The following is a 72,089-nucleotide window of genomic DNA, read 5'->3' as shown; positions in this document are numbered from 1 at the left end:
CCTCACTGTGCCACAGCCACGGACCTCTGGCCCCTCCTGCACATTGCCCCATCCAGGTCTGGCAGACATCTGTCCCTGCAGGCAACACAGCCGGCAGCCTCCACTGGCCAGGGTCTTCCCTCCGGCGGTGAGGTAATCAGTGGGGACGACCCTCCATGGCCGGCAGCGGGCACTGACGGGGCAGCTCCACAGCTCCAGGGATCCAGCCAACACCAGCAGCACTCTCAAGGGGCCCAGCAGCAACAGGTGGGTCAGGCACTAGCAGGGCTACTTGCGCCGGCTTTATGCAGCCGGGTACACTACACTGGGCCAGCTCCCTGTGCCCCTAGCCGCACCCTTCTGCGGGTCCATTTATTTATTACAGGCTACATGGCAGCTCCTACTGCCCAGCTACTTCCCATCAGGACATCCTCCTCTCCCCTCCTGGGGATTGCTATTTTATAAACTCTCCCTTTCTCCTCCCTGTCGGTCCGGCATGAATCATTGGCCCAGGGGACCCAGTGGCAGCCGACCCACAGGTCCCTCTGCCCTACAACCTGGGGGACCAATCAATGGGGGGCATTTTTCCCGCACAAAAGGGGTTACTGGACAGAGGACAATTTCTTCCCTTAGGCTGCACATGCCCAGAAGGGACTACCAGAGGCAGGGTCACACAAAGTTCATTATACCTGCCTATTATAAGGAATGGGGCTGCATATGACATAGTGTCCCTAAGCTGTGGGGACAGTCCTATCTATTTAATAAAAAAGAAAAAATTGGGTGACCCCCTATTTGGGAACAAACTTGGGGGTGCCACATACTTCCCCCCTAAAATTATACGTGTCCTCACATATGCTGAATTAGTAAGGCCTGACAGCCTTTCCTAAATATTAGCAACATTGTATCTATAGTAACAACACATTGTAGCAAATAATATTGAAACATATACATTGTAACTTCAATTTCCTAAGTACAAAATCCCTAATTAGGCCCTAAACTGGGTACACTTCTGTTGAAGGGCTGGTCATTGTGTCTGGGGGAAACATGCTTGCCTGAAGTCTCTGATCCTGTTGGTGATGCCACTTTTATGTAATGTCCCGGTTGTTAGACAAGGGACCAGGTTCGGATTTGATCAGAGGGGCAAGCAATGTGTTTCCCTTTTTTAAACAGACACAATGATGAAGATACAGTGCAGAGGGTACAACTCAATTTTATTGTAACCAAGTTAAATTACACACATTTAGAATATAAATTCAGATATCACTATTTCAACCATATCAGGGATTCGCAACAGAACTTTCAAACAATACCAATTAGTTACAATAGCTGTCAATAAATCATAAACAGGCTAAGCCCCCTTCAAGCAAACGTGTGCAACCCCAGCTGGCAAGAAACAAACAAACCAATCGTACCTGATGCTACTGCAATCTAAAGCTATTTACAGCCTGGTGCGACAAGCTGAGAGAGGCACAACATAGTGACGTGGAATAATATTGCAGTCTCTGTGTAGAAACAGTTCTGAAAAATATATGGCAGTTGCAATAATAAAGTGGCTTAGAGTCTTTGTAGCAAATAGCGTAGTGAAGCCCAACACAGAAATATCATTCAGCAGTCTCTTTACGTTGGCACAGTGCAGTACGTACAGGGGTAATAAAGCGGTTTAGAGTCTCTGTAGCAAATAGCGTAGTAAAGCACAACACAGAAAAAAATCATGCAGCAGTCTCTTTGTAAACCTACTTACAGTGCCCTAAATAGCTTTCCGCCAGCTGAGGTTGTCACAGGAATTACCCCGTAACAAACTATGGCCCTCATTCAGACCCGGACGCAAGTGGCCGTTCGAACGTTCTGCGTACGTACTGAAATATGTTAATTTAAGCTTAGAATCACATGCATTATCAGCCCATTTTAAGAATAAACATGATTGTTCTACCGAAGGGATTAAAAACTTATTGGGACTTAAAATAGTTAAAAGATCGGTACGTTCCAATGATAGTGTAGGATATATTGCTAGGGAGGAAATGAAGATGATCTATCAATATAAAACGTTGATCCCTGGCGGTCTGAATCAAGACTTTGAACTCAAGTGGTTTTTATGATTGTGGTTTTTTACAATTGAGATTATTTTAGATTAGATTTTATGTTTTATTTTTATATGTTGATTTTACGGTATGGCCTTTTAAGACATCATTCCTTATGATTTTACATTACTCTAAATACCTTGGCTGTATATAAGCTCTTTTATTCCATTTTTAATAATCCCATTTCTGTTTTATGTACTTTAGGGATTTTATATTGTTGTCTTAGTCATGTATTGATGTTTTTGAATTGTTATTCTATATTGGTAATATTTGGGCTACAACATGGATGCCCAGTCAACGGAGACACCCTTTGATATACCATGTTCTGCCAGGGAGCGGAAGTGCATTGGATGTCTGTAAACTGACTTCCGGGTTCGCGGCAGTCATAGCAGGAGCCACGTATTGTAGGCGCCAGATACCACGTGTTTACGTCGCGGATGCTGGACGCCGGTGAGGCGACTTCCGGCCCCGCGTCGTTTATAATGGGAGACATGTACAGCATCCGCCGGATGCCGCGGGTGTATGCCTCGTGGCTTATGGGAGGAAGTTGATGGCGCGCAGGCAGTGAGCAGAGACTTAGGGGTCCCGTTTAAACAGCACACATGACGTGTTATTTCCGGGGGATATCCGGCTGGGTAATTCTGGACAATTAACTAAACCTGATTGATCTCCACCAGGGAACATGTGTTACTTATCTTTAGCAACTGGGACGTTTATATTTATGTATGATCAATACATTAATTGGGATAATTAGTGGATCAATTAAAGACAGAGGGTATATAAAGCCCCAGTGTGGGTCAGATTCCTTATACCTTGAAAAAGACCTGCAGTTGACAGGTCGAAACACGTTGGTTAACAGGAATCTTGAAAATCAGGACTATATTACTTGCTCCTTGATAAGGTGGAGGTTTTCATATCACCTCTCACCATTAAGTTTTTCTTTTTTTTTCTTTTTATTTTATTTTCTATTTTTATTGTATTGATGTGTGCCTTTTTTTTGCCTTGTATGTTCATTCTGGATTAAAAGAAATTTTTAGCTACATCATCTATCTCTCTTTTGTATGAGGATATATTATAGAGGGATTAAATCTCAATTATCCCTCGGAGAATCATTGAAAGAAACCTCTATGTGCAGAACATTATGTCTGTAACACGTAAGTAGGGTATGCATCATTCTACCGCCTTCATTTATGATATGTGACTATAGGAGGATTGTTTGGAACCATTGAGCGGGTGGGCAATATAAAGAAACCTTTTGGGGAGTCCCACTACATGTCTTGATGTGAGTTGGGGTACGCACTGATCCAACTAATTGACGGAGCGTTTATCACTCTGCCCCTATACTTGGTGTACTAATATTACTTGGTATACAATATTAGACCACTAAAACGGCCTTCTTTGTTTTTGTATTTTTTCCTTTTTTATGTGCCAATCGGACTAATTCCCGGAGACTCTCTGGATTTTCCACAGAAAGTGATCTACACAAGGACTCTTTTTCATCTCTTGAAACAGATTGAGTATCTCCTCTCCATTTATTTGAATATGTTTTCACCTTGCTCTATATCTTTTTTGTATATCCAGCGCCACCCGGCAACACAATAACTTTCTTGTCATAATGTTAATTTAAGCGCTCGCTCGTAATTTCGAACGCAGCTAAACTTCCTCCCCAAAGTCTACCGACCCCTCCTCTAACTAACGAGCGTGCCAAATAGCGAGCGTACATCCCCAATGTGGCTTGCAGGGAACGCACGCACAAGTACAAACCGGAAGTGGGCCTGTCAGATTCCGATTACCTGCTCGTTTATTCTGCCCACCTCCCTCAATCGTATCATGCCAATCAATATATCAATTAGCTTAATTGCTCGTCATTTTTTATTTTTTTTTCACATGCAATAAACTTTACTCTTGTCCGTGTTTGTGTTTACCCGCAGAATACGTACGGCTTAAACATTCGCTTTTATTTGTCAAAATACATGTTTGAGGCAATTATCCATTTGTTTTCTTTGATTTTACCCACGCATATTTTACTGGGTTCATTTCTTTATTTAAATTAGCTTACGCATGTCACTGCATCAAGCCTATCATAACTCTCAATAGATTTGTGGCCCTGTCGAACACATGACTCATACACTAACCAATAGAATTGGTCCTGTTAATTACCCAAATACATTAGCCAATCAAATTTTTTTTCAGGTCTTTATTAAAATTGTTTTATTAAAAATACACCATTGCCATCATGAGAGCCTCGGCATTCACCAGGCACGAGCTCATGGTCTTAACCGAGGTGATGGACAGGCGGATCACCAGGCAGCCTCCCCCCATCACCAATCGGGAAAAGCGTTCCGCATATGCGTAGGTACATGGCCGCCTGCGTTCCTTCGGCTCACGCCGCCAGATCGGCCAGCTGGAGCGTAGGTGGTCCGTCCTGCAACGGCGGACGCCCCGCTTGCTGGCATGCTTTCGCATGCAGATAGCGGAAAGTAAGTTTTTTTGACTGTGGTTTTCATGTTTATCTTTGTGGCCCTAACTGCATGTGCATGTTTTCATGTATGGCCTATTTATTATTTGTACTCATATCTGCATGTGCATGTTTTCATGTATGGCCTATTTATTATTTGTACTCATATCTGCATGTGCATGTTTTCATGTATGGCCTATTTATTATTTGTACTCATATCTGCATGTGCATGTTTTCATGTATGGCCTATTTATTATTTTTACTCATATCTGCATGTGCATGTTTTCATGTATGGCCTATTTATTATTTGTACTCATATCTGCATGTGCATGTTTACATTTTTTGGGGTTTAACAATTAGCGTTTAACAGGGTGATGTTCTAAACTAACCTCAATTTATTTTCCATCATTTAGGGGCAGAGCGAAGACTACGGCGTCATCGCCGTCAAAGACGGCGCTCTCGGCCCCTCTCCCCAACCCCCAGCCAAACATCCTCACCCCAAAATACCCTAAATTCCCCCTCCTCCCCAGCCTGCACAGACCGTCGCACATCCGTCTGTGCTACTTCCCCTCCATCCCAATTCCCCCTCCCCTCCAACCACCCCTCTCGTGACTACCCCCTCCCCTGAATCCGTAATCACCCCTCCCACCTCGTTGGGGAATGTGGCCACCTCCGAGAAGGACGAGGGAGTTGGTTCTGGGCCAGCCGTCATTTTGAACGGTATGTTTCCCTTTTAACCTTTTTTGTGTTTTAAAATGTTTGGATCTAATCCTGTGTCTGTGCCTTTTCCTTTTTTTTGGTTTGTCACAAGTTTGGGTATATCTCTGTTTGTCTTTACCTTTTACTGCTGATTTCCCCATACACATATCCCACATGGCAAAACTGTTTTTTTTATTTTTTAAATTTTTGGGTGTCCATTTTTGTGTCCTTTGGTTTTTTGGGTTAAATGTGCTTTTGGTCACAATATTGTCATTTTTGGATAGCTTTGTTTTGCTTGTTTTTTCTGGGTGTTTCATTAATTATGTATTAAGCCCCACACTTTTCTAACCCACAGAGGACCAGAGGCGTTTGGCGGACCTAGCCGGGTGCGTCCAAGTGATGCGGGGCCACGTGATCGGCCTGCTGGTGGTCCTTGACCGTATGGCTGGGATCCTGCGTCCATAATTTTTTATTTTCAAACAAAATTATTTTTCCTACTATAAGTTTTAAAGTTAGAGTTCAGTCTCATTCCTTGTCTCCAAATCTTAGATTGTTTACACTGACATAAGTAGACTCTTGCAGCAAGTATTTGCAATTAATGTCACTAAGATTGTGTGTTGTAGATTTTTAGAAAACAGGCACATGAAACAGCTAACAGTAACAATCTGCTTGAGGTTTTTTTTTGTGTTACAATTTTTATATTAGTACATTTTACATGTTCCAATTTGGGGGGCAACCTGCTTAGCCCGAGATTCCAAAGCATACTGATTGTACATAATACCTTTTGGTGTTGGTTTTGACCCAGAAAGCATATTTAAATTTTGATCAAATTGCGACATTACAGGATTAACCCGTAAGCAATTTTAACGTGGGTGAACCTGGTTACACTTGCTTGCAATGTTCAAGAAAATTTGCAAAATTACACTCTCTAAAAATTTATTCAACACAGAACTAAAAAACTAAAGTGTTGGCTCACAAACAATACACACAGTGATAACAAAAAGTACAACCCATCAAACACCATATGAAAAAAGTAAAGAAAAATCAAGAACTGGCTGACGAATGAGCATGCCAACATGATTCCACAAATGTTGCGTTGCAATATTGGGTCCAGAATATATATCCAATGTGTCCCCATGAAGGTTTGTTTTGGGTAGCAGGAAGTAGTCATCGTTTCAGTCCCAAAGATTATGAAATCAAACAGAAGATGGGAAAAAATAAACAAATTAATTAGATGGTCTCCCAAAATCCTTAACACATTGTGTCAAAGAACTTCTTTTGTGCCAATAATTACCTAAAATATCTGGCCACCACATCATCGCGTATGGCCCCCCCACATACTGACCTCCGACCAACCTCGGGGGGCCATCCTCAGGCAAGGCATCCTCTGGCTGCATTGGGACACCACTCCTTATGGCGATGTTGTGAAATATCCCACACAGGACCACAATTTTCTAAACCATATCCGGCAAATACATGAGCTCGCCACCAGAGCAGTGGAGGCATCTGAATCAGCCTTTTAAAAGGCCGATACAGCTTTCCACCACTTGCCTGGTGGCTGTAAGTGCAGAATTAAAATTACTTTGTGGCCCTGGTGTGGGAGCCAAATAAGGAGTGAGCAGTGAGCAGCCGGGGCGTGCAAGGGTAGCCACTGTCTCCTGTGAAAAAGAAGTGACAACATCAGGATCACTGTGTATCAAGCTTAACATTGTTATGTACTAAAGGTCTCCACTTACCCAGAAGCCACGCATCACCAGCTTGTAGGTTGTTTAATTTATGCCATATCCCTGATTGCCGGATGACGAATGAGTCATGTGCACTTCCGGGTAATTTTGCATTCAGGGACAGGATCTGGAGGGAGGCATCACATACCACCATTACATTCAGGGAGTGATAGTGTTTGCGGTTGCGAAATATGGCCTCCAGCCGTGCTGGAGGCTGAAGTGGTATGTGAGTACCATCCACAACCCCTATGATGTGTGGGAAGCCAGCTATTTGGTAAAAATTGGCCTTGGCCACACTAAGGGCACCCATATCCAAAGGCATTTGAATAAAATTATGGAGGTGCTTGAAAAGGGCCTCCATCACTGCCCTCAGGATCCTGGAAAAGGAGGATTGGGAGATTCCCGCAACTATTCCCACCGTTGTTTGAAACGATCCTGAGGCACAGAAATGTAACACCGCCATAAATTGCGTAAGTGGTGGTATTGCTGTAGGACTGTCAATTTGCCACTCAAGATCACTCTCTATTAATGAGAGAGTGTCTATGATGATTTGGGGCGGAAGACGGTAGCGTCTTAACACCTCATCATCGGGCATTCCAAAAAGTGTGACACGTGTTTGATATATATCTGGGGCCTTGCACGCCTATGATGCCTATGCCTGGGACCAGATTGAGGTTGGTCGGCTTCCGGGAGCATGGCCAGAACAATCCGACCAAGATCAACCTGAAATGGCAAGAATTGAATGTAAGGTTTTTTTGCCCCCCAAAAATTAAAAAATTACTTATCTTTACGATACAATCCAATGATGCTTACATGCCGGGGTATTGTCATGATTTTCAAAACCTAAAAATAAAAACAAACAAACAATGCAAAAATTTAGGGTGGCCATTTAGGAATCTAAATTGGGTGCAATACAAAACATAAAAGGGGATAAACACACATTTCGGCAAAGAGCAAAATGACAGTGCGCAGACTACCACAATTTGGGCCCCAAATTCTTAAAAAATTTCTAACGGGAAATCACAACCAATTTCAATACAGAAAATAACCAGATAAAAATGCGCTAATTAGTTCGCAAATACAATACAGAAAATAACCAGATAAAAATGTGCTAATTAGTTCGCAATTACAAGACAGAATATAACCAGATAAAAATGCATTAATTAGTTCGCAATTACAAGACAGAAAATAACCAGATAAAAATACGCTAATTAGTTCATACATTAGCAATCACAAAACCAAAGGTTAAAAGTGTAAGGTCAAACAAAGTTGCGTTAAACAAAACATGAACATTTAATAAACAAGTGAAAAAACAAACTTACCAATAGAGGATATATAAGTCACCGGTTAAAAAGGTTGTTGGGGCAGAGCCAAAAGAAACCTACCAAAGGAGAATTTGTAAAAAATTACCGCCCCAAATTTAACAAAAAGAAGGATACACAAAGTGAACAAAAGGAAGACGGCCAAAAACTTACAAAAAAATGACACGACAAATAAAACAACCACACCAAAAAAAGCGAACGGAAAGAAAAACTCCAAAAAGACACACCGAAAAAAACTCCAAACAACGCCAAATACAAATCCCGCCAACAATCCATTCCGACCAACGTAACCTCCAACAACCAACACCCGCCACCTCGACTCGAGACGCCCCAAGCCATAAATAGTGTTTATTTTCCCGCACAAATTAAGGAGGGATCATAGGAACGCACAATCAATGATGCGGACGAAAAATAAGGATGCATGTATAAATACGTCACGACCAAAAAAAAACGTTCTGGTGTATTTCTTGTTTGGAGGTAAGAAATGGCTACAGACCAGGGAAACAATGGCCAAGAGTCTGCCGGTAAGTTTTTCAGGCATTTCCAAACAAGGATTATTTTGAAACATAATATAGTGAAAGTTTGCAAGCTTAAATTTCTCAACGTTTAAACAAATAGGTGAGGAGGATGACATGGAAGAGGCTGCTGGGCCCAGTATTCCGGGCAAAGCAGGGAAAAAGAAAAGGCAGCCACAATTCACAAGAAAGGAGATGGAGGTTTTGGTTCAGAAGTGTGTGGACATCCTGCAACAGGCAGACAGGAATATGGGTGCAAGCCAGAAGTGGAGAATGTGGGAGGAGATAGCCAGTGCTGTCAATAGGGTGGGTGATTATGTCCGTCTAGCCCGGGATGTCAAACGGCGGTAAGTAAAAACTTGACCCCCCCTAAAACCAAAAAAAAAAAAAAAACAACAGGAATAATGGTTACTTTTTCACCCACAGATGGCAAGACTTCAAATATCGCCTGAAACAAAAAATGGCGGACAGGGCTAGGCATGCAAGGGGGACAGGTGGGGGAACCACCCATGTGTCATTGGAGTTGAATGATTTGGAAGAGCTGGTACGGGGGTGCGTGCAGGCTGTGGAGGTGTTTGGCGTGTCGAACATGGATACGGACATGCCAGACTTTGCGGCTCCTCATGTTGTCCCAGGTAAATATTGTGATGTAACCAACTCTGAAATGTTATTGTGCCAATATGTAGATTCTAATGTGACTCTTTTCTCATTTTTCACACAGAGACACAGGCGGATGAGTCTGCTCCAGAGGGGAGCCTTGGCCGCAGAATTTCTGCTGGCTCTGCAGGGGAGGAACCAGTACATCCGGCTGAGGACCCTGCAGAAGCCAGTCCAGGGCAATCCCCCTCGCAGGCAGTGGCACTCCTCACAGAACTCAATTTTAAATCGGATTTCCATACGGAGATTCTGCAGAGGATGGACGCCAGTCTGCTACGGGTGGCTGTGGCCCTGGAGCAAAATGCTGCGGCCAACGTGACCATTGGTCAGGCCCTGGTGGAAAATACCAGGGCCAACATCCGCATCGCCAATGGCCTGGAGCAGCTCGTTCGCCAGCACATGGTGGAGCCGACCTCCCTTCCTGCCGGAACATCAGGATCCTCCACCTCTGGCACAACATCAGCCAATCCTCCAAATGTACCTAGCCCTGTGCCTAGTCCAGAGGCCACAACATCTGCCTCTGGACAGGCCAGCCCAATGACATCCCGGACCCGGTCTGGCGCTCACCCTCCCCCAGCCAAACGGGGGAAAAAACGTTGACAGCACTGGCTACTTTTCCCACACTCCTTCTGTGCTTGCCCCATATTCCTTTCTGGCCAAAACTTCCCTCTCCTTTCTTGTGAATTGTTTTTAAATTTTTGTTTTGTTTCCATACCTTTTATGTTTGGCCAAATTATAAATTTTATTGGAATAACACTGTCAAAAAAAGTTTGGGCCAAAAATGGGCCAGAAAATGTTTTTATTTTCTAATAAATTTTGAAAAAATGTTCGACATTGTATTCTGACATTATTTTATAAATGGTTTACAGTTAATCCTGGCCCACAAGGCAAAAACGACCTCCCAAAAAACAAAAAAAAAATTGTAAAATAAAGGGCTCTTTAAGGAACACTTTAAAAATTACATAAGGATGCAAATTCTCCAGACCAAAGCAAAATGGTAAAATACACACAAACATGATGACATTATTGTTACAATAGCACAAATACAAAATACCATCCAAAAAAAACATACCTACAAATGTACGCTAATTGATTGTGTAATCCTGAAATTAGCAGCTATGATTTCCACCTGCGTACGGTTTTGTGCTAACCAAAAAAACTCTTCTCAAAACACATTACAAGCTGGTTTTCAATTCAAAATTGATTGTTTTTCTGACAACCCGTGATTAATCGATGAAACATCGTGGAGGCCCGGGACGGAGGAGAAGGCCATCGCCAATGTGGTCGAGTAATCCAGACCCCAAGCTGTGCGAGCAGTTTGAACGGAAAGAGGATCATCCAGTGACGTATGACTTGGTACGAACGCATTTGACGTTCGCATCAGATAATGTATGTACGCCCCAAAAACGCCTCGCCACGCCTGCGTTTTTCCATCTCCACCCCGTCAACGCCCAAAAACGCCCTGTTCTGTCAATCACATTTGACATGTCACTTCCTGTTCGCAATTTGACGAACGAGACAAAAAAAGCTCGCAATCTGCCGTACGCACATGCGCAGTGTTACACCGACGCATGCGCGGTTTCCAAACATCGGAACGCAACGAGCGTACTGCTGTTAACGAGCGGCTCTGAATGAGGGCCTATATGTCTTCATACAACATACAAGAAATAAACTAGTTTGCAAATATCTAATTGTTTTTGCCTAAGGTCAAGGGAACACAGTGTATGCCACGGCGGGCTGCAAACTACCATTTCAATGCGTTATCGATAATGTGAACAGTAAGTGATCAGCAGAACACAAAACCATACATCAGCTAAGTATGTGAACAGATAGTATTGCAAGACATCAACATTTAACATAGCACACATTTCTATCACATTAAGTTAAACTAGCAGGCAGGAAGTCCACACAAGAACAACATTGCTAAGAGTTGGGCCTGAACTGCATTTATGAATGTCTAAAGAAAACAATTGCATATAAATCTAAACCAAGCATAGCACTGGCATCAAGTTGTAGAGATTCAAAGGGTAACCCCTAGCAAGTTTAACTACAGATAGTAAGGGGAATCTCTGGACATCCGTCCTTTACCCACTTATTTAATGTACAAAACCCTTGATAAAATGACTAGAGCTACAGTGGGGCAATACAAATTAAACCTTACCCCTAAGAGCATGTTTTTACTAACTAAGTGCACCACTGGCCCCAGGGGGAACTTTCACTACCCCTCCCCAAACTACCTATGAAGGGGGTAAAAGAGTGGGACCTAGCAAAGGGGCCTAACTACCTAACCCCATAGGTTCTCACCCCTAGCAGTGGCGCTTTTGCCTCCTCCGATCTCCAGCACAGCCCGGGATGCAAAGCACCGCACCAGGCTGCGCTCTAGCTTCAGACTCCCACCAGCATCTTTTCCAAGGTCCTTCCCATTTCCTCTGTGCCGGGGTACTCTTGCAGTGGTCGGGGATAGCAGTCCCCCTCTTCAGACTCCATGTCCAACAGGTGCGGTGCTCCTCCATCCTCCCGGGGGCTTGCGGAGCTTTCTTCAGGGGCTGTCCCCTCTTTAGCTGGTGACCTCCACGATGTCCCTCCGGTCCACTGTGCGGGTCCTTCCTCCGGTGAGTATCCTCTGCGGGGTGTTTGGCATGGCTGCGGTCATGAAACAAGGTCAGACGGGCCTCCCCCTAATGGCGTCCTGTCAGCTGGTTCCTCAGTGGGGTCCTCACAGTCCGGGCTGCCCCCTGCGATCCTGACATCCTCTCAACTGGCCCCATCCGGGCACTGGAGCGACATCCTCGCCAGCGGGGTCTCAGCGGCAAGTCCTCTTCACAGGCGACAGGCGTAGCTCCTTTACAGGCAGACAAGGGGTTTCTCCAGTACAGCCCGGCAAGTCAGGAGGCAGTCTCTGGGGTCCTCTCAGAGGGGTCCTGTTCCTCCCAGCGGGCATCTTGAGCCGGAGTCCTCGCCCCAGCCACAACAGCTGGGATTCAATACACTGCGGCAGTTCCTCACTGTGCCACAGCCGCGGACCTCTGGCCCCTCCTGCACATTGCCCCATCCAGGTCTGGCAGACATCTGTCCCTGCAGGCAACACAGCCGGCAGCCTCCACTGGCCAGGGTCTTCCCTCCGGCGGTGAGGTAATCAGTGGGGACGACCCTCCATGGCCGGCAGCGGGCACTGACAGGGCAGTTCCACAGCTCCAGGGATCCAGCCAACACCAGCAGCACTCTCAAGGGGCCCAGCAGCAGCAGGTGGGTCAGGCACTAGCAGGGCTACTTGCGCCTGCTTTATGCAGCCGGGTACACTACACTGGGCCAGCTCCCTGTGCCCCTAGCCGCACCCTTCTGCGGGTCCATTTATTTATTACAGGCTACATGGCAGCTCCTACTGCCCAGCTACTTCCCATCAGGACATCCTCCTCTCCCCTCCTGGGGATTGCTATTTTATAAACTCTCCCTTTCTCCTCCCTGTCGGTCCGGCATGAATCATTGGCCCAGGGGACCCAGTGGCAGCCGACCCACAGGTCCCTCTGCCCTACAACCTGGGGGACCAATCAATGGGGGGCATTTTTCCCGCACAAAAGGGGTTACTGGACAGAGGACAATTTCTTCCCTTAGGCTGCACATGCCCAGAAGGGACTACCAGAGGCAGGGTCACACAAAGTTCATTATACCTGCCTATTATAAGGAATGGGGCTGCATATGACATAGTGTCCCTAAGCTGTGGGGACAGTCCTATCTATTTAATAAACAAGAAAAAATTGGGGGACCCCTATTTGGGAACAAACTTGGGGGTACCACACAACCTGCAATGTTTAAAACACATGTCCCATTCACAGACCCCCAAAATACCAGACCCACTACTTTAAACTCATTTCCCAACACTTTTACATTTTTCACCCCAGAAATGACATGTGATTATTGGCCAAATTAAGCTAATTCAAATAAATATTTTTGCCTAATTTGTCATTAGGGGGGTCTCCAAAAGATTCCGAACCAAGGGCCTGATCCAGACCCGTTCTCTATCTGCGTACGCTCGCTGGATGCATATGCAAAATTTTCAAAGTGATGCCACAGGAAGCTATCGCTCGCCAAGCCATAAGCACGCCCACCATGTCTTAGCGAGCGGCCACTTTGTGTATGCGTACGCCCAATTGCACAGGCAGAGCTGCCCACCAGCACCACGTCATCTCCAGGAAGTGTATTAAAACATTGGTACATCGAGCACCATCGGATGTGAATGCAGTGCTTGTGGTAGCTTTACCCTACTGCAAGCATTGCGAGGAAATCAGTGTAAAAAAAGGCAAGTGATGTGTAGTATGATGCTACCTGTTAATTATGCATACCTCTAAACACTCTGGCACGCCTGCGTTCGCATCTAAAAACCCCCGGTATTAGTGTCCTGCCCCTGTTACCACCCACAAACGGCCTCTCCTGTCACTCATTACACTGGGCTGTCTTTGCAGGGCGAGCGAGCGGAATGCGATCGCAGTGAGTAGTTCGCGTACGCGCAGAACGAAGTGTGCGCGTACGCAGAACATCAGGCCACTTTCAAGAGCAGGCATATAGCGAACGGGTCTGAATCAGGCCCCAAGTCCCCACATTTTTAGTCCAAACCAGGGGTTTTGCTTTGCACAACTTTTCACCTGCTCTGAGATGGTGAAAACTTTTCCCTGTTTATTAGTCTATGGAGAATTCACACGTGCAAAAATTTCGGCAGTAGGAAAGCACTATCCGCATTTTTGCGAAAACTTTGCAATAGCGAAAACCTTTTGTAAAAATGCGCTTTTCACGTCTAATTGGAGTGGCAGATTTTACCTAGAGGCTGCAAGGAAGCAGTCGGAAAGCCGACGGATGGAATCCCGACCGTCGGCTTCCCGACTGTGTAATCCCGGCAAGGGGTTGAATTACAGGCGTCGAAATCCCTACGACTGTCACTTTACCTACGCCGGGAGCCAGACACCCGGCTTACCGATCGAAGGTAAGCCGGAAGCGGAGAGCAGCGGGGGGGAGGGTTAGGTTTAGGGTTCTCGGGGAGGACTTAGTGTTAGGTACCCCCCCCGGGAGTTTAGGGTTAGGCACCCCCGGGGAGAGGATAGGGTTAGGCACCCCCCCCAGGGGACTTAGGTTTAGGCAGCGGGGAAGGGGGGGTTAGGTTTAGGCACTTAGAGGGGGGATTAGGGTTAGGCACTTGGGGGGGAGGTTAGGCACCCCAAGGTAGGATTAGGGTTAGGGGGTAGAATAGGTTAGGAAATACTTACCTGGGGACGATCAGGATTTTCACTACTGCCGGGATGCCGCTGTCAGGATTTGAACTGCCGGCATCCCGGCAGTAGTCATACTGAATCCACCACCTCAGTGAGCCAGTTGAGTCCATGACTGCACTGGCTACACTGTGACTGGTGGTGGCTTCCCATTGGAAGCTCTGCCAGTCACATACACAACATGCAACATGCAGTGTCTACTCAGTCCCCCTCTCCCTCTCAGCAATGGCAGCCCCCATCGTCCCAAGAGGGTAGGAACTGCCGCAGGCCCTAAGAGTGTGTTCTCCATTCACCAGCACAGGTGTTCAACTTGCCCTGAAAGTATGCATGAAATCAGTGATCCCTGCTTTGTTGCCTTACAAGATATTGTGACAAAGGGGGCAACAGGCTGAAGTGTTACGGGACAAGAGGCTGGAGTGAAATTGGGTAAGAAGCTGGAGTGATGGCACAGGAGACTGGAGTAGCACAGGATAGGAGGCTGGAGTGACATGGGGCTGGAGACTGGAGTAAGACAGGGGGGCAAGAGGGTAAAGAGACATAGGGGGCAAGAAGCTTGTGTGACAGGACGCAGGGGACTGGATGCTGGAGTGACACAGGGGCAGCAGGCTGGAGTGACACAGGGGGCAGGAGGCTAGAGAGACATGAGACAGGAGGCTGAAGGGGACCTGTGCAGGAGGTGACACAGTGTATACAAATCTGTTTGATCCTCTGTTGTATGATGATGATATTGGTAATATTCCTACACAAACAGGCATCTTCTGGACCTAGTGATCTCCTACATTACATGAAAAGTAAATACCAACTGAAGACACTGTTTACCCATGGATGATCAACATCTTCAGAGGTTCTCTGTTACAGAGAACCCATCATATAGGTAAGGTGCTTTTTATTTAGTACACACAAAAAACAGTATAGAGTTTTTTTTAAGGGGGCGCCAAAGACACTTCTCACCCTGGACTCTACTTGATCTAGAACCAGCCCTGTTTAGGACTACAGTATTTTAATGCCCTTATTGTTCAGAATTTTGTTATCTCTCTATTTATGATAACAAGAACATTTTTACATAACAGGGCAAATATTATATTGAGACTGTAATAGAAGACATCAGAGGACATACTGTATTTGATAACTGAAATATGTTGGATTTTTTTTATACATTTTATAAACACAGATGGAAAAGGAGTAAATGGGGAAGAGGAGGGGAGGGAGAAAAGGGGAGATGTCAGATGAGACACTGGTTGAGAGAGCAAAGTTCACCTTGTAAATGTTAAGTGGATCCTGGGGGAGAATTATTATGAAGCTTCTACCTTGGACACCAAATTTTATGAAAGTTATCAACTTTGCCATGGAGCAAACTGGTAACATTGCATATTGGTTATGTTCCATATTTGTTTGGTAAGAGCCAATATGAACAGGGGGATTGTTTCTTCTAGTCAATGGTGTTTAATAATTTAGCAACACTTAGAACATGCCCATATAGTTTATCGGATTGTTTTTGAAGGGATTTCACCAGTTGCCAGAGCAAGAGATCCCCAAATAGTGTTCACAAGCATTTTCAAATGATTTTGTCTCAGGAGAGGGAGAAAAGTAAATCATGAGTATAGAAGGGTGGTATATACACTAAAGTTTGAAGGCTGCGGTCCTCCAAACTCTACAAAACTAGCATTGGGTTTGAATGAAGCTACGGATCTGCACATAAATAAACTGCTAAGCAGCAGGAAGGGAGTATCTGTCACACAAATTGGAAAATGACAGAGGTGCAAAACCACCTAAAAGATGATAAAACTTATTGATGCCAGAGTTCACCTAAGAATGCATATAGAGAGACACATCAAAAACTGAGTGTGTTGCCAGTGTGGAGTTAGGGGGAATAGGTAAAGAGATAGATCCAGTTCAGTATTTGGTCACATATGTCTAATGTAAAATGATGCATAAGCAGAGGCCAACCTCAGAATCCTAGGAAGCCAGGGCAGCATCCTCACCTCCTGGTCTTTCGCAAGTGAATGTTCAATATCTACCCATTTCTTATTACCCAATCCCCTATGCGCCCTGTGCAGCACTGCCGCCCCTCTCACTCCCTCTCTGCCCCCTCCTCCCCCCCTGAGCTCTTACCCTAACTTCCGACGAGAGGAGGGAGGGCGGGATCTTTTCCGCCGATTTTCACTGTCCACTGTCCGGCGCGCACCACTGCCGGAGGTCTCTATCTGCAGACCTCCGGCACAGAGAAGTGTGTGTTGCCGATGCCGCTGGAGGATGGCGCCCGGTGCACATGACCCCTCATCCCCCCCCTAGTTGCGGCCCTGGGCCCTATGCCAGGACAAGATGGGACTAAGTTGTGTTGCTTGGTAGCATCTCTGAAATATAGCGATTCCCAGACCACCACCAAAGATAGCCTGCAAGATATTGAACGACAAATAAAACCTGGTGCCAGCAGGGGTAAATAAATAATTAAATATATAGGTCACAGGTGATTATGGCTGCACACCAATAGAGAGCTTTTTGCCAATCCTCTCACACCACAAAAAGCATCAAAGACAATAATAGGTGGCACTTATCACACAGGACAACACTCAAAAAGGGATAAAAAAATCTCCTATTTAATTAGTATAAGAATCACATAACAGTAAAATGAATAGAAATTCCTCTGAATAAATGCACATGGAACATGTATTCGAACTTCACATACAGTATATAAATGTATTAGCTATAATGATTTAAAACAATAAGAGATATTGATCACTGGCAAACACATGAAGAGTGTTAACAGATTACTTGGAATTGTGCCCTGATTTAGAGCCGGACGCTCTGACAGAGCGCTCGCTCTGAATCAGAGCCGTCCCTTCTCCTTTTTGGAGTGGCCTCCTGGCCGCTCGCATAGCTGTGGGTGACCACCCACAGCTATAGTGAGCGGCCAAAATGATGGTCCATCGGGTCCATCGGGCTTGCGACGAGACCCTGTGGTAGGGTCTCGCTGCCGCAAGCCCTGGAGTGCTTTTGGCTCTATCAGAGCCAAAATCACTCCCACTGACATCACTAGTGATGTCAGTGGGGCCAGCCCCAGACGGTAGGTGTTCCCATGGGAACGCCTCCGTCTGGGCAGCCACGCCCCCATTTCCCACCAAGGGGGGCGTGCTGTCAATCACTCGTGCTCATGCGCACTTGGGCAACATCGACCCGCTTGCGAGTGCTCAGCGCTCGCGAGCGGGTCTGAATTAGGCCCTGTATCCACTAAGTTCAGTCACTGCTTGTTGAAGAATAAATTTGTAACATGGAAAGTATCCAATATTGAAATTATTGCAATGTTGTAGCAGGTATGAAGGTAATGTTCAAAGAACTGTTGGGAGTGCAGTTGCTCCACTATACTCACAGTCCTTACATGGCTGGCATGTGAATCGCTCAGCCTGCAGTAGGTTCATTCTCCGGTAAGTTAATTCTCCAATCCTCCAGTCAGCAATAGGCAGTCCTCTGGTCAGCAATAACAGGGACAAGCTCCCACCACTGTCACTCCCATTACGGTTATTCCCCCTAGAGCCCCAGCATTGGTATAGTCGGCAGCTCCGATGATTGATTGGAGGTTTCAGTGATCAGTGTAATACCGATGAGGTGAGCAAACTTCCAGACACAATGACACAATGGACCTCATTCAGAGTCGCTCGCAAAATGATAGCGCTCGCTCTAAATGAGGGCGGCCGCTTCTTCTTTAAAATCCAGCCTCCTGGCCGCTCGTTAAGCTGTGGGTGACCACCCACAGCTTTAGCGAGCGACCAGATGATGGTCACGATGGTTGAGACCATCGCAACCATTGGGGCTTGCGATGAGTCCATTGGGGTCGGGTCTCATCTCCCGCAAGCCCCAGGTAGCTTCCTGCTCTAACAGAGCAGGAAGCTACCTACTGACATCACTGCTGATGTCAGTAGGGCCACCTACAAATGGCAGGCGTTCCTTTAGGAATGCCTCCATTTGTCCAGCCACCCCCCCTCCCCGCCTACAAAATGAGGCGAGCTGTCGATCAACATCGACAGCCGCCCCTTTTTTTGCGAGCCCCGGAGCGAGTGAATTTGTCACTCACTCCAGGGCTTGCGCACGTGCACTGCGGCCGCTGCGCGTACACAAGGCCTCACCATCGACCCGCTTGCGAGCACATAGGCGCTTGCGGTCAGGTCTGAATGAGGTCCAATGTCTCCTTTAACTGCAAGCAAAACACTCAACCTGCTACAAAACATTTCTCTGCTGTTTTCAACAGAGCACACTAATCTCCTAACATGTAGTGCCAGTGATTCTGTCTCCTTAACGTGTTTCTCCACACCGAGCAGTTTCTCAAAATGCGGTAATGTTCAGTGATCAGTCAGAGATCTGGAATAAATAGCACCAATGCTAATTATGAACAGGTGTAAGTTAAATAATTATTATATTATAATAAGTCATGTCCAGAAGTTTGCTCACCTCATCGGTATTACACTGATCACTGAAACCTCCAAACAATCATCGGAGCTGCCAGCTATGCCAACGCTAGGGCTCTAGGGGAATAACCGTAATGGGAGTGACAGTGGTGGGAACTTGTCCCTGTTATTGCTGACCAGAGGATTGGAGAATTAAGTTAACGGAAAACGAACCTACAGCAGGCTGAGCGATTGACACGCCAGCTGCCTAAGGACTGTGAGTATAGTGGAGCAATTGCACTCCCAACAGTTCTTTGAACATTACCTTCCTACCTGCTACAACATTACAATAATTTCAATATTGTATACTTTCCATGTTGCAAATTTATTCTTCAACAAGCACTGACTGAACTTAGTGGATACAGGGCCTGATTCAGAGCCGGACGCTATTTGCGCTCGCTAGTTCAGAAAAAGGGTCCGGCTATTTAAATTGAGCACTCGCTCTTTGCGGTCTGTTGACATCTCTATGTCTGAGCGAGCGAACGAAACATGCGCTCGCTATTTTGTAAAGACGCCCCCTGGCCGCTCGCATCCTATGTCATCTCCGCTATTTATTTGATTAATCGAGTACATCGAAAGGCGTCTGAACTGCTCGCAGTGCTTGTGGTTGGATTTTCCTACCGCAAACATGCGAACAGTTCAGGCTAAGAAACAACCAAGTGACGTGGTCGATGACGCTGCTTTGTTAATTATGCACACCCTTAAAACGCCCGTTTTGACCATTTGGCACGCCTGCGTTCGGATCTCCACTCCCCGTTTTCAAGCACCTTCCCCTGTTACCACCCACTAACGCCTCATCCTATCACTCAAATTAGCAGGCACACGCAATTTTGCAAACACACGTTTGTGTTTGCAAAACCGCACTGACTGCGCCAACCGCACTGACTGCGCCAACCGCACTGACTGGTTGGCGCATGCGCATTACAACCCATACGTATGCGCAGATGTGCGAACATCGCTCGGAGCGAACGAGCAGCCGCTTACGAGCGGCTCTGAATCAGGCCCACAATTCCAAGTAATCTGTTAACACTCTCCATGTGTTTGCCAGTGATCAATATCTCTTATTGTTTTAAATTATTATAACTAATACATTTATATACTGTATGTGAAGTTCGAATACATGTTCTATGTGCATGTATTCAGAGGAATTTATATTCATTTTATTGTTATGTGATTCTTATACTAATTAAATAGGAGTGTTGTCCTGTGTGATAAGCACCACCTATTATTGTCTTTGTGAGACTGCAAGATACGTCTTACTGTTTCCGTCTTTCCCTGCCAATGACCTTGCCACAGAGTCGAATTAAACCGATCAAAGAAGGAAATACAGAGTCTCCCACCTACCAAAATTTTCTTTAATCACATTCATCAAACATAATACATAATTTACTTGAAAAAGCTAATTATAATGCTAAATAAGGGAAATGCTAAGTTAACGGATGGCTAGCAGTCTCCACAAGATATCGAAATTCAACCTTAAAGGCCCCTACACACTAGACGATATCATGAGCAATCTGACCAATTCAGAAGCATCAGAATGACAAATCGTTCATATCGTCCAGTGTGTACACTTGATCACGATCACCATGCTCTCTCCCGATGGACATTGGTCGTATCTTCAGATCTTTTTTACATGCAGGAAGATCTATCAATGTCGTTAGCGATTCGCTGCATATCATTTGAACGTTGAACGATATGTCATTCTGACCTGAACGATGCGGACGTCACTTGAGAGGCATTTCCCTTGACACAGATGCCCGCACAGATCAGCAAGATTCGTGCATGCCACTGTGTTAAAAACAATGCTTCTCAAGTAAAAAAAAAAAAAAGTGGTGTCCCCCCATAAAATCCCAACCAGCCCCAGACTTTTCAGAGCCAGTTCTGGTTGTAAAAATACAGTGGACAAAAGACTTAGGGGTCCCCTGTATTTAGTAGGGGTCCCTGTATTTTCCATAACTAGCACCGGACTCTTTCTAGCGGGGGTGTAATGCCACAGTCAGGGGAACACTTTCACCGGGGCTAAAACATTGCGCCTGACCACTAGTCAGCCTAGGCTGGGGATCCCTGGAGAAGTGGAGAACCCCCCAAAACAGTGGTCTCCCTCTCCAGGGCACCCCAGGCCTTGGCTGATAGCCCAGGGCAATCCTGGCACTTGTGGTTCTCCAAGTACCAGTATGCGGTGGAGGCTTGCTGGGACCTGTAGTTCTCCAGCAAAAGACAATATTTTTATATCTGTTTTTACGCAACACTATACACAATCAACTTGGCACCCACAGGCCTGGGGTGCTCTAAAGAGGAGGAACCCTTTATTGGGGGATCCCCACCTCCCCAGGGATCCCTGACCTGGGCTGACTAGAGGTCAGGCATAATGCTTTGGCCGAGGGACCCGGTGAAAGAGTTCCCCTGGCTATGGCATTACACCCCTGCTAGATAGAGTCCAGTGCTGGTTCTGGAAAATATAGGGGACCCCTACTCATTTTGTCCACTGTATTTTCCAAAACCAGGACTGGCTCGCTGAGCCCAGTGCTGGTTGTGCTAAATACAGGGGACCTCTACGTCTTTTGACCCCTGTATTTTCACAACCAGGATTGGCTCTGAATAGTTCTGGGTATGCTTTTAGGGGGGGACCACGTCATTTTTTATTTTTTTATTTTACACCTTAAAAGTTTTTACACAGATGCATGCACGGATCTCACTGATCTGTGCATGCATCGGTGTCATAGTACAGTCCATTATTTAAATTTGATCAGAAATCTTTAAGATGGTCGTCAACTGTTTGGAACAGTGGGCCTGATTCAGAGCCAGATGCTCATTCAGAGCGCTTGCTCTGAATCAGTGCCCTCCCTCTCTTTTTTTAGAGTGGCCTCCTGGCCGCTCGCATAGCTGTGGGTGACCACCCACAACTATAGCGAGCGGTCAAAAAGATGGTCACGATGGTCAAGACCATCACGACCATCGGGCCTGCGACGAGACCCTTGTGGTAGGGTCTCATCTGCCGCAAGCCCTGGAGTGCTATTGGCTCTATCAGAGCCAATAGCACTCCCACTGACATCACTAGTGATGTCAGTAGGGCCAGCCCCAGCCAGCCCCAGATGGTAGGCGTTCCCATGGGAACGCCTCCGACTGGCCAGCCACGCCCCCGGCACACCCACCAAGGGGGGCGTGCTGTCACTCACCATCAACAGCACTCCCCCTTTGTAGCGAGACCCATAGCAACGGCTTGCCCGTCGCTATCCGGGTCTCGTGCATGCGCACGACGGAGCCAGATCCATCATGCGCATGCACACTGGCCCAACATCGACCCGCTTGTGAGCGCTCAGCACTCGCGAGCGGGTCTGAATCAGGCCCAGGAAACGATATATCGTTAACGATCTGTAAATCATTAGTGACTAACGATATATCATTTGGTCATTAGTAATATTGCACTGTGTGTATGCTATTGTTTGTCCAGAAGTTCCGGGGTGTTCAGGAGAAATCATTAACGATATTGCATCGTTAGTAAATTGTTTAATGTGTACCCAGCTTAAGAGTGTGATGGAGCAAATTAAAAGCTAGAGACTCTGACAATTGACCTGGTAACCTGAGAATTTGCTATAAATGTCACACTCCTGAATTCTGGGTATCCCAAGGCAACATTTTGCCCACTGCTCTTCCTCCCTCCAATTCATAATATGCCATGCACCAGTTTCCCCAATTTATAATATGCCAGACAGCAGTCCCCAAAGTCATAATATAAAATGTAGAAATGCCCCAACTAATATGCCACACAGCAGTGCCCCAAAATCATAATGTACCTCATAACATTGCCGAAATCATAATATGCCATCTGTTCCACAAATTAACCACAAATTTATTATATGCCAAACAGCATCCAATACATAAAATGCCCCCCACATGTGCCTCCAATACATAATATACCACACAGCTGTGACAAAATGTATAGTGTGCCACATAGCTGTTGCTCCAATTCATAAATATGCCACACAATGCCCTCAATATATATGCCCCAAATTCTTTATATGCCATACATCTGTGCCCCAATATATGTCAGCACCCATTAACCTCCCCACATACATAAACTCACCATGCCAGCACTTATTAACCTACACACACTCACCCCGCCTACACTGTTTATCCTCCTACACACAGTCACATGCCAGTACACATTAACCACCCCCATATATTGGCAGCACTTAGCCCACGCACACATTTCCAATACTCACTAGCCTACACACACTCATCAACACATACACATCGCCACCATTTATTAAACCACACACACTCATCCTGTGAGCAGTCTTTAACCCACACACACACTGCTAGCTCTCATTAACCCACACACACACATTGGCAGTGCTCATTAACACACACATACATACCCACGTACAGTAAACATATATACATATTCCCTGCCAGAACTCATTAAACCCTCTCCATATACACACACCCTGCCAGCACGCATTAACCCACACTGACACACACTGCCAGCACTCATTAGCCCACATACACACATTGCCAGCACTCATTAAACCACACACACTCACCCTGTGAGCAGTCATTAACCCACTACACACATTTTTAGTGTTCATTAACCCACACACATTGCTAGTGCTCATTAACCCACACACACATTGCCAGTGCTCACTAACACACACACCCTGCCAGCACTCATTAAGCCCCCCACACGTACACACACAATATCTCTGTCAGCACTCACTAACATACACACACACACACACCCTGCCAGCACTCCTTAATTCCACAGTGACATGCCAGCACTCATTACGCCACACACACTCACCCTCCCAGCACTAATTAACACCAACACACACATTGTCAGCACTCATTAACCTTCCCCACACATTTCCAGAAACTCATTAACCCATGAACATATTGCCAACACTCATTAGCCCACGCTCACTCATCCTGTTGAGTAGTTTTTAACCCACACACATATTGCTAGTTCTCACTAACCTACACACACATTGCCTGTGCTCATTAACACACACACATACATACACACATAGAGATACATATACACATTCCCTGTCAGAACTCATTAACCTCCCACATACAAAGACCCTGCCAGGACTCATTACCCCACATAGATGCACATTGCCAGCACTCATTAGCCCACATGCTCACACTCAGTGGCGTAACTAGGGGGGTCGGGCAGGGTGCGTGCCCTGTGCGCCGTGTGACCGGCGGAGCGGGGGGGCACCGCCGGCCACGGTCCGGCCCGCCCTAGTTAGCCACCATTGTAGCGCCGATGGCAATGAGTGCGGTCAGCGCTACACATTTACACAGGACCGGCGCTAGACTACCAGCGCCGGTCCTGTGCTGCACACCTGAGCCCGTTCCCTCCCCCTGAGCGCTTGCCCAATAGCGCCAGGAGGTGGGCTCAGGCTGTGCATAACACACGCATCGCCGCCAGCGCTGGCCGCGATGCGTGTGTTAAACAGCAGCCAATGAGAGTCAGATAGACTCTCATTGACTGCTGCAGCACCCACTGCAAGAGCCGGACTTCCGTCCGGCTCCTGCAGTGGGTAATGGAACAGACGTCATGACGTCTGTCCCATTATGCTGAGCGCGCCAGCCCAGGAGGACTGGCAGGCGGCGGCGGGAGCAGCGTCACGGACTGGAGGAGCAGCAGCACCGTGGATTCAGGTAAGTATGTCAGCACTACTGGGGGCACAACGGGGGTGGCTACCACTGGGGGGACCTCTACTGGGGTGGGGGAACAACTGGGGGGGTGGCTACTACTGGGGGCACCATTATTAGGAGGACCTCTACTGGGGGGGGGGCTATTACTGGGGGCACCATTATTGGGAGGACCTCTACTGGGGGGGGCTATTACTGGGGGCACCATTATTAGGAGGACCTCTACTGGGGGGGGCTATTACTGGGGGCACCATTATTAGGAGGACCTCTACTGGGGGGTCTATTACTGGGGCACCATTATTAGGAGGACCTCTACTGGGGGGGGCTATTACTGGGGGCACCATCATTAGGAGGACATCTTCTGGGGGGGGCTATTACTGGGGGCACTTAATCGGGAGGGGGAACCTCAACTGGGGACCACTACTTGGGGGGGAACTACTACTGGGGGCATTATAAAAGGGGCCTACTACTAGGGGCAATGCACTGGGGGGACCACAACTGGGGGCAATAACAGGAAGGACCACTACAGGGACCACTGGATAGGGGGGGTCACTACTGGGTGCCTGCATCAGGGGGACCACTACAGGGGGCACTGCATGGGAGGGGGGGATACTGCTGGGGGCACTATATAAGGGGCTTACTGCTAGGGGCACTGCGGGGACCACTACAGGGGGCACTAGATAGGGGGGATCACTACTGGGTGCCTGCATAAGGGGACTACTACTGGGAAACCTGCATGGGGGGGGACTACTGCTGGGGGCACTATATAAAGGGCACTGCATAGGGGGGGGACTACTACTGGAGGCACTATATAAAGGGCACTGCATAAGGGGATACCACTACTGGGTGCACTGCATTGTGGGGACTGCTACTGGGGGCACTGCATAAGGGGGAACACTACATAGGGCACTGCATTTGGGGGGACCACTACTGGGGGCACTGAGTAAGGGGAACTAATTGGGGGCTGTATAAGGGGGACCACTACTGGGGATACTGTATAAGGGGCACTACTATGGGCCTGCATAAGAGGGACCACAACTGCATACTGGGGGTACTGTATAAGGGGTACTACTGGGGTTAAGGTGCATATGGATAGGAATGTTCAGCCTGAAAATAAAGGGGTGTGTCATGTTTATACGCCCCATTTTTAAGTGACCACGCCACATATCGGGATGTTGGGGGGGGCTCCCTTTTCAAATTTGCCCTGGGCTCCAAATACCCTAGTTACGCCACTGCTCACACTGCCAGCATTCATTAACAGAACACACACACATTGCCAGCACTCAGTAACCACCCCCAAACACTCACCCTGTGAGCAGTTATTAACCCACCTACACATTGCTAGTGCTCATTAACACACACACATATTGCTAGTGCTCATTAACACACACACCCTGGTGTAGAATGGCATAAAGCAGTATTTCTACTTCAGGGTCCATAGGGTATCCACAGGATACCTTGGGGTATAGGTGTGACGTCAGTCGCAGGGCACCAAAGAGTTAAGCTTTCAGCCTCCCAGGATGCACTGGGTCCCCCGCCTATACCCCGCCCCCGAGCCAAGGCACCTCAGTTTAGTTTGGTGCCCGGCCGGAGTCGGGTGCACCTGTTGGAGTGGGGGCTAGAAGAGCCCCTGAAGCTTTTTCTTCATGCAGCTGTGGCTGCACATCTGGATGAACAGCATGGACAGTCAGTCCTGACGTCCATGCTGTCTTCCCTACACCCCGCCGGTACCAGAACGCCGGTACTGATCCGGGGATGCTGGTGTGCATCTGGGGTCACAGCTAGCGGTGACCCCAGATGTTCCGGATCATGGCCGGATTCAAGGGGGACAGAGGTAAGCAGCGGGGTCCCTCGGTGGGTCCCCGCTGATCACATGGTCCTAAGTCCTCAGGCAGGGGGCTCCCTGGGGACTGGCTGCAGCGTGGAGCCAGGCGACCAACCTGCGCTTCCACTACCCCCTGGGACAGCAGACCGCAGCAGAGCGGTAGCGCTGCGGCGTCCCAGGGGTTAAATGCATGCCAGGGGAGCGCGCCTTCCCTGTCTCACAGCCGGCGCCTCCCCCGCTGCACACAGCCCTCTCTGCACTGTGCTGACTGGCCCTGTGTCAGCGCTCCTCCCCCAAGCCAGCCTCCTCTCTGCTCCTCGGCGGCCATCTTCTCCAACGCATGGTGAACGCTGCTGGAAGCACTGGACGGAAGCATCGTGGTCTGGGTCCCCCCGCATACCTCTCCTCCGCTGTGGTCAGGTCTGTGTATGCAGCGCTGTGTCCTACCAGGCCCTGTGTCTGTGTAGTTGAGTGATCAGCGCTGTTAGTGCAGGAATTGATTTTCTTTGCATTGTATGTGACTGTGCTAGCGCTGCCTGTAACTTTTCTTCTCTAAACTGTCAGCTTTATTACTGTCCCTGTTCTTTCTGCTAAGCCCGTGCGGTGCTGCAGGGTGGTCTCTCGCCTATTTAATATATAATTGGTGAGAGGGGTCACATACGCGGTGCCATCATGTCTGAAAGTGATTTTCCCCTCCGGCTACAGTGTACCACGTGTAAAGTACCGTTAGCGGAGGGGGAGGGTAGCGCGGAGGGCCTTTGCCGGCAGTGTTTGTCCATGGTGCGGCCTCTTACGGTTACAGCACTGGTACAGGAGCCGCCCTGGGCTTGTTTCGCTCAGGCGCTAACAGCTTTAGTGGGCCAGTTAGCCCCGCAGCCCGCGTTTACTCCGATGGGTTTGTCCCAGCAGTCTGTGGTGTCGTCACCCATGCAGGGTTTCCCACTACAATTGGTGGTACCCCACAGTCTCCCTATTTCCCCGCTCCCGGTTTCTCAGGAGCCAGCGTGGGTTAACTCCCTGACGAGTTCTGTACAGCACTTGTCTGATGTATTGCAAGGGGAGTCTGTGATGCGGCCTCATAAACGGCCGGTGGCGTCTCTGTCCGCTCCTTATGAGGATGACGAAGGGACGTCTGATGATGGGGAGATTCTGGATCCTTACGATCAGGAACCTCTCCATACTAAGGACGCTGATGCTTAGTCCAAAGTATATATTCCTGGACTTATTCGGGCGGTCCGCACAGCCTTGGTGATTGAGGACGAAGTTCCCCCAGCGGCTAAGTCTAAATATGCCTTTTTCAAAGATGTGAAGGGCGATGCCACAGTCTTTCCTCTTTCGGGTCAGTTGGTGGACCATTTAGAGGAGGCGTGGAAACAGCCTGGCAAAAGATACCAGCCGCAGAGACGCCTGGCGGTGGCTTATCCGTTCGCGGATAATTATTTTGCTAAGTGGGAATCCCCTCCACAGGTGGATTCTCACGTGACCCGTCTTGTCCGTAGTGCCACATTGCCGATGCCATCCATTTCCTCCCTTAAGGATGCTACGGACCGCAAGGTGGAAATCTGCCTGAAGTCCGCTTATTCCCTTGCGGGGGGGGCAGCACGGCCGGCTATGGCCATTTGCTGGGTTGCCAGAGCGATGGAGCGCTGGGCGGATTCATTAGAGGCTTCTTTTGATTCCGACTGCCCAGCCGAACAGGCGGAGTTGATTGGCAATCTCCGTGATTCGGCCACTTACATCAACGAGGCGGCTCTAGACATTAGTACTCTGGTGTCTAGAATTTCTTCAGCAGCGGTAGCTGCTCGTCGCACCTTGTGGCTGCGATCCTGGAAGGCGGACGCAGATTCCAAGAAGGGTCTGGAAGCCTTGCCGTTTACTGGAGAAGTTCTCTTCGGTCCGGATCTGGATAAGATTGTGGCCACACTGGCGGCAGCCAAATCGGCTTGTCTCCAGTCGGCCGCGGATCCTTCTGGTTCTGGACCATCATCCTTTCGGTCATCTAGGGCCCAGGGCAGGCCCAAACCACAGTCGTTTCCTCGTCAGGCTGGCCCTAGGAAATCGGTCAAGCCCCGGAAGCAGGCATGGAGTACCAGACGTCCGGCCCCCAAGCCAGATGACAAGCCTGCGGCCTGACGGTCCGGGCCTCCCTTTGGGGGATCCCAGGCTGGGAGGCCGCCTGCTGCAGTTCGCCCAGTGTTGGTCGGTCACTACGACAGACACTTGGGTTCTGGAGGTGGTCTCCCACGGGTACGCCCTCTCCTTCCGGCACAGACCCCCGGCTCGATTCTTCACCACGGGTCTACCATCAGACCGGAACAAGGCTACGGAAATGCGGAAGGTATTGCACACTATGCTCCAGGCTGGAGTTATAGTGCCTGTTCCATTCTCCCAGAGGGGCCAGGGTTTCTATTCAAATCTTTTTTTGGTACAGAAACCCAATGGGTCGTATCATCCGATTCTCAACCTCAAAGAACTCAACAAGTCTTTGCGGGTACCGAAGTTTCGGATGGAGACCCTACGGTCCATCATTCTGGCGCTGGAACCGGGGGACTACATGGTGTCATTGGACATACAGGACGCTTACCTGCATGTCCCTATTCTTTTGCGCCATCAACAGTTCCTCAGGTTTGCAATCCGCAGCGACCACTTCCAGTTTCGGGCGTTACCTTTTGGCCTGGCGACAGCACCACGTGTCTTCATCAAGGTGATGGCGGTCATGGCGGCTTCTCTGCGGCTGCAGGGAGTCCGCATGTTGCCGTACTTGGACGACCTGTTATTAGTGGCGGGATCTCCAGAGCTCCTGTTACGCCACTTAGACCTGACCATTGCCCTGCTGCAACGGCACGGCTGGCTAATCAACTGGCAGAAGTCCACTCTAATCCCGTCTCGGAGGATTCTGCATCTTGGAGCCTTATTGGACTCGGGACAGCAAAAGATCTTCATGACAGAGGAAAAGATCTCTGCTTTGCAGTCAAGGGTGCGCAGTTGTCTGCACAGCCGCCAGGTGTCTCTACACTCAGCGAAGAGGTTACTGGGCTCCATGGTGTCGGTGTTCGACATGGTGGAATATGCCCAGTGTCACTCCAGACCTCTGCAGCACCTAATCCTGTCAAAGTGGAACGGGCTGCCTCAGTCTCTGAAGTCCCAGACGATTGTGTTCACCCCGGAGGTTCGCCTGTCCCTTGCTTGGTGGTTACAGACGACCCACCTCAGCGAGGGACGTCCGTTCTGGATTCCAAATTGGGTCCTGTTGACTATGGACGCCAGTCTTCGGGGCTGGGGAGCAGTTTCGGGTCCACATCTGTTCCGGGGCAGGTGGACTCCGACAGAAGCGGAGCTTCCAATCAATATCTTGGAACTCCGTGCGGTCTTCAATGCTCTCCAGCAGGCACATCAGTTTCTCCAGGGTCACCCGGTACAGGTCCAGTCAGACAACGCTACCACCGTGGCCTACATAAACAGGCAAGGAGGAACCCGAAGCCGGGCGGCTCTCGTAGAGGTGTCTCGGATCCTGGTTTGGGCGGAGCGCAATCTTCCGGCCATATCAGTGGTCTTCATCCCGGGAGTGCTCAATTGGGAGGCGGACTTTCTAAGTCGCCAGGACCTTCATCCGGGGGAATGGTCCCTGCACCCGGACATTTTTCAACTACTGGTGGACAGATGGGGTCTTCCAGAGATCAACCTCATGGCGTCCCGGCACAACAACAAGTTGCCGGTATACGGGTCTCGCACAAGAGACGAAGGGGCGTCTCTGGTGGATGCTCTGTCCGTCCGGTGGACGTTTCGGTTCGCATACCTGTTCCCTCCGGTCTCCCTTCTTCCACGGGTAATCCGGAAATTCAAACAGGAAGGAGGGACGCTCCTGTTGATAGCTCCTTCGTGGCCCAGACGGCACTGGTTCTCAGACCTTCAGGGTCTGTCCGTGGACAGTCCTCTGCGGTTGCCGCTTCGACCGGACCTCTTGTCTCAGGGTCCTTGTCATCACCCGGACCTGACTCGGCTGTCTTTGACGGCGTGGCTGTTGAGACGGCCATGCTGAGGTCCCGGGGGTTTTCCAGCTCTGGTGCGTACCATGTTGCGAGCTCGGAAACCGTCTTCCGCGAGGATATACCATCGCATGTGGCATACGTTCTTTCAGTGGTGTCGACCGAGAGGTTATGCACCGCGGGAGTTTCGTCTGTCTCGGATTCTCGCCTTCCTGCAAGCGGGACTAGATCATGGGCTTCGCCTTGCTTCTTTGAAGGTACAGGTTTCGGCCCTGTCTGTCTGGTTTCACCGTAGGATTGCTACAATCCCGGATGTGCGCACCTTTATGCAAGGTGTTGTCCGCATTCAGCCGCCCTTTGTTCCACCTGTGGCGCCTTGGGATTTGGCTGTGGTCCTGAGGGCTCTCCAAGGACCGCCGTTTGAACCACTGGGCTCAGTGGATCTTAAATGGCTAACAGCTAAGACTGTTTTCCTTCTGGCTATTGCTTCGGCCAGACGTGTTTCTGAGTTAGGGGCTCTTTCTTGTAGACCCCCTTTCTTGGTTTTTCATGGGAACAGGGCAGTGCTCCGCACTCGGCCCGAGTTTCTTCCCAAAGTTGTTTCCCAGTTTCATGTTAACGAGGAAATCGTTGTTCCGGCCTTTAACTCACCGGGTCTTTCCGTGGGTGAGGCCTCTTTGGATGTTGTGCGGGCCTTAAGGACTTATGTTGACCGCACTTCTTCGTTTAGGAAGTCGGACGCTTTGTTTGTCCTCTATGGCTTCCTTAAAAAGGGTTGGCCTGCTTCAAAGCAAACTTTGGCAGCCTGGATCCGTATGGCTATTTCTGAAGCTTATCTTCATGAAGGCCTGCCGGTTCCTTCTTCTGTGAAGGCTCATTCCACTAGGTCTGTGGGTCCTTCGTGGGCAGCTCGACGTGGTGCCTCTGCAGTCCAGATCTGCAAGGCTGCTACGTGGTCCTCTGTCCATACCTTCGTGAGGTATTACAGGTTTGACACCTTCGCCTCTCAGGATGCTTCCTTCGGGCGGCGGATTCTCCTTTCAGCACAGGAGCGTCCCCACCCTTAAAGGATACTGCTTTGGGACATCCCCAAGGTATCCTGTGGATACCCTATGGGCCCTGAAGTAGAAAATATGAGATATGGTAAGAACTTACCCTTGTTATCTCTATTTCTACGAAGTCCATAGGGTTCCACAGGACTCCCGCCCTGTCGCACCTGTGCTGCAGATGGGCTTTGCTCTGGTCACCGGTTTTCCGTCTCCCTCTGGTGAGAATGTGATTCTTGTATGTGTCCAGATCTTTGTTCTCTCTCTTCCTTCTCCTCCTCCGGCCTATGGCTTGGTAACTAACTGAGGTGCCTTGGCTCGGGGGCGGGGTATAGGAGGGGGACCCAGTGCATCCTGGGAGGCTGAAAGCTTAACTCTTTGGTGCCCTGCGACTGACGTCACACCTATACCCCAAGGTATCCTGTGGAACCCTATGGACTTCGTAGAAATAGAGATAACAAGGGTAAGTTCTTACCATATCTCATATTTTTTTGGAGCAAATAAGTAGTCCTGGCAAATTTGGGATACTTGAAAATGGTTGCAAGCATCTTTTAATTTCTCTAAAGTGAAGTATTATTAAAAGTGAAATTTCTCCCTCATAAAAGCACCTGCAATCCCAAAAACACTTGACCCCTTCTTAGGGCACCCCCAGAACCTTATTTTGCAAGTTTTTGAAGTTGTTCCCCCACTTTGTGCTTTTTTGCCTCCAAAATGAAAGTACTTTTTTGGGGTGTTCTTAAGTTTTTTACTGATTTTTTTTACGCAGTTGTCCATTTGGGGGCTGTCCCAAGTGTTCTGAGTGATTTCCTCACTTTTGTACCCCAAAATAATAGTTTTGCACTTCTTTTATCCTGCTACTCAGAGGCAAATCTTTCTCGCCTATTACATTGCATTGACTTTCTGCGTATGCGAAAAGCGGGTAGAATTGAATATGGAGATAAGTTTCCAACAGGCGAAAAGACGCAATCGGCAATACTTTTTTGCGGATCTCGGCTTTTTTTGTCTAATTGAATACGAGCCCATGGCTGCATACACAGACACTAACACAGTGGGGGGATAGACTTAACACATCAGTGTTTGCAGAAGTGTAAAAACTACACTGGCTGAGAGGAAGATTTTGGAATTAGAATTTATAGAACAGTTCATTCAATAATCTTGTAAAACGTTTCAGAACAATGAACATATTTTCATGTGCTTCTAATCTTGAACTCAAGTAATGTTGACATTTTTCCGTCCTTTTAACTGTTCAATATACACTTACCAAGTACTTGTAGAGGGTGCTTATAGAGCCAATCCGTTTGCTGCTAGAATAAGCAATAATAAAGTTGTTTTTCTCTTGGAATTATCACCAAGGAAACTCACAAATGAACAGCCACAATTGCGTATGTTGAATTTATGCATCATGTCATTTCAATACCTGTTCTGGATTAAAAATATACCTAAGAAGTATTAACTAAAATTCTAAACAACATCAGTAGCATTACACAAGTGAATTGTTTTTCATAGTAGTAATGTTATGTTTGACACATGTTGGAGATAAGAGTTGAGGATCAGACAGCAGAACATATAGGGCCTGATTCTGATTTGTACGCTGTTGGCATTGCTGCTGCGTCCAAGGACACAGCAGCGATGTTAACATATTATTATGCCGCAGGAGTTGTCTGGTGTAAATAGACGCCTCGTGGCTCCTGCATGCTTGTGTGATCCACAGCTGCACCTGAGGACGCAGACCTAGGATCACTTGCAAGACCATCTGCCATTTGAGTTACCCTCAGGTTACTAAGATGGCCATCTCACATCCTTAGCCAAGACCAGGAAATATACATCAGAAGACACAGACCCTGGCCTTGGAACTCCCAGAAAACAGGGGCGAACGCAGGCCCGCCCTGCTCACTCTCCACCACCCACACTGCCACAGCCTGTCAATCAGGCTGCGGCTGGGGAAACTGCAATAGATCTCACAGTAGAAGTGCGATGTATGTGCAGTACAGATCCTGCGCATGCACTGACCTTCCAACATTGGAGTAGTATGCAAACCATCGGGTACATCATTTAATGCAGAGCTAGGACGCTAAATAAACAAGGCTATGGCCCTCATTCAGAGCCACTCGCTAGCGGCAGTACGCTCGTTCCGAGCGATGTTCGCACATCTGCGCATGCGTACGGTTTTTAGTACGCATGCGCGAACCAGTCAGTGCGGCCGAAAATCATTGGTACGCAATATAGCGAGGGCCTGCTATTTTGAGTGACAGAATGAGGCGTATGTGGGTGGTAACAGGGGAAGGTGCTTGAAAACGGGGAGTGGAGATCCGAACGCAGGCGTGCTTAAAGGTCAAAACGGGCGTTTTAAGGGAGTGCATATTTAATACAGCAGCGTCATTGACCACGTCACTTGGTTTTTTTTAACTCAGAACTGCTCGCAAAATAGCGGTTGAAAACACCAACCACAAGAATAGCGAGCAGTTCATACGCTGTACGATGTACTCGATTAATCTAATAAATAGCGGACATGACGTATGGTGCGTGCGGCCAGGGGGCGTTTTTAACAAAAAAACGAGCGTATGTTTTGCTCGCTCGTTCAGACTTAGAGGTGGGAACAGACTGCAATTTGCGAACGGATCATTTGAATAGCCACCCCTTGTTTTTGAACGAACGACCACAAATAGCGAACGGCTCTGAATCAGGCCCTATGTTTCCTACTGTTAGCTGTATGCAGTTATGTCTTCATGATCAGAGAAGTATGAATCTGGACATACCTCCCCACTGTCCTCTTTCAATCAGAACTGCCCCACCTGAATCAATATAGTTGGCAGACTGTCCTGCTCTCTTCTGCCTGTTCTTGCAGCTTTCACTATTACATGCTGCAGTTAGTATCCTGAAGTTAATTGCGGCTTGATGGAACGTTGGAGCACTTTTAAATAAAAGGGATATGGACATGAAATATGGAAAGCCCAGAAATTAATTAACATTCTGGGGTTCACTCCCACCGACTATCCCTAACATTTATTCAATAGCACCCATATTTAATAACTAAGCCTACCATCCTGCAAAAAAAAGCCAACATTACATTATCTATTTAATAGTATTCACATTTAATGAATGTACTTATTGTGACCCAAACAGTTCCAACATTAAGTACAGTGTAAATAATAACCACATTTTATAAATTAATCTATTTCCTTCCAAACAGCCCTGACATTAATCTATTTCCTTCCAAACAGCCCTGACATTAATTAATAAGTATTCATATTTAATAAACAGACTGACTCCATATTCAATTAGTAGCCCCCAAACCACCCCATCTTAAATTAAAGCAACACCATACCAATACCACAACACCACTATTAAATTAAATGGCATCATCAAATAATAGTTCCACATATATTAATAGTTGCCACCCACCATTAAATGAGTAGCTTCAGCTTCACTGCACTATTTATTAGCCACCACCCTGAAACATATTACATTAAAAGGTCCACGATCCCCCCATACTTCTCCTATTCCATCCAAGGCTGTATGTTGCAGATGGAGACACTCATGTGTTTACCTGTTGCTGCTTGCACACTTCGATGGCTCACATATAAGTTGGTACGTACCCTACATGTAATATTCAGACATACCCTAATACAAAAATATTGCATTTACATATTTCCAAAGTCTTTACATCTAGGTGGCACTTTTATTATTCATATATATAAAGAAGGCAATGGGGCTGGTTTCGAGTTGGGAGCAGTGGCGGCTTCAGAGGTGGGGCTGCAGCGCAGTCCAAAATTGAAATAGGGGAGTCACACCAAGTCCAGATTACGGCCCCAGCTTTCAACAATTTGTCCTTATGCCATATGTTTAGTGACCATGTCCAATCAGCGTCATCACCACCATATACCATAGAGTAGCTATTGGGAGAGATAAAACTTGTTGATAATTGCTTTTTAAAAATCTAAGTTTTGAAATGCATTTTAAAAATCATAAAATTGAGGCGGCTGCTCGTCTGCCTCCAGCATGGTATTGTAGATGGCCCCTGAGGATGTGGGTAGGAATGTGAGTTGGGGAGTAGGGTAAGTGGGTTGGGGAGTTGGTTTGGATGGGTTTGGACCCATCTCTGTAGTCGGCTGGAAGGTGTTTGGGAGGTTATAATGTGATGGGGAGGGACCAATGACCGGAACGGGTTGGACAGTCAGCTGGGGCTTGTCAGTAAGCCTTTTGGTGCAGGCCAGTTGTTTGGTTTTACCCCTTATCACCATATCATATTGAAGTAATTCAAAGTGGATCTGCGGATCCATCACTCGTATATGGGTGCCCAGGTTGTCGTAATTATCAGGCAGTCTTTGTAGCGCCTTTTCCACCTGCTTCATTAATGGAGATGACGTTGACTGGTAGCCTTTCAATTTTCACCGATATCTGTGCTTGGTGGTTGACTTGACCCTCCCTCGCTTTCAGTCACTGTAGCCATTTGCAGGGTAGGGCTCAGGTCCAGGTCTGGTAAGAAGACCGTTGGAGCGGAGAAAAAGTTGCATAAATATCATGTTCTAAATTATAATTTATTTCTTTTTTTAGTCTAGTTTCTGTCAATGGTGGAGGAGTGGAAAACCATCGCTCGTGAATTCGATAGGTGTTGAAATTTCCCAAACTGCGGGGGAGCAATTGATGTAAAGCATATCCGCATAACCCCAACTGCCAACAGATGATCTTATTATTACAATTCTAAGGGTTATTTTAGTATTGTTCTGATGGCAGTGGTGAATGGCAACTATGAGTTCATATTTGTTGATGTTGGCAAGAATGGCCGTGCTTTGGATGGTGGGTCTTTGAAACAAACCGGATTCTATGAGAGGCTCACCTCCAAGACCCTAAAATTGATGACTGTAAAGGAAATGAAGCACCGCCTCAATTTTGTGTTTGTGGCTGATGGCGTTCGCACTACATAAACACTTAATGAAGCCATACGTGCAAAGGGGCCTGACCAAAGAGAAGTGAATATATAATTACAGGCTATCCAGGGCATGGCAGATTGTGGAGAATGCCTTTGGAATTATAAGTAACCACTTCCGCTTCTTCCACACTGCTATCAACCTGCGCGTGGACAAAATTGATTGGGTTGTCTTGGCATTTTGTACCCTGCACAACTTCCTCAGGTGCAGAAGCTACAAACAAAGGACATCAGGCACAGCTATGCCAGATAACCCTGACCAGCCAGAGGAAACAGTCCAAATGCCCTCTGAGTCACCATCTGGAAATCTGGAAACAACGGGGACTGCGCAGTCTAAAGAGGTCAGGGAGCAATACCTGACCTATTTTAATGCAGTGGGGGCAGTGCCATGGCAGGAGGATTGTCTACAATGAACCATTGTGTACAATTTGGGACTGTTAAATGGACTTTATTTAAAAACATTTGGCATGGTGTGTATGCACTGTGGCTGTACTTTCCACATCCAAAGAGAATGGTTCACCCGCTTCTTCTGTGTCCTCTCCTGGCTCTCCTGCCATGTACTCCACCATGAGACATTGTGATGGTCTTTGGGGGTCCTGCACATGAATGAACCAGAGCAGGTCGTAGTACCATAACGTTATTCAATATACATCCATTGCCCCTGCTCCAAAACCCAGCAAGTCCTGCATCTTCTTATATTCTTTCTGGTAGACAATGCGACGTTTTGGATCTTGGTCTTGACCCATTTAGGACACGCTTCCTGATGTTATGGCATGCTATATACAACAAGCTTCTCAATGGCTGCTGCCTTCTTCTGCTTGTTGCTATAGTCTTTTGACTTAACCTTCCATAAATATTCATGGTTGTGGAAAATCTCCAAGAATCCAGTTAAGAATTTGCGTTCTGTCACGCTTGCCATGACTCTATAGAAAGATAATGAAAATAATGTTTAGATACAATTATTATTATAATTTTTTTGACTGTTTTAGTGTTTTAATGTTTTTAGTGTTTTAAAGTTTTACCTGTTTATTGTTTATGTTATCTTACCAGCAATTTCCCTGCTGCACATGTGCAGAAAGCTGGGAAAATGGTCGCGCTGCCATTTTCCAGGCATTTTGTGTAATGCCTCTCCAGCCGACATGGGACTTCGGAGAGGTAAGTAATAAAAAGTTTGAGTGCAGGTTGGGCAGTGTGGGCCCCCCTGGACCTAGGGACCCTGCATCCATTATAGATACTCCCCTGTATTCACATATCAACACTTAGCCCTGTGTGAGTTCAACCTTTTGTAGTGTACTATTGTTTTTGCATGACTCCCAACTCAGAATCAGCCTCAATATCACATATAGAAAATGACTGTACATAAAATTGTGTTTACCATTTATGACGCTGAATTAAATAGCAGATCAGCCTATGTTCAGACTTAAATTTAGATCTAATTAGTCCTTGCACCATAAGAATGAGACATTTTGACAGTATTAGTAGCATACAGTTTGCTGCCTAAGCCATCTTCCTGCATCACGATATCCACATTTGACTTCTCTGTTAATTAGGATTACATTAATGTACTTTTCACATACAATAGTCCAATTTACAGAGCTTTTATTTGCTTTTGGTCTTTTCTTTCTGCAGTTTATTTTCTGTTGTGTCAATCTACATTTCTTAATCCACAGAAACAAGAGCTAAGCGTACTTACTGGGAGCAAATTATTAAATAAAAGAAGAAGAATCGGTTCTCATTCTAACTATTTTAGTCACATATGTGACATGTTTTCAGTAGTGGAGAGAGAGAGATACACACAATGAGGAAAGGAGGAGAGGAACAGATCATCCTGAAGTGATAAGATGTTATGGCAGATAAATTCTTTTGGAGGTGATGTCAGTGCCAATATGAGAAAGAGAAAGTGAATCAGAGAAAAGTGGCAGGTTTGGGGCCAGCAAAGGTTGATGGTAACAGCTGGGGCTGCTGAGTCAAGAGCAAAAGTGAGAGCATGTTCATAGAAGGAGACATCTTGGTAAAGGCAGGTGAGGGTAGTAATGGGGATGAAAGGGTGTGTAGAGAGGAGGAGAGACTGGTGGGTTTAAGGGTGTCAAGATTCTGCCTACTAAGAGTAGTTTTAGGGGATGGGTGTGCAGTGGGAGGAAGGGTAATGCTGAAGAAATGGAGATGGTGGTCAGAGAGTGGTAGAGTGAGTTGTTGAAGTCAGAAACAGTACAGAAATGAAAGCTCACAAGGTCAAAGGGGTGACTGTTGATGTGAGAGGGGCAGTAGGTTTAATTCGGAGAGGCCAAAGAAGTAGGAGATGGAGAGATGTTTGGATGTAGCAGGGTTGGAGAGATAATCAATCAAGATGTTAAATTCCCCCAGGATGAGTACAGAGACATCAGATGAGAGAAAGTGGGGTTGTCAGACAGAGACGTTATCAATAAATTGGGAGATCAAACCAGAGGGTTGATAAATTGTGACAATGTGAAAGTGGATAGAATGGATTGAGTGGACCTCAAAAGAAGAGAATGAGAAAGATACTTCTAGCGGAATGACATTGAAGGTACAATTTGTGGATTGGAGGGTCCCGACTCCTGCACCATGATGGTCATTGAATTTGTGGGTGTGGAAGTAGGAGACAATCTCAAATTATATAGGGTATTGATCAGACAATCTAAAAGTATACGGGACATTGATCAGATTCAATTTACAAACTTGTGCAGAGGCCTATCCTTTTTTGTCTATAGACGTAGGAGACACTATCATAGGAGAGATGGTGTCAGAAGGAGATAGCCAGGTTTCCATAATAGTTAGGAGGTTGAGGGAGCTAGAGATAAAAAAGTCATTGGTGGGGGTCAGCTTGTTTCATACTAACCTGGCAAGCTCATGTCTATGCATTGAGTGGCAGAGTGTAGAGGACATAGTTGCTGGACCAATGCTAACTAAGCTTTGACTTTTGTTCTTCAGGACCATTGACTTTTGTTCTACAAGGACTGGCAAAGGGCTCACTGCCACCCTGTTATGGCACTAGCAAGCTGTGTAATCCTGGACAGTCATTTTTCCCAGATCCTCTGTACATTGCACAGCATTGCGCAGTATGATCTCATTACAATATGTCTGTAACCCAAAAGCTGCATCCACCAGTGATCCAAGTGGCTGTTTTACCAGTGATTAGTGCATGCACAGTACTGCTGTCCCCGGGAAAATGACATGGGCACAATTTTCCCGGCACGGCGCTGCAGAGAAGCGCTCTGGTGATTATCGACAGGTAAGTATAAAACTATATGGGTGCAGGGTGTGTAGTGTGGGCCCACCTGGACCCACTTTAGATACGCCCCCGCTCTGGGCATAGTACCAAGGGGAATTATCACTTCCCCTCCTTGAGGTGATCATAGCAATTGTAGTGTGGTTGACTCATTTTACTAACTCCACTGCTGACAACACACCTGTGCAGTGTCCATTGCTAAAGTGTTGTCGACGTACCTGTCCAGTGTCCATCCACTCCAGTGTTGACAACACACCTGTCCCGTGTCCATCCACTCCAGTGTTGACGACACACCTGTTCCATGTCCATCCGCTCCAGTGCTGCCGACGCACCTGTCCAGTATCCATCCACATTTTGATTGTCACTCACACTAACAGTAATTCTGCTTCATTGAAAGAGTGTTTTAGTATAGGAGAAGGGAACAGGGGTAAACCCAGTGTATCAAAAGCGCTGGGCACAGTACCAGGCACATTAATCGCTCCCCCACCATGAGGAGATCATAGCAATTGTAGTGTGGTTGACCCATTTTAGTAACCAGCAGTGGCGTAACGGGTCTTCGGAGCCCAAGGCAAGTTTAAGATTAGCGCCGCCCCCCAACATACAGAAAAGTATAGTTTGTGCGCCAAAGGCGCGTACAAAAAAAATGGGTATGTCACATATCAGAAGGGGCATGGCTACTGAAAATGGGACATGCCAATATGACACGCCACCCAATCCTTGTCACTCTGGGTACATTCCTTTCCAGTCCATATGCACCTTACCTATATGGTGGTTTCTTACAATGTGGAACCTTTGAAGAAATACATCTTCCCTGGGACGACGATGTCTTCAATCGGTATTCAATATTCATGTAGGTCACATCGTCCAGAAGATGCCTGTTTGTGTAGGAATATTAATAAGGTCATCATCATACAACAGCGGTTTTACCAGACTCATGCCCCCTGTGTAACTTCCTTCCCCCTGCGTCTTTCAGCCACACCATCATCTCACTGCATTGTCTCTTAGCTACACCATCATCTCCCTCCCTGCATCGTCTCTCAGCCATACCATCAACTCACCCCTGCATCATCTCTCAGCACGCCATCATTTCCCCCCTGCATCATCTCTCAGCACACCATCATCTCCCTCCCTGCATTGTCTCTCAGCCACAACATTACCTCCCCCGTCATCGCTTCTCAGCCACACCATCCCCGCCCCCGTGTATCATCTCAGCAGACCATCATCTCCCCCCTGCCACATCTCTCTGCATGCCATCTCCCCCCTGCGTCAACTCTCAGCACACCATCACCCCCTGTATCATCTCTCAGCACACGGTCACCTCTCCCCCTGCGTCAACTCTCAGCACACCATCATCTCTCTCCTACATCATCTCTCGGGACAACATCACCTTCCCCTTGTGTCAACTCTCAGCCACACCATCACCACCCTCACTGCGTCAACTCTTAGCACACCATAATTTCCCTACTGCATTGTCTCTCAGCCACACCATCACCCCCCGCATCATCTCTCACCACACCATCACCTCCCTGTGTCATCTCTCAATACACCATCACCTCCCGCAGCATCATCTCTCAGCACACCACCACCTCCACCTTCTGCATTAGCTCTCCCCCACTTTGTCTCTCAGCACACAGACACACACTGAAACAGAAACACATACACACACACACTGACACAAATATAAACACACACAATGACACATATATATATATATATATATATATATACACACCCACACTGACACATATATGTTAGGGGTGTGCACCGGCCACGTTTTGTGTTTTGGTTTGGATCTGGATCTTTCTTCGTGTTTTGGATCTGGATTGGTTTTGCCAAAACCACCCTTCCGTGTTTTGGGTTCTGGGTTTTGTGTTTTGGATCTGTATTTTTTTGAAAAAAAGCATAAAAACAGCTAAAATCACAGAATGTGTAGGTTTCTCTGCTCCTATGCTATTATTAACCTCAATAACCTTAATATCCACTCATTTCCAGTATATTCTGAACACCTCACACCTCACAATAGTGTTTTTATGTCCAAAAGGTTGCACCGAGGTATTTGGATGACTATGCTAAGCGACACGAGTGGGCGGCACAAACACGTGGCCCATCTAGGAGTGACACTGCAGTGGCAGACAGGATGGCAGTTTGAAAAACTAGGCCCCAAACAGTACACAATGCAAAGAAAAAAAAGAGGTGCAAGATGGAATTGTCCTTGGGCCCTCCCACCCACCCTTATGTTGTATAAACAGGACATGCACACACAGGGACTGCCACACGACTGTGGCTGAAATGATTGGTTCGTTTGGGTCCCCACAAAACAAGCTGGCAATTAATCTGTCCCTGCACAAACTGGCTCTACGGAGGCAAGATGTCATCCTCATCCTCCTCATTCACCAATTCCTCACCCCCTTCAGTGTTGTGTACATCCTCATCCTCACAGAGTATTAATTCGTCCCCACTGGAATCCACCACCACAGGTCCCTCTGTACGTTCTGGAGGCTGGTCTCCCTGGAAGAGTTGATAATTAATTTTTATGAACATCATGCAGTGACAGTAGACATGTCAGAATTTGTTGGCACGTCCTTCAGTCCGGACCAGATGTCCAAACCGGCCCTTGACTTATGACACAGGCGCACGCTTGGTGCTGCTGCTGTGTTGATGCACGTGCGGCTACTGTGCATACATTTCGCACACAAACACAGAAAAAAAAGAATTGTTTATTTTTTGTGGAGTGCACTTTGGGGGTTACACCACCCTTTAACAGGTGCACGCTTGGCGCTAGTTTGTTGATGCACGTGCGGCTACTGCACACACAATTCACAAACACAAAAAAATATATTTTTGTATTTTTTTTGGAGTGCACTTTGGGGGTTACAGCACCCTTTAACGGACAAGCCAGCCGGCCCTTTACTTATTGGACACAGGTGCACACTTGGCGCTGCTCCTTTGTTGATGCACGTGCAGCCACAGTGCACACAATTCACAAACACAGAAAATATTTTTTTATTTTGTTTGGAGTGCACTTTGGGGGTTACAGCACCCTTTAACGGTCAAGCCAGCCGGCCCTTTACTTATGACACAGGCGCACGTTTGCCGCTACATTGTTGATGCACGTGCGGCTACTGCGCACACAATTCACAAACACATAAAAAAAAAATATTTGGAGTGCACTTTGGGTGTTACAGCACCCTTTAATGGACTAGCCAGCCGGCCCTTTACTTATGACACAGGCGCACGCTTGGCACTACTTTGTTGATGCACGTGCGGCTACTGCGCACACAATTCACAAACAGAAAAAATATTATTTTTTTTGCACTTGGGGGGAGCACCCTTGATGGACAGAGCACCCCCTGGACAACACTACAGCACCCCTTTAGGACTGGGACACTGCACAGGACTTTGGAGTGGACACAGCCCCTATGGACAACTGACTGCACAACACAGCCCAGCAAGCCCCTATGGACTTTGGAGGAGTGGACACAGCCCCTATTAACAACAGCAGCACAGCACAACCCAGCCAGCCCCTATGGACTTTGGAGGAGTGGACACAGCCCCTATGGACAACAGCAGCACAGCACAACAGAGCCAGCCCCTATGGACTTTGGAGGAGTGGACACAGCCCCTATGGACAACAGCAGCACAACACAGCCAGCCCCTATGGACTTTGGAGGAGTGGACACAGCCCCTATGGACAACAGCAGCACAACACAGCCAGCCCCTATGGACTTTGGAGGAGTGGACACAGCCCCTATGGACAACAGCAGCACAGCACAACACAGCCAGCCCCTATGGACTTTGGAGGAATGGACACAGCCCCTATGGACAACAGCAGCGCAGCACAGCACAACACTACACTACACTACACAGTCCAGCCAGCCCTAACTCCCACCCTCCCTCTTCACTGTCTACAGCTGAGTGAGAAAATGGCACTGACGCGGGTACCTTATATAGAATCCAATACCCGCGAGACCCGGAAGGCGGAATGATGACGTTTTGCCTCGATTTCAGATCCGAGTCAGGCGGGAAAATTCGCGCCTGACTTGGTTCAGCCTTGGATTGGGGGGGCTCGGGGGGGTTCGGATTTCAGAAATCCGAACCCGCTCACCCCTAATATATGCACACACTGACACATATACACACACTGACAAAGACACATATATACACACACTGACACATACACTGACACATATACACATACTGACACATACACACTATACAGATACATGCACTTATTTCACCCAAATGCACCCAGCACCCCCCCACCCGGCACCACAATTAACCCCCATGGCAATTTAGCCATCCACCCAGGCCAAGCAGCTTAGCCATCTACCCACCAACACATTCCCCCCCGTAGCAGCTTAGCTATCCACCGACCGACACCACCTGCGGCAACTTAACCATCCTCCCGAACCACCCGCCCGCTGCATAACTTACCTGTGGGAGAGGGAGAGCGCTGGAGAAGGCACATTCACTCCAAGTCCTCATCTGGCGCAGACGGCAGGCAGCCAGCTCTAGTCCAGTAAGGAGACTGCCTAGGAAGGGCTGTGCACTTCCGCTGAAGCTCCCCCTACAGGCAGCACCAGACTAGCAGGCACACTTGTCGGCGGCGCCCCCCTCTGCAGGGCTTGCCATGATGCCCAGGGCACGAGCCCCGCTTGAACTCCCTTAGTTACGCCACTGGTAACCAGTCTGCCTGGTGCACATATTGTCATGATTACAGAATTCTAAAGGTTTAAGAGATATGAAAAGACCAAATGAGTTGCTGTCAACAACATAGTTGGAGTAACATCATACACGTTAATTATCTTAATAATAGCTCCCAGTTATGCAAAATGAGTCTGCACAACTAAATTAAATCAGCTTAAAATACCACTTTTAATATATGCATGTATGAATAGATGCCTAAAAAACTGGGGCTTAAGGGCCTGATTCACTACGGATCGCAATATAGTGTATGCACGTAGTTCAGTGCAATAGTATGCAATGCCACCACAGCACTACATAAGGATGCCCACATCTGTAATGGTTATTAATCCTGCAAAAACATTGAGTACCATCGGATCCATACGCACAGTTAAGGCAGGTCAGAACTCACTCAGGAATTGCTAACTTCAGCGCTCGCTATGAGACCTCAGGTTGCGTATGGTATTGCAGTGGATAGTTTATGCACGCCCATGCACTGGCATGGAAACGCACTGGCACGCCTGCGTTCGGCCGATCCCCCCCATCATCACCCACAAACGGCACTTCCTGTCAATCACTCTGCGATGGGTCTGCATAGTCACTGTGATCGCAATGACTAGTTCACGCATGCGCACTGCGATGCATACACATGCGCAGAAAGCAGCAATAGGTCGATTGTGTGCGTATTAGCAACTGCGATCCTTGCTGAATCAGACCCTAATTCCAGAAATCAAAATTGGATTTTGCACTTGGATTTTGATACACTTTACATTACAACTATTATCACTGCTTTATACATCTCACACTTAATTTGGAAATTAAACTGTAAATGTACATGTCAAAATCTAAGTAATTTGTTTGAATAAATATGTCCTGATAACTAAGCATAGGTCTACTCAAAAAGACTGTATATATTTGCATGGTAAGACACGCATACACATGTAAACATGTCCAACCGCGAAGTACATGCGTCAGTGTCAGTTTTGACGCAGCAAATACTGATATGCAAAATACTTATGGTGGCTGTTCGCAGCCTGCAAGCTAAATTTATAAAGCCTATGCTGGCTTTTAATTGGTTGTCTTCACAAAATGGCTGTATGTCAGAAGGCAATGGTAGTGTAGATATCAAATATAGTAGGCTAAACGCCAATCATATTCTGGCCAATCATGAAGCTTTTTCTCTCAGTAAAGTGGTTAAATGATGCAAATGCAGTTGTACAAGTCTGCAGACTATCATCAGTGATTGCATTCTCACCTGTTGAAACATCAGTAACATCAAGTCAGGGATAACCTAATCGCAGAGTTGTGGTTGGCCATACCCTACCTCAACAACTGCTCACCTTTCACTCACTGTGTGTATAGCCAGCTACAAATGCAGTCGCAAACCGTAATTTATGCACTCCCATAAAACGTTGTCGGAACACACAGATACGCCTGCATTCGCCCAAACACCCCCACGTCAACTCCCTCAAATGGCTCATCATGTCATTCATTCAAGCGGGGCATCAGTGGATCGCTTCGTGATCACATGGACTGGTTCGCGCACGCGCACTGCATCGTATATGCATGCGCAGATTGCAAACATCGGCAGGCTACGTATGAATGCAGCCTAGCAAACGGGTCGGGATCAGGCCTTTAGTTCATAAAAGTAAGGAAAATCTTGCAGACTAATTTAACTATTTATTAGTCCAGATATAAACTGTTTTAATGCAAGTTGTATGTCCATTAGTTGATTTTTGTACTTAACTGTTTTTGTATAGACTTTTGTGGTAGAATATAGTTTATCAAATTGTTAATGATTTGCACTTTTATTATATGATGTTGTTGAATTTTTTATTAGAATATTTATTCTTTTTATTAATGATAAAGATAAAATTATAGAATCTTGTAAACCAGGGGTTTTAAACCCCAGGGTGCTGCATATCACCAGTGGTTTGGTGGGCAAAACTACAGGATCTACTAACCACTGATGGATTGTCCATCGGATCCATACGCACAGTTATGCCAGCTCAGACCTCACTCAGTAATAGCTTACTTCAGTGCACGCTATGAGGTCTCAGGCTGCACCTGGTATCGCAGTGGCTAATTTATGCATGCCCCTGCAACGCCGTTGAAACGCACTGGCATGCCTGTGTTCGCCCGACCATCCCCCTGTTACCACTCACAAATGGCACTTCCCGACAATTATTCTGCGATGGGTCTGCGTGGTCACTGTATACTCATGTGCAGCGTGCAACAATCGGACGATTATGTGCGTATAAGCATCTGCGTTCCTTGCTGAATCAGGCCCTTTGTTTGCAGTAGGTTGCACTTGGGTAGAAGAGGTATTTGTTTCTAGGCGTTTGGTGGATTGAAGAGTTTTCTGTGATTGGTGAGTGTTCTTGAAAGCAGTCTTGTGTATTTATCTGTTGTGTATTTGTCTGTTAAAAGTTTGTCATTTTTTTGTCTTTTTTTGTTATTCTTCTCAGAATTTGTTAGAGATCAGCGGGCTCAGATCTCAGAGACTCAAGCCCACCCGAACTTACCCAATCCGTGGGGATCCGGACTCAGAGCTCGGATCTCCCCAACAAATAAAGACCCCGCTACGGTGATTCTGGTACCAATTACAGTCTGCTGTTACAAGCTGCTGTGCGCTCTCAGCTGTGCTGCCTTCTCCTGCATCAATTGACTCCAGGCTGCTCCTGCTCCTGTGTCCATTCTGTGCTGCTGTGCTGTGCTCCACTCCAGTGGCTGCTCAGTGCTGTGTCCATTCACTTCAGTGCTCAGTGCTATGCAGTGTCCATCCACTCCAGTGCCTAGTGCTGTGCTGTGTCCATCCGCTCCAGCTGCCAAGCTTCAGTTCTACTGACGCATCTGTGCAGTGTCCATCCGGTCCAGTGCTGCCGACGCACACCTGTGCAGTGTCCATCTGCTTCAATGCTTACAACGCACCTGTCCAGTGTCCATCTGCTCCAGTGCTGCCAAAATATATGTCCAGTGTCCATCTACTCCGGTGTGGCTGATGCACCTGTGCAGTGTCCATCCACTCCAGTGCTGCCAAAGGACCTGTGCAGTGTGCATCCACTCCAGTGCTGCTGATGCACCTGTCCAGTGCCCATCAACTCCAATGCTGACAATGCACCTGTCCGGTATCCATCCGCTCCGTTGCTGCCAACACACCTGTATTGTGTCCATCCACTACAGTGCTGACAATGCACCTGCCCAGTGTCCATCCGCTCCAGTGCTACCAAAGGACCTGTCCAGTGTCCATCTGCTCCAGTGCGGCTGACACACCTGTGCAGTGTCCATCTGCTCCAGTGCAGCCGACACATTTATACAGTTTCCATCTGCTCCAGTGTTGACGCACCTGTCCAGTGTCCATCCGCTTTAGTGCTAATAACGCACCTGTCCAGTATTCATCCACTCCAGTGCTGACAATGCACCTGTCCAGTGTCCATCTGCTCCAGTGTGGCTGATGCACCTGTACAGTATCAATCCACTCCACTGCTGCCAACACACCTGTCCAGTGTCCATCTGCTCCAGTGTCAACTCCACACCTGTCCAGTGTATATCCACTTCAGTCCTTACGCACCTGTCCAGAGTCCATCTGCCCCAGTATGGTTGATGCACCTGTGCAGTGTCCATCTGCTCTAGTGCTGCTGAAGGACCTGTCCAGTGTCCATCTGCTCCAGTGCGGCTGACACACCTGTGCAGTGTCCATCTGCTCCAGTGCAGCCGACACATTTATACAGTTTCCATCTGCTCCAGTGTTGACGCACCTGTCCAGTGTCCATCCGCTTTAGTGCTAACAACGCACCTGTCCAGTATCCATCTACTCCAGTGCTGGCATCACACCTGTACGGTCCACTCCTGATGATCCACTCCAGTGCTGACAATGCACCTGTACGGTGTCCAGTCGCTCTAGTGCTGCCGATGCACCTGTCCAGTGTCCAACCGCTCCAGTGCAGGCAATGGATCAGTCCAGGGTCCATTCGCTCCAGTCCCAACACTGAACCTGTCCAGTGTCCATCCATTCCAGTGCTGCTGACGCACCTGTGCAGTGTCCATCCACTTCAGTGCTGACAACGCACCTGTCCATTGTCCATCCACTCCAGTGCTGATGACGCACCTGTCCAGTGTCCATTCACTCCAGTGCTGACAACATACCCATCCACTATCCAGTGCTGACCTGTCCAGTGTCCATCCGCTCCAGTGCTGCTCCAGTGTTTAAATTAAGTTTAAAAAAGTAAAAAAATATTTAAAGAACAGTAAAAAAATATATTGAAAAAAGTCAAGAAAAGTACAAAAAAGTAAAAAGAAAGTAATACAAGTTTTAAAAAAAAGTAAAAAAATGTTTGTGCTGTACCTTACTGTATATTCATAAAAGTACTATGACTCTGTAGGCTGTACTTCTCTGTGCTAATATATATGCAGATCTAAAATCCTAAAAGCTTCTTTGTAAATCCTCTTAATCAGAAAAATGGATTAATACAGAAATGTATGTACTGTTCATGCCATATGTACTATGTAGGAAGAACTATATGTAACTTAAAATGTAGGTTTATGGAACACAGGAGAAATATCGTGAATAAATGTCTGAATCACAGTGTCCCCAGGCACTTTTTGGAGTATCATGAAAGGGACCCCTCAAGTTTAAAACTCTTTGGAATTGAACATATTCAAATCGCTAAAAAAGGTGGTGACCGATTTAGAAACCTATGTCGACAGGAAGCAGCATGGATTTTGAAACTACAATCTTTAAAACCACAAGGGTTAAATTAATCAATTGATCTTGAAGTCATATAAATGATCTTATGATGATTTATCTATTTAGAATATATTCAAATATCTCTTTTATATTCGATACAGGGTTAATGTTTTGTTTATGTACAGTATAACTTTTTCCTTTTATACTATGTCTTTTTAAGAAACTGTGATCTGTACCCAGATTTTATGTTGTATATGAGATACAATCCCTCTGCTATATACAGTCGGGTCCATAAATATTGGGACATTGACAGAATTTTCATATTTTGTCCTCTATTCACCACCACAATGGTTTTGAAATGAAACAAACAAGATGTGCTTTAACTGCAGACTTTCAGATTTAATTTGAGGGTAATTACATCCAAATCGGGTGAACAGTGTAGGAATTACAACAGTTTCAATATGTGCCTCCCACTTTTTAAGGGGCCAAAAGTAATGGGACTATCAACTCAAAAGCTATTTCATGGACAGGTGTGGGCTATTCCCTCATTATTTCATTATCAATTAAGCAGATAAAAGGTCTGGAGTTGATTCTAGGTGTAACATTTGCATTTGGAATCAGTTGGTGTCAACTCTCAATATGAGATCCAAAGAGCTGTGACTATCAGTGAAGCAAGCCATCATTAGGCTGAAAAATGAAAACAAACCCATCAGAGAGATTGCAAAAACATTAGGTGTGGCCAAATCAACTCTTTGGAACATTCTTAAAAAGAAAGAACGCATCGGAGAGCTCAGCAACACCAAAAGACCCGGAAGACCACGGAAAACAACTGTGGTGGATGACAAAAGAATTATTTCCCTGGTGAAGAAAAACCCCTTCACAACAGTTGGCCAAATCAAGAACACTCTCCAGGAGGTAGATGTATATGTATCAAAGTCAACAATCAAGAGAAGACTTCACAAGAGTGAATATAGAGGGTTCACCACAAGATGCAAACCATTGGTGAGCCACAAAAACAGGAAGACCAGATTAGAGTTTGCCAAACAACATCTAAAAAAGCCATTACAGTTCTGGAACAACATCCTATTGACAGATGAGACAAAGATCAACTTGTACCAGAGTGATGGGAAGAGAAGAGAAGGAAAGGGACTGCTCATGTTCCAAAACATACCACCTCATCAGTGAAGCATGGTGGTGGTAGTGTCATGGCGTGGGCATGTATGGCTGCCAATGGAACTGGTTCCCTTGTATTTATTGATGATGTGACTGCTGACAAAAGCAGCAGAATGAATTCTGAAGTGTTTCGGGCAATATTATATGCTCATAGTCAGTCAAATTCTTCAGAACTCATTGGACAGCGCTTCACAGTGCAGATAGACAATGACCCGAAGCGTACTGCAAAAGCAACCAAAGAGTTTTTTAAGGCTAAAAAGTGGAATGTTATGCAATGGCCAAGTCAATCCCCTGACCTGAATCCGATTGAGCATGCATTTCACTTGATGAAGACAAAACTGAAGGGAAAATGCCCCAAGAACAAGCAGGAACTGAAGACATTTGCAGTAGAGGCCTGGCAGAGCATCACCAGGGATGAAACCCAGTGTCTGGTGATGTCTATGCGTTCCAGACTTCAGGCTGTAATTGCCTGCAAAGGATTTGCAACAAAGTATTAAAAAGTGAAAGTTAGATTTAGGATTGTTTAGTTTGTCCCATTACTTTTGGCCCCTTAAAAAGTGGGAGGCACATATAGAAACCATTGTAATTCCTACGCCGTTCACCTGATTTGGATGTAATTACCCTCAAATTAAATCTGAAAGTCTGCAGTTAAAGCACATCTTGTTTGTTTAATTTCAAAACCATTGTGGTAGTGAATAGAGGACAAAATATGAAAATTATGTCAATGTCACCATATTTATGCACCTGACTGTATATGATTGGTAACACATACATGCTTCCTAGCTCAGAATACTAATTTCTGATTACTTAGTTTACACCTGCCGATAATCAGCATCTGCTGCTATTTATTCTGGCCCCTGACTGACCATTGAACATTACTGTTTTTGAGAAAGCCACCTGGTGCATAGAAACTAGCTCTAGGAGGAATCGGCACAATGGGAGCGACAGTGGTGAGAGCATGTCACAGGTAGTGCTGTCTGGAGGATTGCTTACGGACTTACCGGGAGATTTGAGATATTTATTTACTCACCAGTACATCTATTAATGGTAGCTGACTGACACATTTGTCAGCTGCCGAAAGGGCTGTGAGTACAGTGGAGCAATTGCATTCCCAGCAGTTCTTTGAACACTTTCTCCTCAATTGATACTCTTACATTTATCTCCATACTGGATACATTTGCTACTATATTGCATTCATCTCCATATTGGAAATGTTCCATACTATAACAGCATTTCAGATGTGGATATGCCTATGAATCATCCCTCATATACTCTCCGTGTGTTTACCAGCGGTATACTACAGTCATTATATTGATAGGTGATGTTTTATATACATATGTATATTTATATTCATTGTTATGTGAACTTTATCGCTTATTTGAAGGTGGTACTGTATGATAAGTGCAACCTATTATCTTTTTTTCTGACACCAGTTATGATGATACTAGTCATTCAACACCATCTACTAAAGCCGATGACCATGGGCATAGAGTAGGGGTGGGCAATAAGCGCCCCCCCAAGCTGTTGTAGAACTACACATCCCAACATGCCCAGCCACAGTTTTGTAATTTGGTCATGCTAAAACTGTTGCAAGACATGCTGGGATTTGTACTTCAACAACAGCTGGAGGGACGCTTATTGCCCATACCTAGTATAGAGGGTTTAAGTCAGGGCATCTAAAATCCCAAAAACAATATACAGTGGTAAAGAAAAAAACACCTATAATAAAAGGAAAGTTTGGTGCAGAAAAACATAAAATTGCCAACATGTCATTCACCACACAAAAAGTCAAGGAAAGTCCTTGGCTTCGGCCTTTATTTATGACTGGAGGCTCTGCAACTGTCAGTGAGGCATCTTCTGTCTCTCATGACAATGTAAGCCCTTCTCGCTCTATAAGATGTGTCAAAAAAATTAAAACCACTAAGGCAGTAGAACAAACTATATGTTCATAAATTTGACAAATCCCTGGGGAGAGTCTAACTGTGTCCACGAGTGCTATGTGTGAGCCTGACCTTTCTGATATTGTACCCATAGAGAAGCCTCTTTCCACCATTTATTTAACCTCTGCCAATGTGGTGATGAGCAGCACAAGTCAACATGCTGACATAGAAATGGAGGATGCTACCGTGGAAGTGCAAGAGGATGAGGGGGATATTTGTGTAGCTGACGCCAGCACTAATGAGTATGTTGATGATGAGGATGTTGCTTGTGTAAGACAGGCACCAATGGAAACAATTGTTGCCCGCGGTATGAAGAAGGCCAATGTCATGCCTGGGCATAAAACCAAAAATTCCACCTCTTATGAGTGGATTTATTTTTATCCAAATACTGACAACACTTGTCTGTAGTGTTTCTAAAGCACAGTAAGTAGAGGTAGGGTACTTAACCATCTAGGAACCTCCACCCTGTTATGTCGTTTGCAGCTAGTTCATGGAAAGTTTTTGGAAAAATTAGAAACTGGTGCTAAAAAAATAACAACAGACAGTCCAGCATCAGTTAGCTCCCTTCCATCAGCTAGATCCCAGCACCTGCAATCTTTACTGCTGGTGCCAACTACTTCATCATCAATATCGTCACTACTGATCGAAGGTAGTTCTACCTCCAAGATAAGGCACTATCCAGGATTCCTTAGAAGAATCCTTCTGCGCTAGGCCTACTGCTACTGTTGCAGGTGGATCTTTATCCCAGAAGTGGACCAAGAAAACTACTGGTAGTTTCAAACAACAATTGATTGTAAAATAGTCCTTTGCGAGAGGATGCAAGTATGACAGCAGTCACCCATTCAAAGAGCAGATCACTGATGCTATGATGTCTATGCTGGTCTTGTGTCCCCGCTACCAAATTCCATCTTGGTTCCATATTACTAGACAAGCAATTCCTTTGGCTTTACCAGAACATTAAAAAAAAACAAATTATTGGCCTAAAAAATGCCATTGTGCCCACTGTCCACTTAACCACAGATATGTGGACAAGTGGAACTGGGCAAACTAAAGATTATATGACTGTGACAGCCCACTGGTTGGGGGAATCGCCTTCAGAAGCAGGAACAGCAGCAGCATCTAACAAACAGCTGCTCATTCAGAGGCAGGCTACTCTCTGTATCACCAGCTCGAAAAAACTCAGCTTTCCCAAGAGACCCAGTGGTGAAGCAGAGGAGTCAACACAATATTTTAACATCTGGTTGTGTCTTAAATAATTTACAAAAAATTAGTGACTCTACTATAAATCCATATAATACGTTCATCATCCAAATAATGGTGGAGGATTATATAATCAACAGCATACAATTAGGCATGTCACAGAGTCCCTTTGAATACTGGAAGGAAACAAAGCAATTTGGAGGCCCTTGTACAAACTGGCTTTGCATTACTTAAGATGCCCATCCTCCAGAAAGAATTTTCAGCACAACTGAGAACCTCGTCAGTGATCAGCATAGAAGGCTACTTCCTAAAAATGTGGAAAAGGTGATGTTCATCAAAATGAACTGGAAATTACATGAGGAAGACCTTTACCGGCAATTACATGAACGTACATAAACTTCTGTAATGGTGGATTCCAGCGGGGATGAAATAATATTGTGTGAGGAGGATGAAAATTCTGTTGCTGGTGAGGATGACTATGACATCAGCTTAAGGCTTAACTGCCTTAAGCCAATTGGTAGCATGTATTGTGGGGGCCCAAACAAGCCAAGCACTTTAGCCACAAAAGTGGCATCCCCTGTCGCTGAAGTGCTTGGTTTGTTAAACAGTGCATGTCCTATTGCATGTCCCAGTGACAATTCCATCTTTAACTACTTTTTACGTAGTCAAAATTGAATGGAAATGACTGGAAATTAATGTTATTGAAATCCATAATACTCTAGGAACAAAAAAGGCCCAAATTATGTTATTTTTAGCAGTTTTTATCAATTTTTGGAAGAAAAAAAATACAGAGACAAAGCCAAAACACATAAGGGTGGTTTTGGCAAAACCAAAACAGAATCCAAATAATACAAATCCAAAAGCAAAACACAAGGGTCGGCACACATCTCTAGAATTTGTGTGTGTCTGGGGTGTGTTTTTGGAGAGTGTGATGTTAGAGTATATTTATTGTTAGGTGTTTGTGCATTATTTTTCAGTGTTTTTTGTTTGCTGTGTGTATGGAGGAGAAGAGGAGCAGGCATAGAGAGGAGAATATGAAGGCAGAAGTAAGTTAGGAGGAGGCACAGCAGCCTTGAATAAGGAGAGTAGTGTGTGCAGCAATATACACTGAATACAGTCAAAAAGCACCATGTTCTTCAAATAGACATGTTTATTTATTTATTCTTTTCCACAAATTGCAGTCTAAATTTTAATTAACTTTTGGCGCAAGACTTGATGAGCCCAAGTCAGGAGTTACAAAATTGATTTCGGATATAGGGCCTGATACTAATCCGCATGCAAATACCACCACAGTTGCAATCTCTAACGGATAGCAATAGCAAAAATATGCTAGTACATCCAAAGCTTTCTGGAGCATAGGAATGCCCACTGCTTCCTTGTCATATCCATCTGACACAGCGTGAACATTGGGAACATCAATGCAGATCTGGCAGCCACACAGCTTCTGAGTAACGGCCTGATTCAGCAGCGGACGTAATGCAGGTATTTACGCAGATTGGGCGATTATTTGCCATTGCGCATGCATGTTATTTGCACTGCACACGTGTCGCAATTGCTTTGCGATTACATATATGCAAAATGAGTGTCATTGTGTCAGTGTTTGAGGTAGGTAACGGGCGGGTTAGGTAAATGCACACATATCAGTTGATTTAAACATTGTTTCACGGTCATGCATAAATGAGCCAATGCAATTGCATTCGCAGCATGAGAGCTTTCTGCATGCGAAAAGAGCTGCAGTGTTTGCGGGTTAGGTATAGATTGCCAGCGGTCGGGATGCTACTGGTCAGAATCCCGACAGCAGCATCCCGACACCCATAGGTAAGTATGCTAGCACTAACCCTAACCCCTACCCTCCCTCCCACGGTGCATAAACCTAACCTCCCCCCCTAGTGCCTAAACCTAACCTCCCCCTCCCCGCATCCTAAACCTAACCCTCCCTCCATGGTGCCTAACCCTCCCCTAGTCCCTAACCCCGCACCCTAACCCTCCCCTAACTGCCGATTCTTACCTTCGGGATACTGGTGCCAGGATCCTGACGCTGTCAGGATTTCGGCGCCGGTGTTTAGACCGTCGGTATTCTGCAAGCCGAGATGCCGACTACATCCCGTGTTTGCTGCTGGTCAGACTTGCCATACATGCTGTGTGAATGCTTGATATGCATGTTTATGTGCGACATTGGACGCATATGACAAGGCAGCTGTGGGCGTCTTTATGCCGGCTCTGCTTTGGCAGGTATTAGCATATGTTCCATGTGAAATTGCAGCTGCGATCACATTAGTGTCCACTGCTAAATCAGGCCCTAAATCTGACCTGTCTCAAAAATTGCGGGTCTCCTGACACACTGAGAGCCCTCATTCTGCAATGGAGATCGCAATGGCTAATTTATGCATGCCCATGAAACAGTGTTTATGCGGTCCCTCATTTGCCAAGCATATACTCAAACATAATCGCAAATAAATTGCAGTGTGCAGTGAAGCTTTTGCACATGAGCAAAGGCTAGCAATGCCTAGGGGCGCCCAAGCCCGCCTAGGGCCAGCAGTGGTTTTGGGCAGGCACGGCTGGGGCACCTGCTGATGGCTGGGCAGAGACTATGGCAGCTGCTACTGTCACTGCGCAGCGTCCATGATCAGAGCTCAGCTGACAATTCCGCCCGAGCCTGACAGTAGCAAACAGTGTGCAGGCAGCGGTGGTTTGTGGGTGCTGGGAGCATAGCAAAATGTGAAAGGGGCCCCAGCACAGTGAGACCACGCCCCTTCTGTGAGGCCACACACTTTCAGGATCCTATGGGGGGCCACCACCCAAAATCTTGCCCAGGGCACTAATTTGGCTAGGACCGGCTCTGCTTGTAATGCAGTAATCCTTTTTAAGACTGCAGGATTCATTCCTTTGAAAGTCACAAAATAATGCATGTAGGCTATTAAATACTGGTGTGCTGGCCTTTGGTAGCCAATTATTAACCAGAATCCCACAAACAATGGCTAGTTCTTCATCTAATACACGGTGCACTACCTCACCCCAACAACACCACCCAGGAGTAGAGCAAACAAGAGGGGATCTGCACAGAGAAGTCCGGCTGGCCATACTCCTAAAAGGCACAACTAAAATGTGCTTCATACATACAATGTTTGAGGGGCATGTAGGTAATAGACCGGCAGACTAAATGCTGCCGGTCTATATCCCGACACAAGAAAACCGGCAAGGGACAGAAGATAAGAGTTGAAATATCGACACCTATCATCATCCCGACGCCAGAGTGCTGGGATGCCGGACCGATCGAGGTGAGTACGGCCATCCCCAGCACTCAGCCGCATGGGGGGGTGGGGGGGGGTTAGGTTTAGGCAACCCCGGAGTGGGTTAGGGTTAGGCTACGGGAAGAGGGGGTTAGAGATAGGCACCCCCCGGGAGGGTTAGGTTTAGAGTGTGGGAGAGGGGGGGTTAGGTTTAGGCACCCCCAGGGCACACTTAGAGTTAGGCACCATACCGGGAGTTTAGGGTTAGGCATCCCTAAGGGAGGGTTAGGGTGGAGAAAGGGGAGTGTCAGGTGACCTGCCATAGTCGGGATTTCCTCCTGTTGGGCTGAGGCTGTTGGGATTTCAATCAGCCGCTGGCATTTCAATCCCATTCCGTTTGAGGAAAACGATATTTGTAGTTTCCAATAATTGCAATATTACATTTTGAAATTAATAGTTCTCTTTACTTGTTGTTATGCTTGTCTTTATACACACTTTATTACTGTACACTGATGCTTTAGCAATGTCATGTAAGTACAGATGTTTCCCCTTACATCTAGAGTTCATACGCCATGTAGCGTGACCTGCTAGTCCTGCTCTGCAATTCAGCAGCTTGCTGTATTAAGTCACCTCATAGCATATTGAGTCGCATCGTAACATACTGAGATGCTGGAAAAGCCAGAGAGTGTAATACAACTTTCTGTCCACCAGATGTCGCATTTCCTAATCTGCACTGTGGGCATAAAAAAACCTGTCATTCTGTATGCAACACAGGTACAGCATGTTTGTTATGGTTCAAGAGTTGTAGTAGAGTGTAATAAAAGATTAAATCATTCAGGGGCTGATTCAGACCCGCTCGCGAGCGCAGGACGCTCGCAAGCGGGTCGATGGTGCCGAATTGCACATGCGCACGACGGAGGGAGCTCCGTCGTGCGCATGCGCGAGACCCGAATAACGACGGCCAAGCCGTCGTTATGGGTCTCGCACCAAAGGGGCGTGCTGTCGATGGTGAGTGACAGCACGCCCCCTTTGGTGGGCGTGCCGGGGGCGTGGCTGCCAGACGGAGGCATTCCCGTGGGAACGCCTACCGTCTGAGTCCGGCCCCACTGACATCCCTAGTTATGTCAGTGGGAGTGATTTTGGCTTTGATAGAGCCAAGATCACTCCAGGGCTTGCGGTCACCGAGACTCCACCGCAGGGTCTCGTCGCAAGCCCGATGGTCGCGATGGTCATCGTGGACGCTCGCTATAGCTGTGGGTGGTAACCCACAGCCATGTGAGTGTCCATGAGGCCGCTCCAAGTTGAGGGAGGAGGGCCCTGATTCAGAGCGAGCGCTCTGGTCAGAGTGTTTGGCTCTGAATCAAGCCCTCAGTGTGCAACTACTGTATTTTTTTAAATATAGTCTTTATACTGGTAGTACAGGTGTCAGCTGCCAATTACTGTCCAGACATGCGAGATGCTGGGGCAGGCTGGCTGGGACCTATAGTCTCACGGAAACGGATAAATAGATAATACAGTAGGACCCCTATTTTACACTATCAACCCCACACATCCAGGGGCATTGAGCAATGTGATGTTCTAATCAATATTATTTTATCTACAATATAGTGCGTACAGTAAATACTGTATATTTTTAGTTTTAGTGCAATGCATGGCACTGGTAGTGTATGTAACCAGTGGGTTAAATAATTAATTTCTACATAGTCATATAAGTTGTAACACAACCCTTCCTAGGCCCCATTGAGGTTTGAAAAGAGATTGTAGTTTCAGTCTAAGCATAGAAAGGTCATATTCACCTTTTGAGGTCAAACAAGACATAGATTGAGGGGCCAACTTGTACCTGTCACTATTAGTAGATGTATAATGAGCCATTCATAGCTTATATGGTGTTATCAGTAGACAGTGAGTCACATTCCAATGGGGTGACCATTGTAAGCTGTGTAGAGATGATAAGCATTATTGGTAACTGATAGTGATGTCTATATTCTATACACAAAGGGGCTTTGAGAGTTTATCTCCAGACATTGGGATATGTCATTACTGTATTTCTTTGTCTGGTAATATATGTTAGTGCTTACAGAGCATGTGCAAGAGGTAAGAATGGTCTATGCTATGTTGTACCAATCAGTGCTTGGTACCCAGTTTGTAACCAATATGGGCTTAATATCTGGAAAGCAAACACCCTATTAGGGTATATAAATCAAGAGGTAGACAAATGCTCTTTGGCTCGTGCATGGACCTGAGACTGCAGTACAGTGCCTGCAATGTATATTGAACTGCCTGGGCATTATTGAAACGAGGGCTCCCAGATGAAGATGAAGTACATCTTATGTTGGAGATGATGAATTACCGGTGTCATCTGAATGCCTAGACAAAAGTTGAGTATACTGTATACTTTGTATGTTTATTGTTTGTTACTTGTAAATAAAGTGTGTTCATTTGTACTCGCTCAAATGGTCACGTGTGAGTTCTATTCATTTTGATCAGAATGAAACCCACCGTAATGCAGTGTAGCAGACAGCATTAGTGCTTCCTTGGCTTGGTGGTGAAAGTGAAAGTTTCACATACAGTACTGGAACTGTCCCCCAGGGTTCGAGTCCTGTTAAGGCTTGGGGCAGGCAGGACTGCAAATGCCAGAAGGCCCGATGGCCAGATGGATCATCCGGCCAGTGCCGCCAAGGGGGGACAGTAGCAGGCCTGGATTACCTGCTATACAACACAGGTGGGCGTCTAGGGAGCGTGCCTATACTGCTCAATGTATGAAATTTTTTTAAATGTAAAGAGCCTATAATGTCTGCGGAGCCCAGAACCTGGAAAGCGGGGAGGGTCCCGAGTGTACCGCTGTGCCGGTACCTGTGAAATTACTGCTTGCAGTATAGTGCAGCTACAGGACCTGGTGATCATGCACAGCTGCACATTTCCTTAGTTTGCAGTCTGTCCAATTAGAGGTGGGGGCAGGCAGTAATGTCAAAGGCAAGTGTCTGGAGCTCCTGGGCAGATCTGTCATTCAGAGGGAGTCAGCCAATAAGCATCGGGGGAGGGGGCGTGGCATCTCTGTATGGAAAGGTCCCATGAGTATTATCTGTTTTGGGGGGGGCATCTCTGTATGGGAAGATGGAAGCTCCTATGCCATGAGCATTGTCTGCTCTCAGAGGATGCAGCAGAAAGTTCTATTAATCTCTTTAGTGCACTGGAGAAATGAAAGAATGCACACTGTAGGTGAGTCATGTAATGGAACTTGCACAGCTTATTACCTTAGCAGTCTGAGGTGTATGGGTCACAATGCTGTTAATGAAAGATGTTCCAAACATACATATTTTTCCAGCATTTTTGTAACCAGAACAAATATGACAAGTCAACTTCATATAGACAGCACTGGTTATGTAATTGACCACCTATGTTTCACACCAGCCATGATGTCAGTTACATAATAATCAGCAATCACCTTCAGCCCTAAATACTACTACTGCCTCTAGAGAGGAACATTATGCCACTAAATGTAATTCTGAAGATAGTTCACCTGTCCATCCGCTTGTTCAACGTTTGTAATGTCGACATGCTGGAGATCGCCATCAGTATGCCAGCGCTAGTATACCAGTAGTTAAAATGCAGCTTAAATCATTTTAACAGCGTCAGCAGTATAACTAAATATTCTGGCAAAGCAGCATGATTACAGTTATACTGGCAACACTGTTAAAATGTTTTAATCTGCATTTTTAACTGTCAGTATACTGGCGCCACATACTAATGGAGATATGCAGACTGCACACCTTGGAAATGAGCTGTACTGTGCATGTAGCTCATCTTACAATTTAGATATGTAATTAGAGATGTGCGCTGACCCCCGTGTTTTGGTTTTGGATCTGGATCTCCCTCTGATTTTGGATCTGGATTTGGACTTTTTTCCTTGGTGTTTTTGTTTTTCGGTTTTGGATCTGGATTTTTTCTTAAAATATCATAAAAACAGCTAAAATCACATAAAATGGGCCTGTTTTTTTCCTACAGTATAATTAACCTCAATAACATTTATTTCCAGTAATTTCCAATCAATTTTGACCACCTCACAATATTATTTTTTTCATCTAGTTAAGGCCAAAAGGTTGCATCCAGCTAGCTGGCTGACTAAGCTAAGCAACACAGTGGATGGCAATAACATGTGGCAGTTCAGCTTCCAAGTTCCAACACGGATACAGTGTGTTATACAGTGTGTGTTGGATACACCAATAGTGCACTTACTGTGACTGCAGTGTTGGCAGAGCGGGGTGCTGTCAGTGTCCTCAATGTGAGAGTGCCAGTGGTGTCCTTAATGCGGAAGTGCCGTCAGTGTTGGCAGTGTGGCGGTGTTGGCAGAGTGGGGGCCCTGGCAGTGTCCTGAGTGCATAGTGCCGGCAGTGTCGGTAGAGCGGGGCTGCCAGCTGTGAACTCAGTGAAGGAGTGCTGAAAGTGTCGTCTGTGCAGGGACACCCTCGGTGTGGGAGTAGCAGTAGTGTTGGGTCGCTGACGGAGTCCTCAATACGTGGGGCGGGGGTGCTGGCGGTGTCCTTAGTGCAGGGTGCCGGTGGTGTCGGCAAAGCAGGGGTACCATCGGTGTCCTCAGTGCATGTGTGGTGACAGTGTCGGCAGTGCAGGGGTGCTGGTGGTGTCCTCAGTGTGGGAGTGCCGGTGGTGTTGTCAGTGTTGGGTCGCTGACGGAGTCCTCAGTACATGGCATGGCAGTGCTGTGGTGCTGGCAGTGTCCTCAGTGAAAGGTACAGGCGGTGTCAGCAGAGTGGTGGTGCCAGCAGTGTCTTCAGTGCAGGTATGCTGGCTGTGTCGTCAGTGCTGGGGTTGCTGACGGTGTCCTCAGTACATGGATTGGCAGTGCTGTGGTGCTGGCAGTGTCCTCAGTGAAGTGTACCGGTGGTGTCGGCAGAGCAGGGGTGCCAGCGTTGTCCACAGTGCAGGTTTGCTGACTGTGTCGGCAGTGCAGGGTGTTCTCAATGCAGGGTGCGGGTGGTGTCAGTAGCATGGGCGAGCCAGTGGTGTCAGCAGTGGGGCTGCCGGTGGTGTCAGCAATGGGGGTGCTGACAGCTGGTCTGTCAGCAGCTGGGGCTGCTGGCAGCAGGGCCTGCCGGCAGCAGGTGGGTCGGCAGCGGGGGGTGCTCGCCGCAGGAACCAGTGCCATCTTCTTTTTTCCTTACATTCAATGGGCTTAACGCTGTTTGGCTGAGAGCCTTGACAGATGGCTCTGTCAGCCAATCAGCGCTTTGCCCATTGAAGGCAAAGGGATTTTGAAAAGTGGCTGCTTCAGGCAAAACCTCCAGATCCGACAGAGGATCGCAAGGTTTTGCCTCGATTAGGGATCTGGGGTAGGAGGAGAGATCCGAGGGGCACCTTGGATCGCCCCGGATACCCGAAGTTCATGTGGGTCTGGTTCTCAGGGAACCAGACCCGCTCATCTCTATTTGTAATGAATGTGCTATATATTGTTGTGATATTTAGTCAGCATCAATTCAGATTATACAATTGTATTTACATACTATATGATACCATCTTAAAGGGTTGGGTATGCTATCACGGTAGTGACTATCCTGACTGTCAAAATGCCAGCAGCAGAATCCCGATGGTCAAAATCCAGACAAACTTTAGTGAGTTTTTTAATAAACCCCTCCTGAAGCCTAACCGTCCCCTACCGCAGCCTAACCGTCCTCTACCGCAGCCTTAGCATAACCATCCCTTACCGCAGCCTGACCTTAACTGTCCCCTACTACAGCCTAACCATTCCCTACCGAAGCCTGACCCTAACCATCCCCTACCACATCCTAACCCTAATTGTCCCCTAACGAAGCCTAACCCTAACCATTTCCTTCTGCAGCCTGACCCTAATCGTCCCCTCACCATAAGTTAGAGCACAGCTTGGCATGTGTCAGGGAGGACTGATCATCAGTCCTCCTGCTGCAGCTGATCTCTGCAATCACAGACATCAGACAAACAGTGCTCAGGGGGGAACTAAAGTTCACTTTTTACTTTTGTTACAGGCGGATGTGGCAGCGATGTCAGCTGTCACAGACTATAAAACATCATTGCAAAAGGAAATTTTCTGACTTCTTCAGTAACAACTGGAGGATGTACACAGACAGCTCAGTCGCATTGGATGTGGCTGTCTTGGTAAAAGCTCAGCTGGCTGCATCATATCTCATCATACCTGCCTACTCTCCCGAAACAGCTGGGAAAATCAGATGGAGCTCCAAGCTGCCCAGAAGAGTAGGCACTATTACTACATGGCATAATGTATTAGGGCCACTACTACTGTGTGGCATAATCTTTATAAGGAGTACTACTGTGTGGCATAACATGAATGGGCTCTTTGTGGTGTAACATGGCGACACTACTGTGTGGTGTAATGTGACAAAGGGACACTACTGTGCGGGGTAATGTGACTAAGGGGCACTACTGTGTGGCATAATTTGAATTGGGGGTACTATTTTGTGGTCATGCCCCTTCCCAGTGAGACCTCAACTGTTATTTTTTTTTTTTCCGGAGCGCTCTCCCTGCTTCGGTTATGGATGGCAGCATCAATGTTCTTTATGTACAAAGAGCACCAAAATGTAAAGTTGTGGTTCTGCTGAAGCAAGGTGGGCCTGTGTTCTTTAAATCCCAGGGCCTATTTTTAGTCCCAGTCCGGCCCTGGCTTGGGGCACTGAGTAATATGAATTTTGTAATCAATATTATTTAATTTGCAAACAGTATATATTTTTTAAAGTTTAGTTTTGCATGTGTAACATTTGAAATCAAGACACCAATTCACCCTTCATGCAATGCCACAAAAAGTGTTAAGTGTGGTGGTGTAAAGATGCACTTTCAGCTTACACTGAAACCAGATGAATTCATGGTGACCATTGTCAGGGTACTGTGCTTAACTTACTACACACTGTACCTTCACACCATCCCACCAGATTTCATCCCTATACCATGCCAACAGAGATAGCTTTGCTGCTAACCGCTACACACATGCCACGCTCAACATGACTCTAATCGGTGCACGTCACTTAATACTTAAGTAGTGACCATACCAGTAGCCCAAGGCAGCCACTGTAATCTGGTATGTATAGCTACAGTATACCCATTCACTGTGTGCTGTGCCTTGTGTATATATACATATAGTCTTCTTTTGCTGTGTCACATATCTACTCATATTCACGGTGTGCTGTTTCTTGTATCTATATCTAGAGGCAGGGGCGCCGAGAGGGGGGGCGGGTACAAATTACCCGTGCTTGGTGGAGGGGCCCGGGTCCTGTACCGCTCCCTCCCCATCTTTCATCACAGCAGTCCAGCACACGCTGCTGTGTGCTGGGCTGCACTGGGAGACTGCTTGTGGCTGCTATGAAGAAGCCACAGCAATCTCCTATGCCTGTGGCGGGAGAGATCAAGCTGATTGCTCCCCCCACTAATTATGCGCCGGGCTGAGGGGGCTCAGAGCGTCCCCCTCGCCAGCGCGCAGCCCAAAACTTTTTTTTCTCCTCGTAGGGGGCATGGCCACGCCTCCTGCGATTAGGCCACACACCCCTACCCGGGCCCGCCGCGGCTCTCAGCGGTCCTGTCTGAGGGTGCTATGTAAAATACATATACACATTGTGGGACATAGCAGGTAGATAGCATACGATCTCTGGTGTGCAGAGCAGCTAGTCATGGGTCGGGTGTACTGCTGCACCAGGGGCGTTGCTACTGTGCTTTGTTGCAGGGCGTGATCAGGACCAGCCATCTATCAAGGGGACTAGAATGTCTTGGTGGGTGTGATACATGTTGACTGTAGTCCATGTTGTACGTCATCCTTACCCCTCTCTCTTCGGGCGTTTCTGTCCAGGTTACACCCTTGTGCTTGGCACGTTGGGTAACCAGTCTAAGGCCAAAAGTGCCAATGATGACCAACTACTGATCCCAGTGCAGGTCATCCTGTCTCAGCTGGGTTTCCCACCATAGATCCATCCCCACCGTCCTCACCCATCCCAGATTCCAGCACTGTCCACCAGGAGAGCGACGACGGCCTGAAGGTGCGAGCAAGTGGCAGAGGTAAGTGCCCAAAGACAAAGGCATTCAGCACCACCCCGCTGCCACCCCTCCACAGGTATTGTGCACTTATAGTGACATAGTGATGTCACTGATTGGAGTGAATATTATTTTTTATTTTTAATGACTGTCAGCTGTTAGAGGATATAGCAACATTCATTTATTTTTTATAAATTGAAGACTGAAGTGTGCAACATTGCCGCTCCAATGTTTTGCTGTACTGTACTGCAGGGGTGTATTTAAGGGTCAGAGCGCCCCTGGCAAAATAAGGGACTGGCGCCCCCCCTTCCCCCCCAGCTCTCCCTCCTCACAGCCCTGTCGCCTCTGACAGCTTTTACTATTTTTAATATTAAAAGAACACACATTGGCTTCCACAGGGAAAAAAAACATCCAGTCCCCATTCTAAGAGCCAGCCCTAGAAGGTCCCCTTCTGTGCCCCCACTCCCCAGCCAGCCCCAGCCTTTTATGTCCCCCACTCCCCAGCTGCCCCCTTCTAAGTCCGCACTCCCCAGCCAGCCCCCATCTGTGCCCCCACTCAACAGCCAGCCCCAGCCTGTTATGTTCCCCACTACCAAGCCAGTCCCCCCTTCTAAGTACCCACTCCCCAGCCAGCCCCGACAGATCCCCTTCTGTGCCCCCAATCCCCATTTCTTACCTTGTTGCTGCAGTGCTCTCACGGGCCGCAGCTCCTCTGTCCTCTCTTCAGCAGTGCGGCATTGTGTCACATGCACCTGGCCGACACTTCTCTGTACAAAAAAAAAAAACTTAATCTGACGGCGTCGGCAGGTGCGCACTTCGGGAAGCTGCACGGCCCGCCTGCACAGTCGCAACGAGGATGAGGCAGCGGCGGCTGCTGCTGCTGCCAGCCCCCCCCCCCCGGGCCGTGCATCTTCCTGAAGTGCACGCCTGCCTGCGCCGTCAGATAAAGTTTTTATTTTTATTGTGGAGAAGATCCGGGCACGTCAAAAAGAAAAATGCGTGCCCCCCCAAGCGTGTATCTACCACCTGGCCATGGATGGCACCGCTGGGTGGCGCCCCCTTCGGCCGGCGCCCCTGGCGACTGCCATCCTGGCCAATGTGTAGATACGCCCCTGCTGTACTGTATTTTTTCTACAATATGACTTCATAGCATCTTCTTCCACAGGCGCTGCCAGCGGATCTGTTTACACTGTCCACTACTGTCCTGTTAGGATTTGCTACATATACTGTAGTGTCATCTCAAAAATGTATCTAATTGTGGAATAGCAGTTTATTTATAAATATCAGTAAAGCAACACTACATTTTAGACAAGCGCACATTTTCTTTCCTTATATTTTGAACAGATTGCAGATAGGGCCATTAGGAACCACTCATTTGTTAGTCTATGTTTTTTTGTCTATTGTAGTCTGACTTTTAGTAAATCTGGGATTTCTATTGCTGAATATTCGGAAAAATCGATGGTCAGGCTACAGTACTTCCCTCTTTTTGTGTCTTCGTGTTTCTCATGCAAATTTCCAGAGGTTTTCCCTTTAGTAAATCTCTAATTTGCAAAAACAGAAACTTGCAGAAAAACATTATGTCAATACTTAGTAAATATACTCCCAGAACTCAAGTACACCCATTAGGTTATGCTTTCATGCACAGATGATTACCTACTTTGCTGGATCAATAATTATCCCACCTTCTTTCAAAAGACAAAAACCATGAAAACATGACCTGTTGGAGAGAAGATATTTGGAGAGATGTGCGCTGACCCCTGTGTTTTGGTTTTGGATCTGGATTAATTTTCGTGTTTTGGTTTTTCAAAACCACCTTCAAAATGTTTTGGATCTGCGTTTTTCTAAAATGCACATCCAAATGAGAAGTTTTTAAAAACAGCTAAAATCGTGTAATTTTTGCAATCCAAAACCTGAAATTCGGATTTAAAATCCAAACTCCAAACTTGGAACTGCGACTCAGAGCTGTCCAGATTCACAAAATTTGGATGGATTCGGATTTCTGGAGAAGCGAACTGCACATCTCTAGTTATTTGAATACTGGAAGTGAAATCCATTGTAAACTGAAGCACCATATTTTTTTTTCATGTGAATGAAAATTCACATTATAGGTTGCAAAAAATGACGTAGCAAGTTGTACAATTAATAGCCTAGTAACATCTGCCAACTTTCTGACAAATTTAATGCCAAAAATAAACAAACCAAAAAATTCTTAGTACAATCAACTTTGTACAGTATTTATTTTATGGTAAATGTTAGGGCTGCCACCTGCTGGTTATTTATAAAACTGAAATATAAAGTACAGAAATGCTAGAACATTTTGTAGTACATTCAGGGCCTGATTCAGCAAGGCTGCACGCAAGTTATAGATATATGATGTATGCATGCAGTCAGCTTTCCAACTGTGATCCTTGCAATTATGGTAATGCAGCACGAGGCATCATGCCTCCTGCTGCATTACGTATCCGAGCTGCATTGTCCAACGCAGCATCAGATACTCTGCGGACCATTGGCCAGCTGTGTGACCCATGGGGTCCTGCAGCCGGCCGCCGCATATTAGGGTAAGAGGCCAGGAAATCTCCATCAGCCATCGGAGATCCTGGCTTCTTCCCTCCCCTCCAATGGCGGCGACACACCTCCGTTCCGGGAAACGGAGGCCATCGCTGCCCTCTCGCTGCCCATAAACGCCAGCAGGCTGTCAATCACTGACAGTCTGCTTGCAGTCTGCATGCGGGTTCACAGACCAGTGCTGCACATGCGCAGAATGGGTCATGCGTCTGCGCAGATTCCCGATGATCAGGAATCTGCGTCCAGCAGTGAACTTGCGCGCACTGCTGAATTAGGACCTCATTCATTAATATTTTTTAGATAAAACACCATCAAAGTGTACAGTTCTGTAGTGAATAACTTTTGCATGAAATATGGCACAAAATGTGGGGGATGCTTTCAGTTATTTTAATTATAAAGTACTAGTATTTTTGACCTGTCATTCGCCGAGATACTAGTGTGTAGCCGCCATATAGCCTCATCTGATCTGTGAAAGTAGGAGTGGTAAAGGTTTAAAGGCAGTCACATGAAAGGGGAGGAAAAAATGTCTGACCCACAAATGTAGAGACACAGGGACCTATTCATGATCACTAGTGGGCCCCTTTACACATGCAGAAATGCTAGTTAAGTAATAGGCCCATTCAGGGGGCCCTGTGAGCCCCTCAGCCTGGTGCATAGTCTGCGGGGGGCACGATCAGTGTGATCGGTCTCTCCACAGACATAGGGGGTGGCATAGGGCCTCTCCAGCAAGCCTGGACCCGGGTAATTAGTACCCGCTCCCCCCCTCTCGATGCCCCTGGGCCCATTCATCACCTAATATTCAGTAAACCCCGAAAAGCTAAATTGTTTGGAGTTTGCTTGCATGAACCAATGGTGTTTTCACATGATTTTCACATTATTTTAGTTTAACTTAAATGTATTAAAGGGTTTTTGGAGCAGTTTTCGTAAAACGAACTACTCCAAGCCCTTAAATTTGCATTCGGTTAGGAAGTAGATCGTATTTCCCATACTTGTAATGGATCCCTGTGATAACAATGCTATCTGGAGATGGCATTATGCAGGGTCCCCCCCACCCTCCATTTCCCCTACTGCTATACTGCCTTCCCTAGGAAAGCAGAACCTGGAGCATGCTTCTGTTATCAGCCTGTGTGTCTGATAGTCAACAGGCTGATAACAAAAAACAAATTAGAATAATATAAAATAATAACACTTACCTGCACCAAGGGCTGGTGATCGGTCAGCTCCTCTGACTCCAGTCATCTGATCGCTGGGCTCCTGCTCTTTGACCCCGGTCAGCTGCTATGTGCTGTTAACTGAGATGCCAGTTCACAGCACAGAGCAGCTGACTGGGGTCACGGATTGTGATTCTGGTGATCAATTGACAGGAGTCACAGAGGAGATCACCAAACACTGTGTAGGTAAGTATTAGCTAAGGTGGGATTGCAGGGAGGGGGTATAGCCATACTTGCCAACCCTCCCGATTTGGTCGGGAGCCTCCTGAAAATCGGGTGCCGCTACTGACCTCCCGGGAAGGCAGGCAAGTCTCCCGGCAGCTGCCGACCCCTCCTGCCCCCCACCGCAATAACGAGAAAATCCCCGGCAGCGGGGGGCCCGTGACGCGATTCACGCTGTATAGCGTCATTTTGGCCCCGCCCCCTGCTTCACAATGCCGGGATTATCGGCATTCTGTTGCGGGGGCGGGGCCAATATTACACATTTGCATAGCCACGCCCTCAGTTCCACCCTCATGCACCGACCATGCCCCCGATTTTGCCGATCTGGCTGCTCCCTCCCGGAAGGGGCAGCCAGAATGTCAGCATGTCTGAGTATAGCATAGGGGGTTAAGTGGTCACACGTTGGGGGAGTAACTAGCAGGGCCGAACTGGGACTAAAAATAGGCCCTGGCATTTTAAAGCACACATGCCCATCTTGGGGGTCGAGCCTATTAGCCGCGATGATCTTGCTGGCGCAAGTCATCGCACTTTACGGCAGCCCTGATTCGCCTAATATTGCTCGCAGCCCCACAGGGCTCCGAGCAAAATTATGCGAATCCTGGCTTGGGTAGCAAAGGGTGCAAGCTGTGGTGTCGTTGAAAGCATTTACACGCCGTTGCAATGGCACATCGCACCTAATAGGATTGACCCCTTGGTGTCAGCATCTGGTTCCTGTCACAGACTCCTCCCCTTGCTATTCCTAACTCTTTCCACTGCTTAGTCTATGTATTACACATATAATTGATATTAGAACAACATAAAAGTGTACATTATTCTCTGTATTAAAACACACACAACAGTGCACATCCTGCAAGGGATTTAAACATATGCCATGGTCAGACATTTGGGCCAAATGTAATAGGGTGAGAGTTTAGAAAATGTGAGCAGTAAAACTCTCACACTTAGGGGCATATGTATCAAAGCTTGATGTTAGATAAAATTGTGAAGTATATATCACCAACCAATCAGCTCCAAACTAACATTTCTTAAACACAGCCTGCAAAATGTAGGTTAGAAGCTGATTAGTTGGTGATATATATCTCATAATTTTATCTCACATCAAGCTTTGATACATAAGCCCCAAAGTGAAATAAGATAAACTACCAGCCAAACAGCTTCCAACTGTCATTTTACAAACACAGCTTGTGACATGGCAGTGAGGAGCTGATTGGCTGGTACCTTATCTCATTTCACTTGGTCTCCTAACACTGCTTAGTAAATAGACCCTTAAATCTTGAGAGTTGTTTGAGTCTGAAAAACATGCAATTTTGCATGTTCTGTGGCTTTAATACATTGGCTGAGTTTAGAAAATGTGAGAGAAAACTCTCACATTTTTAAACTCTCACCCCATTACATTTAGCCCTTGGCATTTGGTTCAGTTAGGTAAAGCTGGCACCACATTGGTGTAAATCACACCCAAAGAAAAGGGAAGGCATTTTCCCAATTGACCAAGCACTAGTTTAGCAGTTGTAGAGGATTAGATAGTGATCACTGTAGGTTTTTTTCAGGGCAGGGGGTGCTGAGCACAGAGAAGGACACATCTGTACACACCAATGCAGAGCTGTTACTACACATTGGTGACCTGTGTACATAAAGAGCACTGGGGCTGCTCCCCATAATAGAAGCACGGAGGGAGCGCACCAAAGGCGAGCACTGAAAACAAAAAAAAACAGGTGTTGGCTCTATGGGAAGGGGCGTGACCACACAATATTACCCCCAATCCAAATTATGCCACACAGTAGTGGCCCTTTGCAGGGGCGTATTTAACCCTTGGCCAGGAAGGCACTCTCCATGGGTGCCAGCCACGGCCAAGGGGAAAATACAACCCTGACTCTACATGAGGTACTCCTCACTCAACCATGCATGCCTGGCTGTGCAGGCTGACAGGACCCAGGAGAAGCAGATGCAGAGAGCAGAGACGGCTGATGCATTGGGAGGTAGTAGCAAATCCCAGGGAGGGCGATCGTCCCCTGTACAGCCATCACAGTGTGTCAAAATGTGTCTTTCTTTACTGAATACTGATGCTGCACTGCTTTGCTGCAGCAGTGTAGCTCCGAGCAGGAAGGCGGGCATGAGCTGTGCCAGCAGCCAGCCAGCCACATATGGAGCTGTCACAACCGGAGGTGGAGCAGGTACTGTCAACACACACCATCACAGGCTAGCTCCTCCTACCAATTGCCGGCACTGATTTAAATTTGGAAGCTGCCCCTAAGTGAATGGGCTGTTGCAGCAGGGATGGATGTAGTCGTTGGCTGAAAATGTTCCAGAAGGGGACCAGTTGCGCACAATAGGGGAAACATTGGATTGGATGGAAGAATCATGGTTTTGATAGGTACCAGAAAGACAGGAAAGGGAGAGGAGTAAGAGTAGCAGCAGTTCTGGGAGTGGAGGTGGACTTTGACAGAAGAAAGTAATCCTGTGGCTACTAGGGCAATGTATATTATTAAGGAATTAAACATTGTAAACTGTATAATACCACTGATGCATGGAAGTGTTGACAAATGTTTTGCAATATGCATAATAACTTACAATGTGAATCAGCGCACTCAGAAGGGAGCTGTCAAGAACCGCAGACCCCAGAGTCCAGGATGGGGAGTTAGATCCCGGTGGCCGGTAAAGGGGCCGTGGCACAGGTGGGAGATGTACTGTAAGAAAGTGTCATCGGTGGTGGAGATGAGATGAGCATCCAGTGACATGCATAATAGTGCAGGAGGCAAGGGGGGAGGCAAGAGGACGAGCTGCCTCACAGAGTCGCTGGGGAAGGGGGATGAGGATGGAGCATAATAACAAGGGATAAAAAATTTTAAATGAACAGGAAATTAAAAGATGGAAGCAAAAAGATAAATGATAAATGGAGCCAGGAATGGATACGCAATGCTATGATGTGAGGTTAGTACCTGAAAATGGGAGGAGGAATGAGTAGAGGGAGGAGGAGTTGGGATTCATTAGAGGGAGGTGGGGGTGCCAGTCCCTTATTTTGCCAGGTGTGCTCGGTCCCCTAGATACACCCCTGCCCCTTTGTCTCATTACAACTGACAGTGGTGCCCTGATTGAAAGTTAAAGGGAGGGTGAGGACAGGGACACTGAGGTGAGTTACAGGGAGGATGGGGACATTGAGGAGAAGATACCGAGAGGGTGAGGGCTGGGACACTGATTGGGGGTTAGAGGGAGGCTGTGGGCTGGGACATTGAGGGGGGTATAGGGAGGGTGGGTATAGGGAGGGTGGGGGCTGGGAAACTGGGGGTTAAAGGGAGGGTGATGATGGGGACACTGAAGGGAGTTACAGTGAAGGT

At 46.9% G+C, this 72,089-nt stretch overlaps 1 long non-coding RNA gene across 1 annotated transcript; it reads left to right on the top strand.

Moving 5' to 3' along the window:
* The first annotated feature begins 12,361 nt into the window (after positions 1–12,361).
* LOC148542230 (uncharacterized) lies at positions 12,362–47,377 on the top strand. The gene is made up of 3 exons (XR_015878277.1): positions 12,362–12,678; positions 15,442–15,564; positions 46,973–47,377. It is a non-coding gene; the product is annotated as an uncharacterized LOC148542230 (long non-coding RNA).
* The last annotated feature ends 24,712 nt before the right edge of the window (positions 47,378–72,089 follow it).

The sequence above is a fragment of the Taudactylus pleione genome, unplaced genomic scaffold, assembly GCF_031769625.1.
Source record: "Taudactylus pleione unplaced genomic scaffold, aTauple2 ptg000015l, whole genome shotgun sequence".
Classification (NCBI taxonomy): domain Eukaryota; kingdom Metazoa; phylum Chordata; class Amphibia; order Anura; family Myobatrachidae; genus Taudactylus; species Taudactylus pleione.
The sequence above is the reverse complement of the archived record's forward strand: the minus strand, read 5'-3'. Positions and strand labels throughout refer to the sequence as shown.